The sequence below is a fragment of the Ascaphus truei genome, chromosome 14 (genome assembly GCF_040206685.1).
Source record: "Ascaphus truei isolate aAscTru1 chromosome 14, aAscTru1.hap1, whole genome shotgun sequence".
NCBI lineage: Eukaryota > Metazoa > Chordata > Amphibia > Anura > Ascaphidae > Ascaphus > Ascaphus truei.
Window position 1 is genome coordinate 58,645,651 of NC_134496.1, and position 72,089 is coordinate 58,717,739.

Sequence of the window (72,089 nt, forward strand, 5' to 3'; positions counted from 1 at the left end):
GTTGATCCGGCTGGAAGCAGGGAACTAGAAGAGCACCGCAGCAAAAAGCTGGGACCAACAAATAAAGTGCCGTAAAAACAAGGTTTTAATCCATTAATAAGATACACAGAAACATACAAGTGAGGGCAAAGTGATCCTCTAACGCGTTTCTTGCTTTTGCAGCGCTTTGTCAAAGAGTCAGAAAAAATCAGAAAACACAGCAACTATCTCAATATCAAATCCTCCAAATGCCCAGCTCTGTCTGTCTCTCTCTCTCTCTCTCTCTCTCTCTCTCTCTCTCTCTCTCTCTCTCTCTCTCTCTCTCTCTCTCTCTCTCTCTCTCCCAACAATACAGAGAATGAATTGAAATAAATGCAGACTTTAAATGGGCCGCTCAATCAAGAAAATGATTGTCTCGGGCGATTCAGAAACAACTCCCATTGGCGAGCATGTCACGCCATCTCAAAGCTCGCCGTGACAGCTGTGTCTCATCGCCGGCTAATTGCCATTGTGGGAAAAAGTGTTTTCGCATGGATTCGGGAAGGAATCGGCACTTCTTGCGAGGGCAACACGCCAAAAACATGCTGAGTTCAATCCCCTGCCGAGAGTGCTTTTCGGCGCTTACTGCATGGAGCCTTAAGGCTGGAAAACTTTGTATATGGAATTAAGAAACATCAAAGTTCATTGATTTTGTTTTTTAAGAGAAAGTAAAATAATTATGTCAATTAAGAAGTATGTAGATACACACACTGTCTAATGAAAGAGTCTAAAATTGCCTATAAAAATATACTATATATATATAAAAATACAAATATTATTAAATATATGTTTACATGTACATATCCACACACGATAACAAATAACAGATACTCTTTTCAGTAATTTAAACATGTGTAAATGTCTTTTTTTGTATTTTTCTAACATGTTTTTTATGTATGTTTTTATAAATATATTGACATTTAATTAAAAGTTATCTCATTAAAACTTTACCAGTACATTTAAATATGTAAATAAATGTAATTGTGTTATTTCAATGAAAGTGAAAGCACCTACATGTATTTTTCTATTACATTCACATAGATTTACTGTGATTAATTTGTCAATTGTAGGCCCCTTACATGAACTCTATGTAAAGTTCTTTTTTTAGCATGTTCTTAAAAACACCACAAATTCTCCCAAAATGTTTTCACTTGTTTTGCCATTGCTAATAGAATGAATCTTACATCCCTGTTAATATATGTATCCCCCAAATATTTAATTTTCATAATTTTATGCGTATCATTCAATGTAAAAACAATTCCATAACATTTTTAAGATTGTTTAACATTGTTATAAAGAACATCACATACAAAGATGTTCAATTTTCAATAAAACATTTTATTTCTTTTTGGCTTTTTGGGATCTGGTTACTGGCCTACATGTACTGTATTTGTCTCTCTGGAAAGTACTCCTCGGCCACGTACATTTCTCCGTGATCTGCCTGACAATGTTTGAGCTTGTTGGCTTAGAATATGTTAGGGCTGTGGCTGCAGTTGATGAGCTTCAACATTTTGGATGGTTGCCTGTGGCTGCTGTTGATGAGCTTCAACAATTTGGGGGGTTGCCTGTGGCTGCTGTTGATGAGCTTCAACATTTTGGGGGGGTTGCCTGTGGCTGCTGTTGATGAGCTTCAACAATTTGGGGGGTTTCCTGTGGCTGCTATTGATGAGCTTCAACAAATTGGTGAGGTGGCTGCTGTCGATAAACTTCAACAAATTGGTGGGGGTGGCTGCTGTCGATAAGCTTCAACAAATTGGTGGGGTGGCTGATGTTGATAAGCATCAACAAATTGGTGGGGTGGCTGCTGTTGATAAGCATCAACAAATTGGTGGGGTGGCTGCTGTTGATAAGCATCAACAAATTGGTGGAGTGGCTGCTGTCAATAAGCTTCAACAAATTGGTGGGGTGGTTGCTATCGATAAGCTTCAACAAATTGGGAAGTGGGTGCTGTTGGTAAGCTTCAACAAATTGGGTGTGTGAGTGCTGTTGATAAGCTTTAACAAATTGTGGGTGTAACTGTGGCTGCTGTTGATAAGCTTCAACATTTTGGGGGTGTTGATGCTTTAGAAAGGCTTCAAGTATTTGTACATGTGGCTTCGGTTCTGTGTATTCAGCATTTTGTGGTTGCTGCAGCAAGGGTGGTGTGGGTATAATAGACTGTGGTACACAAGCTTTCTTAGTTTGACTAGCTGTAACAGCAGAATTTGGATTTAATTTTTGCTTTGGACTACTTTTTGCAGGTGTGTCTGTAGAGCCTTCAATAATGGCAGACAATGGTGCAGTGATCTTTGGAGATGACACATGACACGAGTGGTTCTGAGAGATGGGCCAACAGATGTCTCTGGTGAAAATACAGGACAATCAAAGGGTTCAACTTCTTGGTAAGTACGCATTCCTGCATCACCAGGTCTTGCAGAGACACGAAACTGATTATGCTGTATGAAACTTTCAGCTATTGATTGAATTGATTTGTTCAGAATTGTAAACTCAACAGTATTATGCAATAATATATCTTTGATCCTGCTTATTTCTGATACCATTCTTTCCTGAACCCCCATCAGTTCTTGGTGCCGTGTAACTTGGCTTTGCAGTAACCAATATTCAGCTAGCTCGATTGCGGACAAATTATCTTTTTGGCTAAGATCAGGAGGTGCGGTTGCAGGTTGATTTGGTTGTAATTCCGAACTGGTAACATCAGTATCAAAAGACAGACACGGTGAAGCATCAAGTCCGGAGATGTGTCCAGGATTTGGAATATCTATTTAGACAAAATGAGTAGAGCATTAATAGATTGTCACATATAAAATATCATGCTGATTTGTTATTAAAGCAATACATGTTGATTTCATTGACAGTAACAAATTCAATTGTATCATCAGTCATAATGAATGACATTTTTTACATTAAATAGTGCATCAGTAAATAAAAAAAATGTGCACAATAACTATTGATTGTGAATCTTAACAATATGGATTATTTTAGAATTATCATAATAAATGCGTTATATTACCGAAATAAATAACTACATTTATGGTAATGAAACATTAAATATCTTATGTTTTATTATCTAACCCATTTTGGCTTCCCGCCCTCACCCGTGACGCGAAAGCGGAAGTGACGCGACGGCAGAGACTGATGCGGAAATACACTGGGAGGCGCAAGTGAAGCACCGGGTAGCAGCTCTATACTTCACCACCCTTCTATCGGCGGTTCTCTCCACCACCCATCTTATTTATGGAAAATTTGAGTTTCCTTTACCATTTGTGACTAATACACATTTTACAGTTCATATAGTATGCACTATTGTGGTTTCCTTTATTTGCATATCAATCACTCCACTGAGAGGTATCCTGACTCCAGCTACACAAAGGGCTCCAGTCAGAGAGAGATGGATCTCTGACATGCAGTAACACACTACGATTTTTGTGAGTTCTATTCCTATTATTGATTATCATTCTAGCAGTGATCTACCATCTGCACTATATATATATTTCTATTTTTTACATATCACGACCATTTCCTGCGCTCCTCCTCAACGCCAAGAAAAGAAAATTCCACATCCTTGGACTTGGAACTGTCCCATCAGAGGAAGTTGAGCTGCTCTTGTACACTATATATTTATTATTCACTTTTTGGTGTAAGGTTTATTTTGTGTATTAACAGGTGTGTCACTAATTACACCAATTTATTACTATTTGGGAAGCGCCCAGTCCACCCACTCTCCCCACCCCCCAACCTATTGTCACATCTGCTAGTGTCCTATGCTCATATTAATGTGTAGTTGTGGCATGTAAATTGACACATGAGATTTATAATTTGAGGGCTGCACCTTCAATTCCTGGTGTTGCAACTCTTGAACCTGCTGCTGTCAGCCACTCTGTTCCAGTAGATGCAGTTTGCACTATGTAGATTGGAGATAAGGTAGGTGTTAATATTGTTATGTATATTTACATTTAATTATGCGTCGTGTCAAATTAACACTAATATTGTTGTTAAACTTTGTATGTGATAGTTTAGACAAAAACACTGTTCTAAGAAGTTTAAGTTTCTTAGACCAGTAGTTTTGTCTACCCAATCGCCCCAGGCACCTCTCACAACCAATACAGACTGTAGCAAGAGACTTTAGCTTTCCCTCCTCCCCTCCTTTCCCTGTTTGTGTGATTGTTTAACTGATCAGCAGCAGCTGTATATGCTAATTAGTAGAAAGGTTAGCATGAAATAAATATTTTTTTTATCTAATACTATGTTAAGTAGTTTATTCTGGAAGTATACATAAGCAGTATTTATGTATTTTATGTTCACATACACTATAAAATAATGTTATTATGACACATAAAAAATGTGAAACACTAATGATATATTGTGATTTTTTTTAACACACAATTAAGATACTAAACCATTTCTTGACGTAAAAGTACCAACCTGGGGGAAACCGGTGATCATGCACTCTGATATCCCTGTCACCCTTCAACCCTTCAACCATGATTGGTAAGAGTTTCTCTTTCAGCTGCTCCTCCAATGGAGTCAGCCTTGGATTGGGTGCTGGAGGTCCTCTTCCAGTGCCTGCGGCATGCCTATGTACACTTTGCAACTTTTGTTTTAATTTGCGTTTTATATCATCAAGCCGCTTCCTGCAGTTCTGATACGTTCGGGCCTGATTTCCACAGGCAGACACAGACACTATAATTTTAGCCCACAAGTACTTTCTCACACTTAAACTGGTCCTGCCTTTAAAAACAAAAAAGTACATATGTTCATGTAAATGTCTAAGATTCAAATTTGATTATAAAACAAATGGGATAATACTACTAACATTTGTTTAACATGCTGAGTGGAAAATAATATCTATGACACATGAACCTTAAAAAAGCAACAATATAGAGTAAGCAAATGATGAATAAGAATATACAATCTTTAAATACTATTCTACAATTGCTTGAATATTATCCATGTAGAAAAAAAATGAATGATAATGTTTACATATAAACAATCCAGGTATATGAAGTAAATGCTGCACACCTTAAAAAATGGTTAGAATGATACAATTACCGGTGCTCCCGTGCTTGAACGAAAGTCTGTTTCCAGTCCTAGATCAGTAGTAGAAGGAACACAGGGCACAACGGATTTCTGCAAATCTAAACTCATTTAGTGTTGGCTCAATAAATGAGTTTAGATTTGCAGAAATCCGTTGTGCCCTGTGTTCTTTCTACTATTACATATAAACAATGATATTTAAATGCAAATGTCTCTTCAATGTGAATTCCTAAATGTAATGGCACAGGTGGCTATAAGATTAGTACAAATCATTGTAAATAATTTTCTTACCTGCTCCATAAAGCTGATCATAATGCTCCAAAATACCTGTCAATAGCACATTATTCTCCTCTGCATTGAAATGGAGATTTCTGGTTTTGGCCACTTTCTTACGACAAGCTGTCATTACATGCTGACTGCCCACCCCTTCTTCCAATGGAAGAGACTGCAGTAGCATAGCACCATTGCCACCATCAGAGCTACCACCACCAGACACCCCACCATCACCAGACACCCCACCACCACCAGACACCCTACCACCAACAGACACCCCACCACCACCAGTCCCCTGACTCACATGTGCACTCACACACCAACTCCATCCACCAACTCCACTCACACCATCAGCTCCACTCACATCATCAACTCCACCAACTTCACTCACACCACCAACTCCATTCACACCACCAACTCCACCAACTCCACTCACACCACCAACTCCATCAACTCCACTCACACCACCAACTCCACCAACTCCACTCACACCACCAACTATACCAACGCCACTAACACCACCAGTCCCCTGACTCACTCTAGCAGTCACACGCCTACTCAGCCTTACACCACCAACACCACTTACACCACCAGTCACCACACCATCAGTCCCCTCACTTCCACGACTCCCGTCCATACCTCAAGCACTCACAAATAAAGAAATGAAACGACAAACTTACAAAACACTTTCAAACTGACAATAACACAAATATATAAACAAAACAACAGAAGACAAATGTCTCAAAATACACACCAACCGTATCAATCACCAAACCTTCAAACGCCATAGATCTATCTGTCTCTCACTACTCACTCCCAACATCACAGAGAAAGATTACAACAAACGCTGCCTTTAAATAGGCCACTCGAGAAATGTTTGAGTCTCATGAGATTATCGCCAAATTCAATAAGCACATGAACACGCCACGCCAATCCTGATTTTTCAGATGGCTGTGAATATCTCCACCGGAAACTTGCTAAGTTTAAAATTGTGGCTCTCACAGATATTCGGGCCTTTCTGCATACCGCGAGGGCAAACCGGCAAAACCATGGCGAGTTCAAACCCCTGCTGATAGTGCCGTATCACCACTTACTGCATAGGCCCCATTATCTTTTGTTCTACTGTAGTCGCTCGCCAATGAACTGAAATTATCGAGGTTTAGTGAATAGGCCACATAAAATCTCATTATATTATCATGACACAAATGTGGTATTATTAATACACTGATCTTTGCACATAATCAATTGATGGTGTTATGGAGTCTTTATAGAAATGTCTTTTAAGCTTATGTTTCTAACATGAACAGAGGAGCTAAAGTGCACATTTTCAAGTGCCCAATATTTGAGGGTCTGCAATGTATCATATATTGCCTGCTTGGTTTTTTGAGATATCAGGTAGCACTGTTGTCCCATAATTATTAATTGTGTTTTATATAAAAAATATATGATTTACTTAGGGCTCACAAATCCTTACATTTTGCTACAATTTGAAGCAGAGTTATCATGACAGGAAAACAAACAAATAATATAATAAAAAAACCTCCCCACATAGCTAAATTACAGGAGATAGATAAAATCTCTCTATCAGGTGTTGATATTTAAAGAATAGGGATCATTTCTCCAGTTTTATACCATGTAACTGAAAGCATCATATTTGGCAATGAGAATTTACACATTAAAGTAATGGTTTGTTTTGCCCTGTAAACTTGGAAAACTGATCCCCATTGAAACTTCATGGAACAAACTACAAGAAATTCAACGGGTTTCTCCACATTGCAAATATTGTCACTTGGGAAACCTGCCAGTTATCTTAATAACACCAGATCTATCAAATCACTAAAATAAGTGGATATATACATCTACCAGACTGTACTAAAGTACAGAGATGTGTGAATCAGCCCAATTCCATCTCCCAGATTTTCAATGATTTCCATCAAAAATCCGTTCCGTTGTATAAAATCCGTAGACAGATTGTTTCAATTTCAATCTGTGCGGATTAATCGAAAACTGCCATTGGATACAATCTGTGAGGATTCTGACAAATCCAATCCGTGGATTTCGCAAACCGCTGGAGGATTCTAAGGGCCTCATTCAGTAAAGGTTGATAAAAATTATCTACAGGGCATTTAAATCGCCGTTTTTTTGAGCGTTGCTATCACGGTATTTAGCAAGCCTTCATTATCGTTCATAGCAAAATTCCCAAAATGAGCGATTTGCTGCCAGCGATAGGATCGAGCCTCTGAAAAGGCCTGACCCGGCGATACATTTCTGATGCAGAGAGAGCTGCTCTGAGAGAGCCGCCACTGCCAGCAAAAATCTCGCCCGAAAATTATGTTTTTTAATATACATTTCATTCATAGTGTAGATGTGCAGGGGGTCTCCGGATCTGAATCGCATTGGTTTGAGGTCCGGGGACCCCCTACTTCCCGAGGTGTACAACAACCAATCAGACTGGGGGATTTAGTTCCCAAGATCTGATTGGCTGAAATAACATAGGACTCCGGCCATCTTGGATTTAGTGACATCATCTTAAAGGCAAATGAAGCACAGCCATTCTGATTGGCTGGCATCATTCCCTTTAAGTGATGTCACTAAAAACAAAAAATATTAAAGTCGGCACATGGTTTTAACAGCCAATCAGATGGCTGTCAAACTAGTTGGAGGCTAAATGTGATGTCACATGCCCTATTTAAGGCCGTGATGCCTCATTTGAGTCCAAGAAGACGACGAGACAACATCGGTTGGGATCTACCATGGGGTTTTATGGATTGACAGATGAAGACAGAAGATAAAGAAAATCAAGAAATGGTGACAGATGTAGATAGAAGAAGGTGATTAAAGAAAGAAGAAAGAAGATTTGGGTACTTGATCTTCATGGCGGATGGCATCGGATGCTGTTTGAGGCCTTCAAGATACGTGAGCTTCCTGTTTCCCCGGGAATCGGAGGGTCAGCGCTTCAAATGGTAAGTAATATATTGCATGCTTGAAATAGTCGTTTTTTTTTACAGGTTTTTGCATTGAATGTGTTTTTTTTTATTTTGTATTTTTGAACATTGACTGATAATATATTAATCTGTACTACTTTAGAGTACAGATCAATATATTATTAGGACAATATTTGGGGGGCATTTGTGGCTTTGTATTGCTGCTGTTTTTTGCAATGTTCGTTTATTATGTGGATAATTGTTTGGTATTTTTCAGCATGATTGAAATAAAATATTTGCGATTGTTTTTCTTTTTTAAATTAGTGATGTATTGTGTTGGCTAATACGTTTAATGGTTGTTTCTGATCTGTTTTTATTTTATTTCTTTGTAGTTTAATGTTTCAATTAATTCCTTAATGTTGTATTAATTAATTGTTTTGATTGGTTACTGTTTGAATTATTTTGGCGTTGGTTTAGTAATTAATTGGTTTAATTGGTTACTGTTTGAAAGAATTCTAAGTTTGATTAATTAATTGCTTTGGTTAATGGTTTAATTAATTAATTGTTGATCTTGTTATTGCTTGTATTCATTGTATTAGCTGGCTACTATTTTAATTTATTGAAGTGTGTTTTTTTGGAGTTTTAATGTTTTATTATTGTGTGTCTGGTGCATTGATGTATTGTGATTAGGGTGCCCATTGAGTGCTATAGAGGATTATCATGCCCATATTATTATATGGGTATGATGTACCACTATACTACTCAATGGGTACAGGGTGGATATAGTCAGTCCAGGGGGGGTGGTTAGGCCTCCCGGTGGGTAGCAGGGCAGGGTGGGTTAACCCCTTAATTACTATAGTGGTTATTAACCGCTAAAGGGATTAAGGGGTTAGGGGCCATTAGAATGTCTTCTATCCTTAACGCTGCTGCCAGAATCGCTCTGGTCTTTCCTAAATCTGTCTCCGCGTCTCCCCTCCTGAAATCCCTCTCCTGGTTTCCGATCAAATCCCGCATCTCACACTCAATTCTCCTCCTCACTTTTTTTTTTAATAACTTTCGTTTTTATTTGGTTTTACAATGCATACATTACATCACCACCCATTAGCATGTACTAATGAATAACCATATGAATCAAAAAGAACAACATTTAGACTAGACAAAAGACTAACTAGACATACCACACATATAGACGAGACGAGACTAACATGACTCACAGGACGTGAGTGGGACACATAAGGGGTACCTGGGCAAGCAGGTGGGGGGGCGGGAAGCACCGAAGGTCACTTCTGCAGAGAGCGGAGCTTCACCACGTTCTGTACACCATCTTTTCGTGTCTTGGCTAACCAACCCAATCTCCTCGGCCAAGTGGATTGCCCTACTCTACCTGTTTCTATGTCATTGTCTGGCCTGCTTCGTCAGAGGAGAATGCATCTGATTCTATTAGTGCAAAATTGTATCGGCGTCTATCCCCGGGATGTCTGTTTAGGCTAACCATGGGGCCCACACTTTAAAAAAATTTGAGCCAGAGTCGTTGACCCAACTCGTCAATTGTTCCATCTGGCAAACATGCCAAATTCTGTTCCTGATTTTGGGTATAGCTGGCAAATCTGGTTGTTTCCACAATGCTGCGATCTCACACCGTGTGGCGATTGCAAAATGTGCAACCAATTTGCTTGTTGCGTTTGACACGCCCTGGATCCGCCTGCCCACTAGGAACAACCACGGGTCCAGGGGGATCTCCAAATTGAGTATCCGCTGTAGCCAATCTGTAATAGTTTCCCAAATCGGGACCACGTTAGGGCAGGACCACAGCATGTGTTTTAAGTCAGCAATTTCTCCGCACTGTTTAGGGCAGAGTGGAGAATATCCCCTGACAAATTTAGAGAGTTTTAAAGGGGTATGATACCACCGCATTAGGACTTTATATGCGTTCTCTTTCAACGTGTCGCATATTGAGCTTTTAGCTGATGTTTGCAGGATTTCGTCCAGTCCTCGTCCTCTAACGTCTCCCCTAAATCTGTCTCCCATTGTCTCATGTATTTAAGTCGAGGGGCGTCAGCTGTCTCTGGACAGATCACCTCCCTCTCCATCGTAGATGTTAGTCCCCTTGTGTCCGTTTCTCTAGAACACAGCTGTTCGAAATTGGTACGTGCTGGTCGAATTGGAAATTTATTATAAAATGCCCTGACCTGGAGGAATCTAAAGAATTCTGTGTTTGGTAATTTTTTCTCTGCTTTAATCATTTCGAACGTCTTTATAAATTTCCTTCCTTCCAGGTGTTTCAGTCTTTTATATCCCGCTTGCGTCCAACTCAGAAATCTAGTGCCTAGCAGACCCGGAGCAAAATCCAGATTCCCCACCAGGGGGGTCATCAACGACTGTTTAGTGGTCAGATTAGATTTAAACTTAGAAGACTCCCAGACCGCCAGCGAGTTCGCAATTGCGCAGATCGGCGTCACTATTGATTTCTTACATTTTTTTGGAAGCCAGATTAGGTCGTGTAACTCCACTGGAGCACAACAATCTTTTTCAGGGCTACCCACCTTCTTTTAGCTGGGTTCGCGTGCCATTGAACAATTTGGCATAATTGGACCGCTTTATAGTATGCTAACAAGCACGGTACCGATAACCCCCCTTTCGTCACTGGCCTTGTCAATATGCCTTTCGCAATTCGTGGGCTTTTTTTGATCCAAATAAATTGAATGATTTGTGACTGCAGTGCGAGGATCTCGGCCTGAATGAGAGGTATTGGGAGGGCTTGAAACAGGTATAGCATTCTAGGAAGTAAGTTCATTTTTACGCTATTGATCCTTCCAAACCAAGAGATGCCATAACCCGCCCATACCCTGAGATCCTCCCTCAGTTTCTTTATTAATTTGGGGAAATTAGCTTTGTATTATGTTTTATACTCCCTTGTGATATATACCCCTAAATATTTGATTGCGGAGGGCTGCCATTTAAAATTGAAATTGAGCTCAACTAATTTTTCGACCGGTTTAGCTAGATTAATGTTTAGGGCTTCCGACTTGGCCTGATTGATTTTGAATCCCGAGACCAGGTTGAATGTTCTCAAGATCTCGAAGACATTAGGCAGGGAGGTGAGAGGTTTTGATAACGTCAAAATCACGTCATCCGCATAAAGTGCCACCTTATGCGACTGCTCTCCTACATCTATCCCTGAAATATCGGGGCTTAATCTGATATGGGCTGCAAGAGGTTCGATACAGAGGGCGAATAACAAAGGCGATAATGGGCACCCCTGTCTCGTCCCACTACGGATGTTAAATAATTCAGAGGGAAAACCCTGGTGTCTCACCCTTGCTGTGGGACTGTTATAAAGGGCTAATATCGCCTCTAGCAGGTGCCCCTCGAAGCCAAACACCCCTAGCGTCTCTCTGAGGTAGGGCCAGTCGATCCTGTCGAAGGCCTTTTCAGCGTCCAGACTTAATACCATTGACGGGATATTTTTTCTCTTGGCCAGATCGATCAAATCTATAATCCATCTGGTATTGTCCGCTGCTTGCCTGCCCCCTATAAAACCTACTTGATCCGGGTGTATCAACCCGGGAAGGACAATGCCCACTCTGTTAGCTATAAGTTTAGAGAATATTTTAATATCAGAATTGATCAGAGATATAGGCCGGTAGCTCTTGTAGTCTGCCGGGTCCTTTCCGGGTTTGTGGATCAATGAGATGGACGCCTGGAGCATCTGCGCCGGGAAAGACGCCCCTGCCAGTATCCCATTAAATAGTTTCAGCACGTGAGGAGCCAGGATTTTACTATATTTCTTGTAATATAAATTTGAGAAGCCGTCTGGCCCAGGGGCTTTAGCCGGCTTGAGGGACTTCATTACCTCTGTTAGTTCCTCCAGGGTAAAATTCCCTTGTAGCGTCTCTCTTTCCCCTCTGCTCAATGTGGGTAAATGCGCCTCTTTTAGGAATTTCTCTAAGGTCTCTGCGGTCTTTTGGGTGTGACTGACCGTGTCTCTGTCATAGAGTGTCGCGTAATAATTTTTAAACACTTCTACAATTTGTCTAGGATCAGAGGTAAGGTCCCCCCTCTGAGATGTGATGGATGCTATATGAAAATTTGGAAGCTTGTTTCAGAGCTTATTGGCAAGTAAGGTATCTGGCTTGTTGGCTTGTTCATAAAACCTGCGCTTAGACCATGCCAACTCCTTTTCGGCCTGTGAGGATAGCACTAAATTAAGCTTAGTTTTAGTGTCAGATAGCTCCTTCCAGGTGTCCAGGTTTTTATTGGTTTTGTGCTGTGCAGTGAGGTGTGCCAGTTTCTCCTGCAGCTCTAGTATCTTTTTCTCTTTCTCTCTTTTTCGTCTAGCGGCTATATTCATCAATATCCCTCGAAGGGTAGCTTTATGGGCCTCCCAAAGCGTGGACTGTGAAGTCACGCTCCCTTTGTTCTCTTTAAAATATTCCTTAATCCTTTCACTGATTTCTTCTTCGGTTACGGGGGATTTTAATAGGAGCTCATTGAGCTTCCAGTTTGCTCCAGGTCTGTCTAATGCATCTAGTGTGCACCTCAGCTCTACTGGTGCGTGATCTGACCACGAGATATTATGAATCTCCAAATGACCGACCACCGGGACCACTCTATTTGACACTAGGAGGTAATCTATCCTACTGTATTGGTTATGGGGGTGGGAAAAGAAGGTATATTTGCGTGAGCCTGGATGTTGTTCCCTCCAGATATTAGCTGGCAGTCTTGTAGGCCCTTGTATATTGTTAGTACGTCTTGTTTGTGGGTAGGTTTAGATCCGGTACATCTGTCCAAGTCTGGGTCTAGTGCGCAGTTGAGATCCCCTGCCACCTTATGCAATTTGTTGAAGAAGCGAGTAAAGAATGCTGAGCTCTGTTCGCATGGGGCGTAGATCGAAGCTAGTGTTAGGGTTTGACCCTGAATTGCGCCTATTAGTATAATAAATCTACCTTCCTTGTCTGTGTATGTCTTTTCTATCGTTAGCGCTAGTCTATTGTGTACCACAATGGCTACTCCTCTTTTTTTAACGATAGCTGAGGCCAGATAGAAAGATCTATAATTTTTATCGAGATACTTTGGGTGGTTGGTGTTTGAAAAGTGTGTTTCCTGTAGGAATATGATATCTGCTTTCTTACGATTATAATCCCTAAATGCTATTCTGCGCTTAATTGGGCTATTAAAACCTTTAACGTTATGAGAAGCCATGATTAGTTCTCTACTCATCTTTGCTGATATTGATGGCTGCTCCGGTATCAGGCAGGAGTATTTGCTGTGTGCAGCTCGCCGCTGTGACCGCTCCTTTTACTGCTAGATTTCTGCATCTCTTCCGGTTCCGGTAAATGGGGGTGCTGGAGAAGGGGTAGGAAGACACAAGAGGGGGGGGGGATAGAGACATCTAGACAACCACAAACCAAACATAAACTATGTTCTCAGGACCCTGGTGAGGGCACCCTGGTCCTGAGTCCAGCGCCCTTGGATGAATAATGGAAGAGGCTGAACGTTTATTCCACCCTCTCCTTGCCCCCCCTCCCACCCCTATCCCCACCCAAGGGACTTCGCCGGTATCCTGGACAGAGTTCGTCTCATGTCCCGGCGGTTGGCCCATGCGGATTCTGGAGCAGGCTACACCCCCTCCTTTCCGGCCCCGCTCCTTTAAACTCTACAAACAAAAACTCTCCGATGCTGTATGCATCCTATCCTGAGTGCCTTTGAATTTACTAGAGACCCTAGTACCCCTTCCCTGATATGAGGTTCTTCTCCTAGCTTACTTCTGTGTATAGAGCCTATTTCCTCTGTGTGGCGTATGGCTAAGCGTCCTACAGAGTCCCTTGGTGAGTGTGTCTGTTGTGGTCTTTATAGCCGTAATTCATGGAATGCTGCTTCTGGTTCTCTTTCCGCGCCCGAATAGTATATGTCCTAACTATGTGTGTCCACTTCACTTCCCTCCTGGCACCACCCTGTCCTTTCTAGGTCCTTACTTTGATACTGACCTCTTCTGCGTGCACCTTCTCCTGCCTATTCTCTCCTTTTTCTCTAAACTCTCTTCACCATGCTGGCTGTTCCCTGCTATTGACTAACTATCCTTCTAATCTACCTGCTTTTCCTTCTATACCTCAGATCACCTTTCTTTGCTTCTCTATTCCGCCTTACAACCCTCCTACCTACGTCCTCTCTCCTTCATCCTGTCTAACCTCCTCCTCCATCTTGTCTCTACTGTTCCATAATCATTCGCTAAATTCCACTTCCCCCTCCCTACTAATCATCATGCTTAACGTCCCTCAGCTCTTCCTCCTTACATCTTATCTGTGCTACATACTCTTCCCTTTACTATGTCCCTTAACTTTCCTGCTCTTTCTGGACCTCCCCCTGCTTTCTGCCAATATGCACATTCTACGCTCTTTCTTTAATTTTGCCGGCACAGTCTGATCAAACTATCAGTGGCTCTCCAGCGCAGACGACCTCTGCTGCTTGAGCCCCAAAGTTTTCGCCGGGTGTCGCTTCTCTAGCACTCGATCCTTGCTGTCGCTGCTACATCCGGTGCCTCATGATGGTGTGGTTGCAGGTGCTTCCGGAGTCTTCCGCCACCTTCAAGATGGCCACCAGGTATCCGGCCCCTTCCGGTGACGCGTGTCCTGTATCCGCCATTTTGGAAGGGGCGGCTCACCTAGGCGGATGCATCGTCGGCAGCTCTTCCCGCTCGACCTGGTCTTCCCGCTCAATCCATCCTTCCTGATTCTGCGTGCCACTCTGGTTACGCTGGCTCTGCCATCTTGGACGCCATGCCGCCGCCACAAGGTAGGTAATGTAAGTCTATTACAGGTCTCCACGATCCGTGAAACGGCGCCGGGAGGGCACTTCCTCCCTCCACTGAAGACTGGGGGGTGATTTAGGTCTTCAGCTGGTACATCTCTGGATAGGCTTCAGCATAAGTGTAACTTGGAAACTGCTTTAACCAAAAACTTTAAAACTTTATTTTTAACGACACCATGAAAGTTCACTCTTGTTAGTGTAGGTTACATCACCCCTGGTTGGCTCCTTCATTAGCCGGGTTCCCCACGGTGGTCCACGAGGGTCCCGGGGCTGCTTCCTCTTCTTCTGTGCCTGGGGGATTTTCCATCAGCCCTAGTTTTTTGAGGAATACTGCTCCCTCCTCTGGGGTCTTCATTGATATTGGCCGCCCGTTTCGGACCACCAGCAGACCGAACGGGAATGTCCAACGATATTTAATAGCTTTGTCTCTTAGTAGTTTAGTGATGGGCCAGAGACTTCGGCGTCGGGCCAGGGTGGACGGTGATAGGTCTTGGAAAACCGAAACCTTAGTGTCTTCGAACTCCATCTTAGTGGCATTCCTGGCCTTTTGCAGTACCTCCTCCCTCGCAGTGTAATAATGAAGCCGCACAATGATATCCCACGGTTGTTCATTTTGTTGAGGTTTGGAACGCAGTGCTCTATGGCACCTGTCCATTATGAGCTTGTCTTTTGGGGTGTCCGGGCATAAGTGCTCCATCCAAAGTGCCACAAATTCTTCACAGTCCCCTTGCCGCTCTCGGAGCTCGTTTATCTGGAGCTGTAGGTCTGCTGATTTCTTAGCATTTTTCTGCCCAGTTTTAGTGTTGGAGTCCACTTTCCCCTCCAGCTCGTCAGTTCTTGCTCCGAGGCTCCCCACTTCCTTACGCAGTTCCTTGATCTCTGCCTGCAGGAAGGTTTTTTAATCTGTGTATAGCCGCTCGAAATCACAGCATCTCACCGGCAGTAATCCCTGGTCCCCCCGCGGTTCTCCCTCTCCGTCTTCCTCCGATTCTGATCCCGTGCGGGAGGTGGGCGCCAGTGCCAGGGCCATCCTGTTGGATCTTCCCCCACCAAAATACTCTGGTAAAACCTTTTTTGGGGGGGTTTTGGTGAGCTTTTTAGACATCCTTGCAGCTTTATCTTGTGTTTGCTGGGTTTTCAGGTGTATAATGTTTAATTAACAGTTTTTGTGTGTAATTATATGCGGAGAGAGGCATGCGCCTCCTATCCTCCTCACTTTTAAAGCTTTACACTCTTCTGCCCCTCCTTACATCTCAGCCCTAATTTCTCGCTATGCACCATCCCGACTCTTGCGTTCTGCTCAAGGATGTCTTCTTTCTACCCCTTTGTATCTAAAGCCCTCTCCCGCCTTAAATATTTTTCGCTGACTGCCCTGCACCTCTGTAATGCTCTTCCCCTCAGTACCCGACTAGCACCCTCTCTATCCACCTTTAAGTCCCACCTTAAGACACATTTGCGTAAAGAAGCATATGAATAACACTGTGGATAATACTAGACATGTGATACATAAAGCTTGCCCCCTGCAGATGCACTTACCAGAACTCCCTCCTACTGTCTCTGTACGTTCTCCCTACCTACCAATTAGACTGTAAGCTCCTCGGTGCAGGGACTCCTCTTCCTTAATGTTACTTTTATGTCTGAAGCACTTATTCCCAAGACCTGTTATTTATATTATCTGTTATTTATTTGTCTACCCCGTGTATTCCTACTGTGAAGCGCTATGTACGTTAATGGCGCTATATAAATAAAGACATACAATACAATACACTTATGTATGTATGCTTTCTGGCAATGGAGGCCAGAGGGAAAGCTGGTTTGGTAAGTAGAACTGTATTTATTCACTTTATTTATGCTGGTTAATGTTGTGTTTAATAATGGGGAGCAAAAAAGGGGATTGCACCCGCTCAACCTAGTGTGACCACTAAGATCACTAAATCAGACTGGTGCAATAGGGCAGGGAGACTAATCAGAACACAGAGAACACTGTATGATGTAAAGACACAATATATACAGATAAGGCCCTATTGATGCACTCAAAATCTGATGGGTAGGTCACCCTAGTAAAAAAGCAACAACACAGGAATAATCTGAACCAAACCTAGAAATAGTATTGAATATGCTTTATTAATGTTGGTTAAAAATGGTATCAGAGTATATGGTGAATGGAATGAACTGAATACAGTGAGTGCTATTGGAGCAAGTTGCCAGAGTGTTAATCCAAAAACATTGGAAACTATGAATAACAGATAGCACACAATCAATGCCTATGGTTTAAGGCAGTGAAGGCTAACTGTAGTGGATGACGTCACTGGAGCGTTATATAAAATATATACATCCACTAGAGGCAATTAAATGTGTGTGAAATCTAGCTCACTGTAAACCATGCATCAATGGTGGGTTAGAAGGCAAAACAGTAGCAAGGTTAATCATTGGTAACACACATAGATATTAGTACAGCTGACATACATAGACCGATAGAACAATGGTGGTGTGAGCCCCACACAAACTGTCCCTGCTAGTTAGTAACTACACACAGGGGCAGAAATGAGGGAAAGGGTTACCCTACACACCAATATATGTTAACCCTGTGGGAAGAGAACAATACTGCAGGATCGTGTAACCCAATAGCTCTGACCCTCAATAACATACCCCTACAGCACACGGGGGGAGAGGTGGGGTTAGAGGACAGAAAAGAGGGAAAGATGACCGTGATAACTTATCTGTGCTGGCCCTGGGTACACGATCCTATCGATCAGCCTGGATAGGTGCCTCGTGGAGTGCGCAGCTGAAGAGAACTCTGGCGTGGATACGGTGAGGTCTGCTAGGAGCTGCAGGCATCCACGCTTTCAAGCATGGGTGTTTAGACCGTGCGGGTAGGTAGCAGTGGGGTTAACCCCTTCACCCACCCCCGCTACCCACAATAAGCCTGGCACGGGTGGTTAACCCCTTCATTGCCTTAGCGGTTTGCCGCTAAGGTACTGAAGTTGCTGTAAATGCCTTTTGCCAGCATCGGATGCATGCCGGGGGACTCCGGTGCTGGTATTAATGGATATCAGCTCCGGAGACCCCGGCATTAATCCGAGGCAGGAAAAAGACCCACATTTTTTAAAGTCCAGACTTATCGCCGCTCATCGACGCATCTCTCCACCAATCTGGCAAAATTTTGTGGCAAATTGATTTGGGGATAAGATTGCCATTTTAGGGCGGCGATAGGCGAATCGTGGCTACTAGAATCGCGCGTGTTTATGACCATTCTGAAAATTGTCGATAAGTGTCTTATCGCTGCTCATTCGGCGATTTGATTTTGGTCACAAGATTTTTCGACGATACAGGCCGTTATTGCCCATTTATTGAGGATTACTGAATATAAGTAGCCATTTTGGCCTATAAGTGGTCGATAAGTGCCTTATCGATGCTTATTGCATGAGGCCCTAAGAGTATAATCCATGGATTTCTGCAATCCAATGGAGGATTTTAGAGCAATATCTGTGGATTCCGCAATACATTGGAGGAAACTCCTCTAACGGATTGTATTCTTAGAATTCTCCAACGGTTTGCAGAATCCGCAGATTGGATTGTCAGTGATAAAAAAAAATCCAGAGAGATGAATTATCTTTTTGAGACTGATTCACTGAAATCCATGGACCAAAGGAACCATCGATCCATGGTGGATCCAAATCAACAAAAGAAATGTGCCCATCTCTACTAAAGTACAAAGCTATATCTGTAATTTACTGTCTTGTCCTTTAGTGTCTGTATCAATTTTAAGAACCTGTTATTACATTTCAGTTGGGGTTTTACTTTGATAAACCTGTTGTAATTATGTTATGCAGGTTTGTGTTCCAGTTTTGCAGCGAGGAAAATGTCATATATAACCCCACAAATATTCCTGATTTCCTAAAAAAAAATCTCAGTTTAATAAAAAATCAACAACATCCAAGAAGGGCCTCCATAGTATTATTAACATTGAATTTCACTGTAGTTCTTCTCCCGCAACCTACAACGAAGCAAAACTAAGTGCAGATTAAGCAACCAATATTTTATCCACTTGGTTCTAACACCAGGCCAAATAGGGCAAAGATATCAGTGGCAACATAGGTTGAAATAATTGATCTTGCTCTTAAGGTTTCTTCCTGACTTTGCATTACACTGTTAGACATAATTCTAATCATTGACTTTGTATTTGCTCATGTTTAGGAAGGGTTAAAGGTGATACAGTGTTTTTCAAATGGCATCAATGTATATAAGGAAGCACATGGACCCTCAAACACAACTTCTTTCTTAATGTTCTCTGTTCATTGAGTTGACTGTGATTGCTGGACTGACAGTGTCACTTCTTCCCTTCTTCTCAAAAGGATGAAGCTCTTTGTGTTTTTCCTAGGGTGCACTCAAGTGCTATGCTCCAAGGCCATCTCATCCCCCTCGCTGGAAGGTTCCTTAGTCTCCATCCCGTGCAATGACCCCGGAGCAGAGACTGCGGCAGATCTGTCACTGCGTCAACTGAATGCACACCGCAGAGAAGGCTTTGTGTTAAGGCTTAATCGGATTTCCAATGTGCAGGAGCAGTTTGGGGTAAATATGTCAGGACTAACTCACAGATGTTATGGTCCAAATAGATTTATGATATCCAATAAAAAAAATATAGATTTTTTTTTAAAAAATACGCCTGATTTCACTTAGTGACTCAGTGACTGTGTTTATAGGTTCATCATAGCGGGGGAACATGTGATCAAGACATGATTGCAAAATTATTAACAGACATATTTATGCCCAAAGTATGGGTAATAGGCAGCACTCCTGCTGTGTACAAAAGGGGAATATGAATAGAGATGTGGTGCACGGGAACTATGAGGGACCTCAACCCTCCGAACAAAGTATCATGTGGATAGGGGGGTTCCCAGCACTCAAATGCAAAAACAACAAGAGTAGGTTTGATGCCAATAGAAAAATAATTTTATAAATGTGATGATGCTACAATCAATGAAAGCAGTTGATCTAAAGAGAGCCTTACCAATTAGACCCATGAAAACAATATTGACTGAGGGGAAGGGAATGGGGAATTAAGGGAGACAAAAAAGACAGGACAAGGGGAAAAGGTGAAAACGAAACAAGTGTAATAAAATATTGGAAAAGTGAATAAAAGGGGGGCAATGTTTCGAGGCCAGAAAGCCCCTTCTTTATGCCCGTTCCCACAGACCCTAAAGGCCTGTAGTACTTCCCTTCACTTCTCCCAGACCCTTTATCTCTCCTACTGAAAAAAACTGATATGCGTATGACCAGAAACAGTACTAGTAATACCTGAGTATGACACAAGTGTAGCTAATAGATACTGAATAAAGATACAAGGATCTAGAAATATAGAGTCTTGTAGTTTCTTACACACCAGAGGAGCATTGAACATCAGAGAAAATAAAATGCTTATATCACTAAACATCTATGCCTATGGAAGAAATGTCCAATCAGGAAGAACACAATTAAATCATTCTTGGGGGTATATGCCCAGATTAACAAAACATGGTGAAGCTCTGAAAAGCACAACACACTATTGTGTGTTGGGCTGTATTCACTATTGTGAATAAAGTATATAGACTTAGTGTCATACGAAACCACAGTGGGTCTCCAAGTTGCAACAGTCCTCTGGTACAGCCTTTTATTTTCTCTGATGTTCTCTACTCCTCTGGTGTGTAAGATACTACAGGTACAAGACACCATATTTCTAGATCCGTGAATCTTATTCAGTATCTATTGGCTAAACTTGTGTCAAACTCGGTATTACTAGTACTGTTTCTGGTCATATGCATATCAGGTTTTTCAGAGATTTTTTTCAGAGATTAAGGGTCAGAGAGGGCCTGGGCCCCCCTTTATTAACTTCTCCAATATTTTATTACCCTTGTTTCGTATTCCCCTTGTCCTGTCTTTTTTTGTCTCCCTTCCTTCCCCATACCCTTCCCCTCAGTCGAAATTGTTTTAGTTTGTCTAATTGGTTAGGCTCTCTTAGATCAAATGCTTGGCATTGCTTGTAGCATCATCACATGTCTATTTAATACAAATTATTTTTCTATTGGCATCAAACCTTCTCTTGTTGTTTTTGCATTTGAGTGCTGGGAACCCCCCTGTACACAAGATATGTATGCCTATTCCCTTACTTGTGGTCATTGTGTCATCTTTCCATTGGTTACAAGATTAAAGATAATTTACATTAGAAAAACTGAGATTTAAAAAGGAGGAGAGTAATGAATTATTTGCTTTTCTTCAAAACAAATAGTACATTATTTGAAATAAATTAATTGTAAAAAATTGGCAGACAATTTGAAAGACTGTCGCTGTGTTATATTGAGTTCAGAAACAGAGCTTGTCACTTTTAACTGGTCTAATGCAGCTAATATATGCTCCATTTCATTCAATTACATCTCAACGAATTCCCCAAATCATTAAATACCAAAAATATACCAACAGAGATCATAAAGAAATATATAAAAGATCATACAGCCTATTGCTAAAACTGAATTTAATAAAGTAGATTCATTTATTAGGTTTAATTGAAAAAAAGATATTAAGTTGAGAGTGATTTGGCATCACTGGTTATGTAAGCTTCCCGTTTATCACTTAAAAATGTAATAACACTGAAATAATATTGTTTTGCTTATATAGCGCTGACAGTGTACACAGTGCTCCATGTAAAATTTTGCAGGCACAAGTGCCTGCCTTCTAGAGCTTACAACCAAATATTATTGCAGGTTAACAAATATTCACCTAGCACTCCCGTGACAGTGTAAACCCAGATGCTAATGTATTTATTGCCATGGAGAGTTAAGTAAAATCAGATAACAGTAAATGCAAATATATATATGTTAAAAAAATAAAACAACCAATGAAATGCTGCTCAACCTTCACTGTACCTTCCTTCGTGGTCCTCAATAGTGGTTTTAGGGCCAAGTTTCAGGGAGGGCAGATAACTGGTAAGTACATAAAATGAGATAAAAGAAAAGAACACACAATGGTGCAATGCTGTCTGTTCCTTTCACCTTGTATAGTGAACTACATATCAGTATACAGTCACATATTGCAAAGAAATACGCCAGGCCGTGACCACAGGAGAAATCTCCTACACTAGTTCTCACTGGGGACTAGGCTTCAAAGGGTTAAATGCAAATCTTGTTCCACGTATGCTTAGACCGTATGAGACAAAACAGAAGGATACAATAGTGTAGAAAGTCACTAGTGTATTGAAATTTAGGCACAATAACAAACGGCTACTAACATAGTAGCCCTCTGTGAGGGCATTCGTACGGTACACAGCTAAGGGTTAATCCACCGATGGAGGTAGAGGTACTCTGGGTGTGCAGGCTGCTGCACCAGAGCTGATGCGCTGTCAGCTCCTTGCGTTGAATCTTGTTATCTATATATATAAAACTGAAACTGTTGTTTGTGAGTGTCTGTAGACCATTTGATTTGTCCATCGGTCCGCCCGCCCACAGCTCTCATTGGCCGGTGTATCTCACCCCCCAATGTGTCCCGCTCCCCACGGCTCTCATTGGCCATTGTGTCTCACCTGAGCGAGAGACACACGCAGTGCAGCCACAGATTCTCCTCCTCACTGAGCACCGCTGCAACCCCCCAGCCGCACCTTACACCCGGTCCGCCACCTCCATCCGCACCCCCGCCGGATCAGTCACTCTCACCGCCGCCTCCCAACTTACACCCAGCCCGCCGCATCACCGGCTGCACTCACGATGTCCCCGCCTTTCACCCCCAAAGCCCCTGTCCTCCACCCCACCACCCCTGCCTTCCACCCCTACCCCTGCTTTCCTGCCCCACCCAGTCACAAACCCCCCCAGTCACAACCCCCCCGTCACAACCCCCCACCCAGTCACATCTCCCCCACCCAGTCACAAACCCCCCCACCCATTCACAACCCCCTCCACCCAGCCAGTCACAACCCCCCTCCCACCAGCCAGTCACAACCCCCTCACCACCCAGCCAGTCACAACCCCCCCACCACCCAGCCAGTCACAACCCCCCACAACCCCTGAGTCCCACACTCAGTTACTCTGTCACCCACTCTGTCACCCACTCTGTCACCCACTCTCAGTGACTAACAGAGTGGGTGACAGAGTGACTGACAGAGTGGGTGACTGTCACCCACTCAGTCAGTCACCCACTCAGTCAGTCAGTCACCCACTCCCTCCTGCCTTTTGCCTCTAAACTCCTTGAACAACTTGTATTCTCTCGCTTGCTCCATTTTCTCAACACCTATTCTCTCCTAGACCCTCTACAATCTGGCTTCCGCACTGCTCACTCCACGGAAACAGCCCTCACTAAAATAACTGACGACCTCCATGCTGCCAAAGACAGAGGTCATTACACTCTGCTCATATTACTCGACCTCTCTGCAGCATTTGACACCGTGGACCACCCTCTTCTCCTTCACATTCTCCATACTCTTGGTATTCGGAACAAAGCTATATCCTGGATCTCATCCTACCTCTCCCATCGTAGTTTCAGTGTCTCTTCTGCTAACACCTCCTCCTCTATCGATCGCTCTGTGGGGGTACCCCAGGGCTCTGTCCTGGGACCTCTTCTCTTTTCTCTGTACACACTCTCTCTAGGTGACCTAATAACATCTTTTGGGTTTAATTATCACCTCTATGCTGACGACACACAAATATACTTTTCAACACCTGACCTTACACCTGCTGTACAAACCAAAGTTTCTGAATGTCTCTCTGCTATATCATCCTGGGTGTCCCTCCGTCGCCTTAAACTCAACATGGCTAAAACAGAGCTCCTCATACTTCCTCCCAAACCTGGCCCTACTACCTCCTTCCACATTACTGTTGGAACTACCATCATTCACCCAGTAGCCCAAGCACGCTGCCTAGGGGTCACACTCAACTCCTCTCTCACATTCGCCCCTCACATTCAAAACATTTCTAAAACCTGTCGCTTTTTCCTCCGCAATATAACAAAGATACGCCCTTTCCTCTGTTGCTCGACTGCTAAAACTCTGACTCGGGCCCTCATTCTCTCCCGTCTTGATTACTGTAACCTCCTGCTGTCCGGCCTTCCTGCCTCTCACCTGTCTCCCCTACAATCTATCCTAAACGCTGCTGCCAGAATCACTCTACTCTTTCCTAGATCTGTCTCAGCATCTCCCCTCATGAAATCCCTCTCCTGGCTTCCGATCAAATCCCGCGTCTCACACTCCATTCTTCTCCTCACTTTTAAAGCTTTACAGTCTTCTGTCCCTCCTTACATCTCTGCCCTAATTTCTCGTTATGCACCATCCAGACTCTTGCGTTCTTCTCAAGAATGTCTTCTTTCTACCCCCTTTGTATCTAAAGCCCTCTCCCGCCTTAAACCTTTTTCACTGACCGCCCCACACCTCTGGAATGCCCTTCCCCTCAGTACCCGACTTGCACCCTCTCTATCCACCTTTAAGACCCATCTTAAGACACACTTGCTTAAAGAAGCATATGAATAGCACTGTGGATATTCTGAACACATGATACATAAGCTTGGCCCCCTGCAGACGCACTTACCAGAACTCCCTCCTACTGTCTCTATATGTTCTCCCTACCTACCAATTAGACTGTAAGCTCCTCGGGGCAGGGACTCCTCTTCCTTAATGTTACTTTTATGTCTAAAGCACTTATTCCCATGATCTGTTATTTATATTATCTGTTATTTATTTGATTACCCCATGTATTACTACTGTGAAGCGCTATGTACATTAATGGCGCTATATAAATAAAGACATACAATACAATACTCAGTCAGTCACCCCCTCAGTCTGTCACCCACTCTGTCACCCACTCTGTCACTCTTTCACCCACTCTGCCAGCCACCCACTCTGCCAGCCACCCACTCGGCCTGCCACCCACTCTGCCAGCCACCCACTCTGCCAGTCACCCACTCTGCCAGCCACCCACTCTGCCAGCCACCCACTCTGCCAGCCACTCACCCTCCCAGCCACTCATCCATCCAGCCACTCAGTCACTCAGTCAGCCACTGTCAAGTCACTGTCACCCACTCAGTCACCTGTCTTTTGTGGAAAATATAAAAAGAAACAGGTTGCATTGTAATCTTTTTATCTCTATGACAATAAAAAAACAGTTAAGTAAAAGTTGAGAGCAGTGAAGGGGGGGAGCGGAGCGCGAGAGGGAGCAGGAAAATTAAATCCTGGACAACACCGGGTATATCAGCTAGTTTTGTCTAAATTTCAATACACTAGTGACTTTCTACACTATTGTGTCCTTCTGTTTTTGTCTCATACGGTCTAAGCATATGTAGGACAATATTTGGATTGAAGCCTTTGAAGCCTAGTCCCCAGTGAGACCCAGTGTAGGAGATTTCCCCTGGGGTCACAGGCCTGCCATATTTCTTTGAAATATGTGAGTTCAGTATATACTGATATCTAGTTCACTATACAAGCTGAAAGGAACAGACAGCATTGCACCACTGTATCTAATTTTATGTACTTACTGGTTAGCTGCGCTCCCTGAAACTTCGCCCTAAAACCAAATGTTATTGCCTGAAGCACAGGGGGATAATGTGACTTGCCCAAAGTAACAAGGAGCTGATTCGAGCCCGTTTCCTCTACTTCAAAGGCAGTCTCATTGTTTTTAGAGAAAGAGGGGTCTATTCTAGTAGCTTCAATAAAATCACTGCCAAATCGAACATTTTAGCATGACCTACCTCACGGTCTAACGCTTGTGTCATCATGGTATTCAGAAAGAGTTATCGCAAGTCAGATAACATTTGGTAGGAAAATACCATACTGCTCGGGCTAGTAGTGTATTTAGCTCAGTCTTTTTCTAAGTTCTGTTTCTGTGATCTGCAGTATGTAAGAGTTGCATCTCCCCACACAGCTTGTACAGGCATTATTTTATTTTAATAACACAGTATTGAAGCAGGTGGTCTCCTGAGATGAACCACTTTAATTTCAGCCTAGGGGACCCCCTGCTTCACGAGTTACAGGCCCTGGTATGGGGTGTCGGTATCTCCACAATGTTTAAATGTCCCAGTCACGTGATGCAGAAGATATAAACAATGTAAGGAGATACTGGTACCATATACTGGGGCCTGTAACTCAGGAAGCAGGGGGTCCCTGGGGCTGCAATGAATACTGTTCAGCTTTGGAGACCTCCTGCTTAAATACTGTGTTATTAAAATAAAACCAATTTTATTACCTTAGCAACTAGCCACTAAGGTAATGAAGAGGTTAAACCAGAGTACCTGGTTTGTTGGGGGTAGAGGAACTGGGTGAAGGGGGTAGTTGCCCCAGGATGGGTGGTTAGGCCTACCAGAAAGGTTGTTGGCTGGGGTTAAAACCTTCATTAGCTTAGTGGTTATTAATGCTAAGGTAATGAAGGGGTTAACTGCTCCCACTACCCCCCAAGAGGCCTAACCACCCACCCTGGGGCAACTACCCCTTCACCCACCCCCTCTACCCCCAATAAACATTAAAATACAATACAACAACCAATACTATCCAATACACCCATTGATTTCCAGTGTGGTTAAATATTCCCTCAATGGGAGCAAATATAACCTCAATGGCAATGAATGGGCACCCTACTACCCACCTCCTCTACCTTCAACAATCCCCCTCCTCCAACATATACAGTACAGAAATGGGCACAATCCCTATTATCCAGATCTGAATAATAGCACATTTGCCCAATTAGGTGGGGGGCCCTGTACCCCGTAATGCTGCTGTTATTTTTGTAGATTCCATTAAATACACCTTTTAATGGGCACATGCTCCCTTGGATATCCTTTATTCATTTTTTTCCTGTGTTATTGGTGCCTGCTTTTTCCTGCTGTTTCTCCCAATTAATCTAAAACATTACCCAGCTAGCATTTAGTACATTAAAGTTGTACTTACCCCTGGAGGGATGAAGGCCACCCTCATCCTCATCTTCATCCTTCTTGTCCTTCATGGGCAGAAACATTAAAATGAAAAAACTCACTACTGGCCACTAATCCCTTTATTACCTTAGCCTAACCCTAACCCTAAACCTAAACCTAACCTCTATAGTAATTAAGGGGTTAACCCCAATTGTTTCTCACCTGGGAGACCTAAACACCCTCTCCCCTTCTACCCCCATCCCCACACATACAAATGGGCAAAAGCCCTAGTAGCCAAAAATGAATAAGAGCACGTTTCCCCATTTGTGTTCAAAACAAAATAAATACACTATAACATAACATTTACATAACAGTAAAATACATTACACAATAGCCAATAAAAAAAATGATTGTCACTGTGGTAAACCATGCTCACAATATGGGCATAGATAACCACAATGGCAATGAATGGGCAACATAAATATGTAAAACAACCAGAAAATAAAATACATTACAATTCAATAAAAACAAACATTTGCAATAATCCCATTGATTGTCATTGTGGTAACCCATGCCCACAATGTGGGCATACATTGCCAAAATGCCAATAAAATGACAACATAAAAAAATACAATCACAAAATAAAATACAGGATATTTTTATTTAAAAAAATGCCAAAAAAGGCATTGATTGACAATGTGTTTATCTATTCCTTGAAAGGGGAATTAATAAACACATTGCCAGTCATTGGGCATCCTAAAAAAAAAACCACAATGAAATAAAATACAATCAATGTGTTTCTTAGCTTTTCCCAGATGAACATACATCCTACTTATCCAACTGCAGCAAAAACACCCTGCCCCATGATGCAATAATCCTCAGTAGCATGATGTGAAGAATTCCATGCTCCTCAGTTGATTGAAGAGGAAGCCCCGGTGAGAAGTTCTTCTTTCTTTTCTTCTTTATTATTTATTCTCTGACAGGATCATGAGATGTTGATCCGATGGATTTGTGGGGTCAAATATGACGTGACAGACCTTACATAAGGCTGTGACATCACATTTGACTGACAAATGGTAAATCCACCAATCCGATTGGTGGATGTACTATGTGATGGCTTCCATTTTTTGTAATGATGTGATGTCATTTTAAAGGAGGGAATTCAGCCAATCAGGCAGCATATGCTTCCCTCCTTTTAAGAGGATGTCACTTCAGCAAAGAAGAAAAAGGGAATTGGAATGTAGATGTACCATGTGAAGCCTTTCCTCTTTTGGAGTGATATGGCATCATCAAAAAGGGAGAGAAGCCAGCCAATCAGGTAGCATAAAACAAAACAGAAAACAGCGCACAACACACAATGATGGCTGTTACCACTCATGGACACTGGAACACACAGGGACAGCAGAGTTGGATCGCTTGGTCCACGTCAGTGTTCTGCGGTCAGATGTCCTGCAGTGCTCCCGTCCGTCACAGTGTGCATACAAAGAGTCCTGTAGGCTCGCCCGCAGAGTCCAGGGGAGTAGGTCCAAAGCTCCATTTGATCAGGAGTAGCAGTTGTTAAACTGGCAGCCTCGTGGGACAGTGTCTGACATCTAACTCGCGGCACCACGCTGAGTGCCGTCGGGCAATGATGACGTCACCGTGCAGGCGTCGGTCGGGAGTTAGATGGCAGACACAGTCCCACGAGGCTGCCAGTTTAACAACTGCTACTCCTGATCAAGGCTGCCCGTTTAACAACTACTACTCCTGATCCAACGGAGCTTTGGACCTACTCCCCTGGACTCTTCGGGGAACCTACAGGACTCTTTGTATGCACACCGTGACGAACGGGAGCATTGCAGGCCATCTGACCGCAGAACACTTAAGTGGACTAAGCTATCCATATTTGCTGTCTCTGTGTGTTCCAGTGTCCATGAGTGGTAACAGCCATCATTGTTACATTCTGTGCCCGGTTTCCATTTATCTGATGTACGCAGAACCTTGAATCATTTTTAATATATAAATTGTATTTACTTATTTCACGATGAGCGTTGTGCGCTGTTTTCTGTTTTGTTTTGTCTAGATATTCAGGGTCTTGGGCTACCCTAACTACAGCAGCAGATGCTCCTTACATTTAATTGGTAACACAGTTATTTATAATCACTTGGGTATTTAGTGGTATTTTATTCACCATTATTTCACAATTGTTAGTTCATTTTAGTTGCGCACTTGTATTGTTTTTTTTGTTAATCAGGTAGCATGCCTCCCCTCCTTTTTGATGATGTCACATCACTCCAAAAAAATGAAAGGCATCACATGGTGCATCGACCAATCCGATGTACCAGGATAGATTCCATTTTTTTTCTTGTGATGTCATCTTAAAGCTGTGTATCATGCTATCTGATTGACTGTCTTTCCTCCCTTTAAGATGATGTCACATCATTAATAAAAAATGGAAGCCATCACATAGTAGATCCACAATCAGATTTGTGGATGTACCATTTATCAAATGTGACATCACAGGCCTTCTATAAAGTCTGTCATGTCTCATTTGACCCCAAGAAGCCATCGCTTCAAAATCTCCTGGATCTGTTAGAGAAGAAAGAAGAAAATAAAGAAGAAAGAACTACTCCGGGGCCTCCTCTTCAAGAAACGGAGGATCATGGATTTCTTCACAACATGCTGCTGAGGATCATTGTGTCTTGGGGCGGAAAAATGTTGTTCTGCTTTTGGATAAGGAGGATGAATGTTCATCCTGGCAAAGGTGAGAAATACAATGATTGTATTTTATTTAATTGTGTATTTTTTTTAGGATGCCCATTGACTGGCAATGTGTTTGTCTATTAACCTTTCAAGGTATAGATAAGCACATTGACAATCAATGCATTTTTTGTCAAATGTTAGGTTTTATTTAAAATTTTATTTGGCGTGTTTTTTTTTTTAGGTTTTTAGGATGAGGGTGGCCTTAATCCTGGCAGGGATAAGTACAACTTTAATTTACTATATACTGGCTGGGTACTGTTTTATTTTTAAAGGGCACATGCGCTATTATCCAGACTTGGATCATAGGGATTTTGGCCATTACTGTAATGTATGTGTTGGGGGGGAGTTGTTAGGGGTAGGGGGGGTTAGTAGGGTACCCATTCATTGCCATTGGGGTTATATTTTCTACCATTAAGGGCATAGGTAACCACACTGGCAATCATTGAGTGTTTTGGATAGTATTGGTTGTTGTATTGTATTTTAATATTTATTAGGGGTAGAGGGGGTGGGTGAATGGGATATTTGGCCCATGGTGGATTTTTTAGCCTACCCGGTGGGTAGTGGGGGGGAGGGTTAGCCCTTCCTTACCTTAGCAGTAGAACCACTAAGGTAATGAAGGGGTTAACTCCTCCTATGATCTTCCCGGTAGGTTTAAACATCCACCCTGGGCAATTACAACCCTCACCCACCCCTCTACCCACAATGATATTTAAACCCTTCATAACCTTAGCGGTTTGCCGCTAAGGTAATGAAGCTGCCTGTAAATGTATTTTTATTACATAGGATTGAAGCAGAGTATCTCTGGAGCTGGTATTAATGTAGGGCAGCTCCGCAGACACCCGTCTTAAAGCCGATGTAGTAAGAATACATTTTTTCCCTCAGAGTCACATCTCAGATCCCATCTCATCACCCTTCAGGTGGTAAGATCAGAATGTGCGAGTTGCAGCCACAATGTGAATCTCAGAGCTACCTTAATCACTTGATTTCTCAAATATTGCTAGTTTGAGCATTTCTTGAGCTCCTGCATGGTTTGTCTGAGCGGGAGCACTATCGATCAGGAAGAAGCAGTATTCTAGGGAGTTTGGTACGTTGGTATCAGGGCTTTCTGAATAGCTACACATGGCAACTTGCTCAACATGTGCTCACAACTGTCAATACATCACTTATCGAAGCTATTAGAATAGGCCCCAGAGTATTTAATGAATGAGACACTTCTTCATACTGTTTTGCCAACTACTGTATGTAAAATTACTTCCTCAGCAACGATTCCGTAGTCCTAAATAAAGGTAGATCAAGCATCTAATCTAAATTCTATTGGGGTAATCAGCAAACAAAGCAACATTGTCAGTTTTATGTGCCCAGATAGTATCTAATACTGTATAATGTTGCAGTACTATTGTAACTATTGTATTGTAGGAGGAGACGGGCATTGTATACTATTTGACCCTGGATGTGTCAGAAACGGAATGCCATGTCCTCAGCAAGCGAGTATGGGAAGACTGTGAACCCAAACCATTAAATGAGGCTGTAAGTATAGAAGAAGCTTTTTGTGAGGCCAGCAAAGCATTGATAATTCTGCTCGTCTATATGTGTAAGGGTTCAGCTGACTTTTCCTGTGCTGTGTTCTTAATGCTTCGTGAAAGTTAAGATGTATCGTTTTTTTGGAACACAGTATGAAAAAAATGACAATGACATGTTTCATACATTAAATGGAGCTGGTTGACAACTTTATTTAAAAAAATGGTCAATTATTTGTAAAAGCTTCATATTTCCTTGGTAAACAGGCTTTGTGTGGGATTTTACAACCTTTAACTAATGTATTTTGTTGCTTAGCTCTGTTTCTTTGTTTGCAAAGTAATTATGAAGCCATTATTAGTCAAACAGATCAACTAAGTAGCTGATATTCTTGAAACCATCGTTAATGACAATAAGCAAAACATTTATTTTTCATACGATAGAAAAAACTAAAACCTTTAATTCAAGGGTGATTGAATATTTCTAAGGAAGCCAGTTACTCAATAAATTGTTTCTATAAAAATCTTTTTTTTAATGTTAAACTCCCAGCTCAGTGTCAATAGTAAGCTCTCAAATATATTCCCATCTCTAAACATTTATACTTGTTTCTTTTACCATGTGTAGTTCCACATTGCGAGTACTGGCAACTTTAGTCTAGTCACAAGCTGTCACATAAGTACAGATGTACTTGTACTGTAAGTCTGGTGCCAATGAACATGAAACAGCACAAATCCTAATACATTTGCTTCCAATATATGGGGTAGAACGTCAAAGTACATGATCCAGGATTGCAGTCATTTTGCAATAAGTGAAAGTGCATGCAGTTCAATCATAAAAAAAATTCCACTTGATTAGCTGGCTCAAAAAACAGAGCCTTGCTAATTTCAGCTGAATTCTCTTATACAACTCTAATACAACTCGTTACCACAGGGAGGAAAACAAAACATAACTAGCTGCATAACTACACTGGCGACACACTTTATTCGAGCTCGGCTAGTCCCACGAATTCGGGTATACCCGGGTGTATTGAGGTTTGTGACTGTTTTCTGCCCGAGTGCATTGGGTTATTTTCCAGACAGGGATTGAAGCATTTTATTCCCGCTGGCTGCAATACTGCACAGTATATATATATATACTGCATTACAATTCATGAATTTATGCCATCTGGTAGACACGCGAAGCATTGCAGCCTATTAAATCCTAATCATTATCATTTAACAGATCAGCCGCCCGTCAGCCAGGCATGAACCCAGGCTGGGAAGGCAAACGCAACGGGGCTTGTCAGAGGTGAGGAGCGGCGCATTCCAGGTATCTGCCAGGTACATACTGGGGATTTGCTCGAATAAAGTGTGTCGGTGCAGTACCACCATGAGCAATAACGCAGCTACCAGACTAGGACTAAGCATTTTTCCAACCCAACTAACTGAATTCATCCATCAATGCCCTATGTGACTAAGATTGAAATTCTAACAAAGTGACAGGTTTTTTTTTTAAAAAGCTCACTAATTTGAATTTTTTTTTGCACTAGTAATGCTTGTTTGTTTTAAGAACTGTTGAAAAAGGGGCCATATTGTAAAATCAGTGACACAGCAGCATAAAGGCTAGCGCAATTAATTTCCACAGATCAATAAACTTATTCTACAGTATGCAAATAAAAATGTTACAGAATATTGTCACATTGTATATGTGAAGCTGGTGAAATAAATTATTCTGTGAAAAGTTCAGAAGATGAGGTTGAAAAAAGACATCAAGTATATACTAAATTTAGACGACAGATACTTATCCTATATTTGTAATTTGTAAGATGTCTATTGTATCTGCCATTACAGTCTCTATGGCTAATGAATTCCACATTGTAACTGCCCTTATTGTAATGGACCCTTTCCTTGGTTGCTGGTGAAATCTCCCCTCCTTAAACCTTAAGGGATGAGCCTGTGTCATTTGTACTGTCCTTAGGATGAATAGTTATATTGAAAACTTCTTCTTTTGTTCATGAATATATTTGTATGTAGTTATAATATACCTTCTAAGACACCTCTTTTATAATGAAATCAAATCTAAATAAGCTAACCCCTCCTCATAAGTCACATTTCCCATCCCTTCTATTAATTTGGTTATTCTTCTCTGCATTCTTATAACATCCATAATGTGTTTTTTATAGAGTGGTGCCCACAATTGTACTCCATATTCAAGTTTGGTCTTACTAATGCTTTAAGGGGCATAGTTATGTTTACTTCCCTTCCATCCATTCCCTGTTTAATACAAGATAAGATTTTATTTGCCCTACTGTATGACTTTTGGCACTGTTGTGAGCCTGCTGCCTACAAGCACTCTTAAATCCTTCTCCATCAAGGATTCACATAATTTTTCCCCATTTAATTTGTAAGTTGCGTGATTATTCTAGTTTGCTAAATGCATAACTTAACATTTATCAGTATTAAACCTCAGTCTACTATTTACCTTCCCAGGTTTCCAGCCTATCGATGTCTTACAGAGAGAAATTACTTCCCGCTCTCATTTTACTACCTTATACGATTTAGGGGCCTATGCACAAAACAGTGATAAGTGGTTTATAGTGCTATAAATGACCTTATAGCGCAATACTGCCTGCTTTGCTTTTCACTAAACTGTGATAACAGTGCAGTATCGTGCTCTAATGGCTTTTTAACCACTTTTAACAGCCCAAGGAAAAAAAATCATTCGATAAGCCAAAAAAGGGAAAAATCACACTTTTTGTCAGTAAATTCTACTCACTAAACAGTGATAAATGCAACTACAACACACATCACTGCGAAATGCTCAAATGCTCAAAGAACTAGATTGGTCAACACTCGAGTCTAGGCACAAAGTTCACCTTTCCTGTCTTGCCTTTAAATTCTTCATGGGCAAGCTACCCAGCTACCTGAACAAGCTCCTCACCCCTACCACCTGCAGCACTTATCACCTGAGATCAGACTCCAAAAGACTATTCATGGTCCCAAGGCTCAACAAAGTATCCGGACGTTCCTCCTTCTCCTTCCGTGCACCCCAAAACTGGAACAACCTACCAGAGACTCTCACATCCACCACCAGTTTAAGTTCTTTCAAATCTAAGGCTGTCTCACATTTTAACCTGGTCTGTAACTGTTTCATATGCTCATAATATACATTTTCTTTAACTGTGCACGCAATGTCTTGTGTATAATGTATACCCTGTTCATTTATGTAACTGTACTTGTAACCATGTACTATTTGTTTTACTCTGTGCCCAGGACATACTTGAAAACGAGAGGTAACTCTCAATGTATTACTTCCTGGTAAAATATTTTATAAATAAATAAATAATAAAGCTTTTCAATAAAGCGTATCGAACTTTAAAATCTTGCAATATTTTGTCACCAGCTAAAGGTTGGCTCTAATAATATTGCAAGATGCATAAAAGCATTTCCATTTTGTTTGTTCTGCACAGGATTTATACTGGAGGCCGGCCGGGATTTCCCGGAGACCTGCGAGTAGCTCCGCCGGTGTATGGGGTCCATGCAGGGTTCCGGGGGTGCCCGTGGGCCACCAGGTGGTTCCTGTGGGTGGTCTCCAGGTGGCAAAGCAGGTCTCAAGGGGTGTCCATGGGTGTTTGGGGATCACTGGGTGGTGTCTGGGGGTCTCCTGTAGACCCCACAGGTGTCTAGGGGTCTCTGGGTGATGTCTGGGGGTGTCCAGGGGTCTCCTAGTGGTCCCTGATGATGTCTGTAGGTCTCTGCAGGTCCCCATTGGCCCCCAGCAGGTCCCCACCAGCCTCCGGTATCAATCATGTGCAGAAAAATAAATTGCAGCCAGTTTCATTAACTAACCGCTAAGCTAATAAAAGGGTTAAAAAGCAGCCAACGCATAGTTTTAGTACTGGGGTTAGGTGAAGCTTGTAGTTTCCCCAGGTTGGGTGTTTAGGCCTTGCGGCAGGGTGGCAGTAGAATGTAACACCTTCATTACCTTAGCAGTTACAACCAGTAATGAAAGGGTTAACCCCTCGAGCTACCCTCCTACAAGGCCTAAAAATCCACCTGCAGAAACTACCACTTTCACCAACCCCCTGTACCAACAATAGGAAGAGGTAAAAGTGCTATTAACCATAGACGGCTTATAGCTCTTTAACCCATAAAAAAAAATACAGTGAAATATATTAAAATAAATACAACCTCCCCTCCCCCCCAAAACCAACTCATAAAGTACAGTAATGGGCAAAATTACTGTTATCCAGATATGGATAATTGTGCATTTGCCCAATAAAAATAAAACCAGTCAGCATAAAGTAAATAAAACTTGCACTTACCCCTGCCAGAATGAAGGCCATTCTCGTCCTCATCACTGTCCTTGTCCTCCATTGGCAGCAACTTAACAATAAAAAAATACAATCTAATGGCCACTAACACTTTAATCACCTTAGCGGTTAGTAACCACTATAATAATTAAGGAGTTAACCCCCCTCCAATGCTAACAACCCTGGAGGCCTAACCACTCCTCCACCCACCTCCCTCGCTTCACATTTATTGGCACAGTGGTACATCATGCCCATATAATATGGGCATGCATTGCAACTATAGCAATGAATGAGCAACCTAAAAAATAAACAACAACCAAAAATACCAAATGAAATCAAACCAATCACAAAACGAACACAATAATTAAATTACCAAACACCAAAAATAAACAACAATAAAAAAAGGAAACACCAAAAAAACAGAATTAAAAAAAGCTAACACCAAAAAAATTTCTTTATATATGCCCCTTTAGGGATATAGATAAATACAGTGACAAGCAATTCATTTTTGGGTTAATGCTTATTTTTATTTGTTTTATATGTGTTTTTGTTGATTGCTTTTTATATTTCTTGTGTTTTTTTGTTGATTGTTTTTTTAACTCTTGTATATTTTTGGTGTTTTGTTTTTTAATTCCGGTGTTTTTTTTGGTGTTTGCTTGTTTTAATTCTGGTATTTTTGTGGTGTTACTGTAGCTTTTTTAATTCTGTTTTTTTTGGTGTTTCCTTTTTTTATTGTTATTTATGTTTGGTGTTTGGTTAATTAAATTCTTGTGTTTCTTTTGGTGATTGGTTTGATTTAATTTTGTATTTTTGGTGGTTGTTTATTTTTTAGGTTTCCTATTGACTGTTATAGTGGCAAATCATGCCCATATTATATGGGCATGATGTACCACTGTGCCAATCAATAGGTTTATAGGCATTTGTAATGTATTTTTTTTAATGTGATGTGTTTTATTTTGTGCATTTTTTTAGCATGCCCATTAATTGCTTTAGTGGCAAAGCATGCCCATATTATATGGGCTGTTTCATACTTTGCCAATCAATGGGTAGCGAGGGTGGAGGGTGGGGGTAGTTGCCCCAGAGAGGATGGTTATGCCTCTTGGGTGGGTTATGGGGGAGGTGAGCCTAACCCCTTAATTACTATAGTGGTTACTAACCACTAAGGTGATTAATGGGTTAGTGGCTATTAGTTTGTATTTTTAATTGTTATATTGCTGTTAACGGAGGACAAGGATGGTGATGAGGACGAGGATGACCTTCATCCTGGCAGGGGTAAGTGCAAGTTTTATTTACTTTATGCTGGCTGAGTAATGTTTTATTTTTAATGGGCAAATGCAATATTATCCATATCTGAATAATAGTAAGTTAGCCCATAACTGGCAAAATGTATGTGTTTAGGGGGGGGGGTTGAATATTGGAAGGTAGTATGTTTTCTGATGTTTATTGGGTGTAGAGAGATTGGGTGAAAAGGGTACTTGGACTAGGGTGGGGGGTTATGCCTACAGGGTGGGAAGCGGGTGTCAGAGAGTTAACCCCTTCATTACCCGACCACACACCCTAGACCAAGTATCCATTCACTCACCCCTCTACCCCAATAAACCAGGTGGTGTGCCTTAACCCCTTCATTGCCGTAGCAGCAAGCCGCTAAGGTAGTGAAGCTGCTTTCATTTTATTTTTCTAATAGTGCACATGAGCAGGGGTCTCCTGAACTGATCCGCATTGATTGATGGGATTGATGGGATCCCCTGTTTCCCGAGATACAGGGGGGGTGCCTGTATTCCGCCAATGTTTAAATTCTCCTGTGTCACGTGATGCGGGAGATTTAAACGCACAGGGGTTACTGGCACCCTGTGCCAGGGCTGATATCTCGGGAAGCAGGGGCTCCCCGAGGCTAAAATCTATGGGATACAGCTCAGGATACCCCCTGCTCTCGTACACTATCATAAAAATTAATTTTGAAACTTTACAATTGCCTGTAGAGCCATGAACAGAGACGCAGCATCTTCATGCAGCTCCTCCAGGCTAGAGTTTCAATCAGTTGCTGATCACTAGGATTTATAGCGGGATAACACTAAAAAAAACAAGTCGTTCGATGGTGAATTTTTAAATCGAACTTTAAAATACTTGTATCTTTTCTTAGTGAATACCATTTTTACCAACATGTTTTATTGCGCGATAAAACAATGCAAAGTCAATCGGCCATGCACTGATTTTATGACTGTTTAGTGAGTAGGCCACATAGTGTCATCATAGATTGAGATTTTGCTCTCTATGCCAACCACAAGGTCATTAATAAACAAGTTTAAAAGCATGGGTACCAGTATCAATCCTTGAGGAACTCCGCTAAAAACTGTAGCCCAAGCTGAAAAAGTTAAATTTATGACAACTCTCTGTTGTCTGTCCTTCAACCAGTTTTCAATCCAGGTGCAAATAATTTTACCAAGTCCAATTTCCTTTATTTTGGACACTAACCTCTTGTGTCGCACTGGATCAAAAGCAATTGGAAATTTTTTTGTAGACCACACCAACCGCATTACCGTGGCTTAATATCCAACTTACCTCCTCAAATAAACTAAACTAATAAGGTTAGTTTGGTACTACCTATCCTTCATAAATTCATGCTGACTATTACTAATAATTTTGTTATCCATTAGATAATCATGAATATTATCCTGTATTAAATCTTTAAGTAGCTCCAACGCTATTGATGTCAGGTTTACAGTTTTCAAATTCTCTGGTTGTGATCTAGCTCCCATTTTAAATATAGGCACCACATCTGCTTTACAACAATCTTATGTAAATTGAGTCCTTGAATATTAAATGTAATGGTTTGGCTATTACTGAATATAGCTCATTAAGATCCCTTGGGTGTGTGCCATTGGGGCCAGGTGCCTTATTTACTTTAACCTTTTCAAGCCACCTTTGCACTTTTTCCTCAATTAACCAATTGTTTGTGGCTTCCTCCTATGGCACTATTATTGCAATTGATTCCTCTCTGGTAAATACAGAGGCAAAGGGGCCAATTCACTAAATTTCCATAAGTCGAGTGCATTGCCGAGCGATTTTGCATGTTCTTATCGCACTATAAAAAAAGCGTGTCAAAACGGTATTCACTAAGAAAAATCATACATTTTTTAAAGTTTCGTAACAAAATGCAATATTGTACTGTACTACAGTACTTGTTTTTTTTCCCAAGCCTTATCGCACTGTTTGCTTAAACTGCAGCCTGGAAGAACTGCATGGAAAGAGCTGCATCTCTGTGCCCAGCTCTTACAGGGGATTGTGCAGTGTTAATGTAAATTGTAATAACATAATACTGTAGCAGGGGGTCTCCGGAGCTGAACCACATTAATTTCAGGCCCGGGGAACCTCTGTTTCCCGAGTTACAGGCCCGGAATGGGGTGCTGGTATCTCCTGTGTGTTTAAACCGCCCGGTCACATGACGCTGGAGATTTAAGCAATGTAGGGAGATACTGGCACCCCCTACCGGGTCCTATAACTCTGGAAGTATTGGGTCCCTGAAGCTGAAATTAATGCTGTTCAGCTCATGATACCCTTCACAACAATACTGTGTTATTAAAATGTACATTAAAACAGCTTCATTAACTTAACGGCTACCTGCTAAGTCAATAAAGGGGTTAAGCCACAGTACCTGAGATAGAGGGATAGAGGGGGTGGGTGAAGGAGTACTTGGCCTATGATGGGTGGTTAGGCCTACTGGGAAGGCTGCGAGAGGAGTTAACCCCTTCATTATCATAGTGGTGGTAACAGCTATGGTAATGAAGGGGTTAAACCCTCCCGCTAACCACCCGGTCGTCCTAACCCCCCAATGTGGGCCATGTACCGCCTTCACAGTCCTCCTCTACCCCCAATAAACATTAAAATACAACAACCTTACTACCCATACCCTCTACCCCCAACCACCCCACCCCCAACATATACAGTACAATAATGGGCAAACTAACGTATATAGATATGTATAATAGCGCATTTGCCCATTAAAAATAAAACATTACCCAGCCAGCATAAAGTAAATTAAAGTTCTACTTACCCCTGCCCGTTTTAAGGCTGTCCCACACAACCCCACCCCCATATGCATTGATTGGCACAGTGGTAATCCATGCCCATAATATGGGCATGGTTTGCCTTTATTTTAGTGCGATATTGCCCTGTTATCAGAGCTTTGTGAATAGCTACACATGCAAGATCACACTAAAAGGGCACTTATAGTGCTATATTTCACTTATCAAAGTTTAGTGAATAGGCCCCTAAGAATCTAAATGTTTGTCTCTTCTTTTCCATTTGTCCCCTACAGTACTGTACCTGTTTTATTTAGCTAAATTGGTGTAGACTTGTTTCTTTTACTGTATATTTGTTAACCCAGGGTATACACTGATGTGTGCTTTTCTTAAAATGTTTTAACGACTTCAAATTTATCTTCCACATTTTTTACTACAAAAATGTAATCACAATTTATTTATTGTAGATTATTCCTCAGTTTATTAAAATGTCAGTTTCTAAAATTGCAGATCTTTGTCGAAGCCATATTATGTGGTTTTTGATCATTTATGTCAAATGCGCCCATTTTATCATTACTTTTTCCCAAATGTTCCCTGACTTTTATTATTTTTTTTCTTTGATGTTTTATATGTCCTAATACAGTAATGGCCTTCTCCTGGTTTGTTCCTTGCTAATTTGGGTCATGTAATTGTCTTTTAGCACCCCAAAAAAACTGTTTCCTTAACTTGTAATACTAATCACCATTGTTCCAGTCTCTGTCTGGATAATTAAAATCCCTCATTCTGCAAACATGACATAGTTTAGATGCTTCTCCATTTGCAAACGTATTTTGGCTTACTCAATCTCATATGTTTGGGGGTTTATTGCATATCCCTACAAACATTTTCTTTGTACTTTTACCTTCACTTCTAATTTCTGTATACAAGGTGTCTACATTTTCATCATTCCCTTCATAAACATCTTCCCTTTATTAAGGTTTTCGGACAGTGCAAAGTAATATTTCACATCAACAAACCAAGAAGAACTGCTCACCTCTACAACTATGACTGCACCTTGAGACCAGGTACAGAATATTATGAGACTGAATATTATTAACAGATTGCATCAGGGGCAAAGATTGCAGTCTATTGAGTTGCAATAACTACTAGATGATAAAAATCAGGATTTCTACATGCACCTGCTTTCCCTCACTCATGCAGGTCAGATAAGTTATTTGCAAGCAATTATTACATTTTGGCATTTATTAGTTACATTCACTAAAGTGAAAAAGTTATTAATGATCCTAATGACCATTGACATTGATAACTGATAATGATAAATCATATTTATCTCACTCTACTGAATCTACCCTTAGGTCTGTACTGATTTACATTTTACACATATACTAGTACAGGAGGGCCCCCGGGTATACGGCGGGTTCCGTTCCAGGGGCCCATTGTATAGTGAAAATCGGCAGAAAGCGGATCCGGTGATTTTCAGTTCTGCACATGCGCAAAACGGCATTTTTGCCGTTCTGCGCATGCGTGACCTATGGTCTGCGCGCGCAAACCACGGTCTGCTAATGCGCGCCGGGCACCCCCGCCCATTCTGCGCATGCACGACTTACAAGCCTACATGGTGGCCCCCTTCTTGGTGCTGCCGTATCGGCAGATCGACAAAAAGCGGAGTGCCGAGAAGCGGGGCCCTGCTGTAGTAGTAAATTAGTATTATCTATCCAAGTATCAAATCTCCCACAAAGTGTTTTATGTATCTATTTTATTTATCAAACTTTCCTGAATCCCTACCGCCGTACTACAACGTGGGAGAAGGAGATATTCACCACTAATGCCATGGCACTTTAATGATCTTGAAGAAGGGAAGAGAATCAGGGCACTACGGAGTTTAAGTAAAGTAAATTTATTTAGCCAATAAATTGACGTTTTGGACAGTATGTCTGCCTTTCTTAAGAGATAATGGCATAATAAAGTGAAGCCACAGTGTGCCAAAAAAGTAGTCCCAAAATTAGGTGTCCCACGTTGCTACTCATCAGTTGGTATGTGCACATCATCCAGTGCCATCTGTCGATCAGCAGCCTCCACGTCCTCCCGGTCAGGCGTCTGTGGTATCACTTTATTATGCCATTACGTCAATTCATTAGCTAAATAAATTTACTATATTTAAACTCTGTAGTGCCCTGATTCTCTTCCCTTCTTCCATATCTACTTGGATTATGTTACAGGTTTTCCCTGGACCAGGAGCACCGGTAATTGTACCCTTTACGATATTTGTATGGTGTGCAGAATCCACTTACCTTGATTACTTTTGTGGTCGTAACATGACCACTGACAGAAAACTGCTGGTGAGAAAGAAATAGTAACCCGTGACTGTGAGGACATTGTTACTCTTTGGTTCAGTTTTGCGCAGTCAACTTAGAAAAGAGCAAAAGTCCTTTTGTGAAACCATATGCAGTGTTACAGGCCCCTTTGGTATGGGAAGGATTGGACAATACAATTATTTCTGTAAAACTTGGTGCACTCAAGTTTATCTCACATAAAGAGGTTCTAATTCAAACTGCTTAATACGTGGAAGCTAATTTCAGTGAATTTGCGATGAAAATGTGGGAGGAGGGAATATTCTCAGGGTAAAATAAAAGAGTTCTACATTTTTCTGCTATAACGCAGGAAGTCTCCCTCATTCTGCAGAGGGGGAGAATTAGTCAGCCTGGTCTTATGTGCTTTATCCTTTCAATGCCAAAGGGTTAACAAAACGGGTTAGTTTGCAATGGCACCTATTTAATTTTTAATTCTTCTCTAATTCAGCTGCTCGAGGTGACATTCAGATGCCATGCCTTGGCTGTCCCATTTCCAGGCCCTTTAATGACACCAGGTACCAGGATGTTGTAAAGCAGAGCCTTGAAAAATTTAACAGAGAGAGCAACTACAGCAAGCATTTTTCTCTTGGAAATATCACAAGAGCTTCAGAGCAGGTACTGCTGGGAAAGTGCTGTATTGCCAAAATAAATATCACTGTGTCCTAATATGCACTTTTAAAAAAATAACTCTTTATTGAACATCTTATAATTGTATGATAGGCAGTGCCAAATAGAAGAAGGGAAATGGCAAACTAAAATATATACAACAATATTCCATGCTAAAAACACAATGATATATTTTATATTGATGGACAAAGTTTAGAAAATACACAGAGACATCTGGGTAGAACAAAAAGAGGAGGAAAGAAAAGGAGGAAGGGTTGGTTTTTGAGGAGAATAAACATCCATTTTATTGCAATTAAATAATGTTTGAAATAAATCTAGTAACAGTTTTAGTTAAAGCACAATTATTCTGGAATCTCCTTCTCAGTTACAGACTATAAGGGATACTAAATAATGTAAAGGAATATATGACATATTTAGGAAATCTATTAAAGGGAAGAGAAATCAATTAAGTTTTTGTTTAATAACATTTCTGTATTTCTGACTGTTTTTATACACTCTTCATTACACCAACAGGATTTAATTATGATTTTGTTTTTTTGGGTGGGGGGACCTTATAGTTGATCAAGGGCTCCTCCTACTTTGTGGAATTTACAGTTCAGGAAAGTTCCTGCAACAAATCGACTCTAATTGAAGAACTCTCACAGTGTCAACCCCTTGACTGTGAATTTGCAGTAAGTGCTTTTATGATCAATGATCTTTGTTTACTTTGGTGGGAGGGAAGACCCTATGGTTACTAAGTGGTGCTATTCCATTAAACACTTTCCAGCGCCAGAAGATGCCATATGTTCAGTCCCTTGAATGGTCATAAGATGTCTTTCAGTGGCGGAAGGTGTATAATAGTATAGCACTGCTTAGTAAATATGGGCCTGGTATGTATATATGTATGTGACCTATAGTAACTAACATTCATATACTGTAAATCCGTGATTACAAAGTTACGGTACAAGTGTACCATGTAGAATAAAAATAAACGTTTATCCTGTGTGTGAAAATACAGATTCTTTGTTCCAATAATTATGGTTCGACACACACTTCTTGCAGTTCCAAATATCATTTATTCTTGAGGCAGTTTACAATAAACCAAAGGGAAAGGGGAATCCTTGACTTCCTTTGGGGCCCAAGCTTTTAGCAATGCAGCTCCCGATCTTTTAAACAATCTGTCTCGTACAGTTTGAGGGGCCCCCTCTCTGGAAATTTATAAAAACAGACTAAAGACCTACCTGGTTACCCAGGCATTTAATAAATGAACCACAACCTGTCAAGCATTTAATAGCTACAGTACCATCCCACCCTGTGTTGCATCTTTCCTTGTGCTTTGTTATTACATCTATTGGGACCTTGTATCTGCTACAACCTTCTAGGCTCAGTTCACCATCCAATGATCTAGGTTAATTCTACAGGATTATTATTTCTATGTCATTTTATTATAACTGAGTTTTCTTCCCTTAGCATTATGGCTACTGCAAGGGTTCTGTAAGACCACATGTGAATTCCCTGGACAAAAAGAATGTGACAGTCTCCTGTGAAATATTTGAACCAGAGGTATGGAGTGAGTTTCATAGTCTAAATGTATTTGTTGCATACAAGAAAAGGTGCAATAGCATATACTTACCAACATGACAATAGGTTGTTAACTATCCAAAGTGGATTTTACGGACTTCAGTTGCTGGTACAGTACCTCAACACATATAGAGACCCCCATTGCATCTTTTATAGAGACCCCCATTGCACCTGGAAAATGATCCTTAGAATTCGCTCTTATGTATGAGTTGCTTTAAATGAACATTATCCAACCTCTAATAATGTACACAGTGCTGTACATTGAATATTTCAGATATAATCCCTTACCTGACAAAATTTACGATATCATTTCGGGTGCCTGGAGCTAAGTGAGATAAAGTCATTTGCTTAATGTCGCAAGGAGCTTACACTGACACTGGGCTTAATTACCACTGCCATACTCCTTCTTCCAAGATAAGGAGATCCCATATTTATTAAAATACCATATATATTTGTTCAGGATAGAGTATTTCACCAACAGGCATGGAGAAGAAATCTACATACAATATCGACACAAGACACTAGCCTTTAAAGTAGGATTGGCTATTTCAAAATTACTGCCACTTATACGTGAACTCAGTAAAGTGCTTTTGCCTCAGCTACAAAAGCAATGAATTTGGGTCTTTAATTAATGCCCATGTATATTAATGTTGCACAGCACCAATTATTATGGCTGGTTATGGAAAAGGTATCTTGAAAGAATACAGGGCCATAATAACTTAGATGTGCAGCTGAGGATTTCAAAATCTGCCACCCATAGGCACTTACATATGCCGGCCGCCTCCTTTCTGCCGCACTCCTCGGCCTTTGCATTCATAGTGTCAAATGGCGCCATGGACGTCACCGACGTGATGTCACATGGCATCTCGTTGCAAGGGTAATACGACATCATGACGTCATTTGACGCTGCTACAGCATATTGCCATGCCAAAGAAATGCTGTGTTATGCCACATTGGTGATATTCGCGGCGTCATTTGATGTTGCAAATTCAAAGGAGGAGGAGGGCGGCAGCAAGGAGACAGCAAGGAGGCTGTAAGTGACTTCTCATCAGGTCCGATAGGCCCTAGAGTGTGGCAAATGTATATGGGGGCAGACATTTCTCCCTCCCCCATATTTTACCGTCCTAAGTACAGGCCTAATGGGAAATCTGCCACTGAAGATGTGTTACTCCACAAAACACCTTACAGTGCTGGGAGACACCTTACAGCCCAGTCACTTGAATGTGTAATAAAGGTCCATATTTACTCAACTGCAATGGAAGGTGTTTTATAGAGAAGCACTGCTTAGTAAATATTGCTTATAATCTACAGTATCAACATGCCAATATTGTGAAACCTATGGCATTGGTCAAGAAAGTTTTGTATTAATGACTTGGAGTGATTTGTATTTTTAGGCTGCTGTTGTTGAAGAGCAAAAGCATCTGGATGGCCGAGCTCATGATAAACATGACCAGAGTGACAGAAAGAATCACAGCAGAAAGAAAGGGGACAAGCGAGGGAATAAGCATGGGCAGTCTCACCACAAGCATGGGCATAAGCATGACCAAAAACATGACCATAGCCATGACCATGACCATAGCGGAAGTCATGAACATGAGCATGAGCACCTGCACCTCCATGAGCATCATCACTACCCATCCCTAGGCACCCATGGCCCATCAAATTCTGACAGAACTGTTGGGATCATTAGACTTCTACCCCATGGAGAAGAGCCCACAACTGCTCCCAAAAAGAAAAAAGGCAAAAAGCCTTCTGATGGTACAAAACCCATGCCTCTGCCAAGCTTTCCAGACAGACCAGTTGCCCAGAATCCTAATGGAGAAAGCCCAGTGCCTCTCCCCTTCTTCCCTATTGGATCAGAAGCTAGACCAGGACAAGGCCATCCTGCTTTTCATGGTAGATCTTCTGGACCAGTTATTCTCCCTTTCCCTGAAAAAGTTTCCACATCTGATCAATGTCCAGGACAACCCAAACGTAAGGTTCCCTCGGCTGATGTCCTCCCACAGCCAACACTACAACCTAAGTAAAAAGTTGTGCTAACACTTGAAGCTGCTGTGTGTGGAACTGGTTGATCATCATAACTTTCATGTTATGTTTTTTTGTTCTTTACCATGAGTATCTTCTTTGTTTATAAGCAGTACTAACTACAAAGCAAAATAAATAAATAATGACATGAAAAACAGTGTGGTATCCTGTTCCTGCATGACTAGATTTATAGAGGCAGCCCTGCTTAGGACAAAAGTGAGCTAAGGACAGTTACATGTTTAATCCTTTGCGGTCCAATTAATTTTCACTAAGTGCGCCAGCAGGTCTAATTACATTTTCGGGAAAAAAAAAACATACAGCTCAACCCTGTTATAGCACGATCCGCTTATAACGCAGATCCGCTTATAACGTGGTTTGAACGTTATTATTATAATATTGACTGGATATGAAAATAAAATTTGCACACACTCACAGCACACTGTGCACAATCACAGCACACTGCGCCCACTCACAGCACTTGCACCCACTCATTTGAGCTGGCCAATGGGAATCGTGTCTACGGGCTCTGTCCCAGCAATGGCTCCCCCTGGCCAGCCCTATAACTCCCGCTGGGTAGGCGCCTCAGAGTCTGTGGGGAACAAAGGTTCTCGCCACTGAGTGCCCATCCCCAGACCTGATTGTCCACCCTACCATTCACCATTTGTCCTGACACCTAACCGCACCAAGCCTTTATCTTGATCCAGTATTTCTATGCAAGTAGCTCGAGCTAAGTGAATTACCGAGACTGCCTGCATAGAAATTCCTAAACACACAAATCACAGTACTTGACTGGCTAGCTGGGGGAATACAATTTACAGGAATAAAGTGCTTTTAAGTATTTACAATTCATTTTCCCTGTTCCCCCACAATAAGCACATATTTTCCCCTCTGAGATCAGACAGTGATTATGTCCTTCTCTGGAAGGGTTACACCACACACACTGTACCTGCCACATGACCTCACAGAGGTGGACAAATACACAAGTTTTTAGGAGTTGCCAGCTGGGCTTCACCTTTTTATGTAAGGCCGGCTACCCCTACTGTCACAGTAGGTATCTTGCTGGCAGCACAGTCCTTCTGTGTTCAATAGATCTCCTGCAGTTTACGCAGGAGGCTTTTCTACATGAATGAGGAGTCAGGTGGAGACTGGTTAATTGTCTCTAGCTGCAATTAAGCAGCTGTGATGGTGAGGGGGTAATCATGCTCCCTAATAAAGGTGAAGCCTGTTTGGGTACCTCTGCTCCATGTATTGGGGCTCAGGAGTGCTAGCTCTGGAGCCTAGGTGTTGTAGAAGCATATTGTAAAATGATGCGACATTCCAGCATTTATGTGTTTTTACCTTTCCAAGTGTGCCAGCAAGCAGAGATTGCTGGGCTATGAGTTTCAAGGGGAGGGGGGGGGGGTTGCGGAGAAAGTGTTGTCAGAATGTGCCTAGGTAGTCGGGGGGCAGAGTTTCTGGATACCCCGAAAATAAACCCAAGAATCATCCTTGATTCCCGGATACATATAGACACATTGTCCCCGCAAAATCTCCCCTTAAAAATGCATGCGCGACTCACCGCTAGGATTCCCTACTTAAGCATAGACCAGAAAAGTAAATGGGGCATAAGGATGTGCTGTGTCCATGAAACGGATAAGGGGACCCTAGGTTACGGGGGATACCCAGTTAATGCCCAGGTCAATCAAACCCCGGTATAGGGGTTCTGAGGTACTCCAACCATACATAAGTTTGTGAGGAGTTTTAAAAGTCTAAGGGCCTCATGCAGTAAGCACCGAATAGCCGTTTTTCGTCATTTTCTCACCAATATTGCCTCTCCGATTCAGTAAGCACCGATAAGCTCCAAAAAAAAACCCTACTCTGATTGGCTCTAGTAGATCATGTGGCAGAGGCTTTGGGGAGAACATATGTGACGTCATTCAAAGCCTGTCACATGGTACTAGAGCCAATCAGAGTTGAGATGGAGTTCCCACTCTCTGATTGGCTACAATACCATGTGAGGGTGGCCATCTTTCTTTTGATGATGTCGTCTTAAAGGCAATTGAAGCACAGCCATTCTGATTGGCTGGCGTCATTGCCTTTAAATAACGTCATATTTTTTTTTTAATTTTTGGCCAAATCATATGGTTTTCACGGCCCAATCAGGGCCATGGGAACCATTTGACCAAAATGTGACGTCATAGGCCTATAAAAGCCTATAAAAGCTCTCATTTTGAAGGCAGACGCAGAGGAGGAAGGACCTCCTACAGAAGAAAAAAGGCCAGGGCGTGGCCGAAGAAGAGAAGAAAACCCCGGAAGAGAGTGGAAGAAGAATACAGATGAAGACCCCACAGGCGAAATGGATTACAAATAGAAGACACAGACCCCTGGATTGCTATGGTTTATTATTTTATGATTTTTTATTTTATGGGGTCCTGTGCGTGGATTGGTTCGAGAGTAAGCCGATCGACGGGAGTCGGGGAGTGGGCCAACTAATGGTAAGTAACTTACTCCTTGAGAAAGGGCAGTGCATGCCTGAAACGCGTGGGAGGAGGTTGTTCTATTTTTGTTTGTCCTGAGTGATCCCCCTTTTTAATGTAACTCGAATAAATTTCAGTTTTATTTTTATCTGGTGAGTCCCTGTGTTTTTGGAGAGGCTGCCATATCGATCATTCATTTTTTCTCTAATGGTAAGTAAACCCCAAAAATTTTATTGTTGTAACTTTTACAGGTTTTTAAAAAAAAATTTAATGTGATTTTTTTGGCCAATATCATTTCTTGCCACTGTATGTATGTATGTATGTATGTATGTCTCGATCGATATATATACATACAGGGTAAGAAATTATTATTTTTGGAAATGCTTGTTTTACACTAGTTAAAATGTATTTTGCTATGCTTAAATGTGTGTGTCATGTGTGTGTCATGTAATGTTTAATTAGATAGATGTAAATTTTGGTGTTGTTTGCAGTACTTTAGGTCAGGGTGAGGCTTGCTTTTTTATAGTGGATTATTTTTGGTACTTATATTTTGTCTGATGGTAACTTTTTTTTGTGAATGGTTTTGATGAACGATTAAAATAGTTAATTGTGTAAATTGATTTGCATGGTATTTTAATTGTTTTGGGATTTGATTAATTTATGGTCATTTATTGCTGTTGACTTGATTGGTTTAAATAGTATACTTGTTTGTATTTAATTGTATTTTGTTTTGAATATTTTATTGTTAACATTGATTGGCAGAGTGTACATGGTGCACAGATTTTATGCATCATGTATACAATGTAAATTCAATGTTTTCATTGTCATTTGATGATATTGATTGGAAGATAAGAATTATTTTATTATGAAATAGGATTTTGTTTTACTGTGGCTATATAATATTGTACTTTTCATATGCAAGGTGATGTATTGATTTGTAGAACTGGTATTTTTATTGGTGCATGTTTTTGTTAACCCTTAAACATTTCTTTGTATATTGGTTAATCATGTGTGTATATATATATATGTAGTTGCATGATGAAGCCACTGTACAAATGAATGGGTGAAGGGTGGGTATCGGGCCAGGGTGGCTTAACCCCATAATTAATTTTGCGGTTATTATCCGATAAGGTGATTAAGGGGTTAATTGATATCAGAATGTAATTGCAATGTATTGGCTATGTATTTTGTTGACACGGAATTTGCTGTCGAGGGGGCTTCATATTGATGAGGTTAATAGAACTTTATTTATTTTATTATGCTAGTTAATGTGTTTAATAATGGGCAAATAATCTATTATCCATATCTGGATAATAGTTATTTTGCACATTATTGTACTGTATGTGTTGGGGGGGGGGGTAGATTTAATGTATTTAATGTATAGGTCAGGTTTGTTCCTTTTGGTCTGCGGGGATCTCTGGAGACCACCTGAGGTCTCCTCGGACTTCTCATGGGTAAACTGCTGCCGGGTCCACAGGGGACAACTGCGGGGAAGAACTGGTGGCCCCACATGTGTTGTGTGGGCACCGTGAACCCGTAGGGGCCACCCGAGGGCCCCCAGACCCCGTGGGAACCACCCGAGGCCCCTCAGACACCTGTGGGTCTTACCCGGGGTGCCCAAGACAGCCGCGGGCCTACCCGTGGAGAACCCATTGTGGCCCACAGTGACCCGCGGAGACCACCTGGTGGACCACAGCACCTGGCGGGGACCACCCGTAGGCCTCCAGACACTGTTTGATACCTGGTGCTGGGCTACTGTGAGGTCTACGGACACCCGTCCGGCCCACCGGGGATTCCAGTGGGCCTGGTGTATTAACCCTATATGTAAAATAATAAATCATGTATTTATGGGGTGGCACAGGGGGTGGGTTATGTATTTACTAAATATAATGATTTTTATTGTGGGACTGTGTATTGTTTTTATTGTGGGTACTGGGGGTGGGGATAGGGGTATTGGCGCCAAGGGTATGTGGGTAGGCCTCCCGCCTTGGTAGTGGGTGATGGTGGTTAGGCCTCATGGGGTGGGTAGTGGGGGAGGGTATTTAGGCCTCCTGAGTGGTGGGTGAGGGTGGGTTAACCCCATCATGACTGTAGCGGTTAATAACCACTATGGTGATTAAGGAGTTAGGGGACATTACATTGGCTGTTTTTATTCTTGTTTATGTTTTGCAGCATCGGAGGAGGGCATGGATGGTGATGAAGATGAGGATGACCTTCATCGTGCCAGCCGGACATGGGTGAATGCTATATGTATTTATTGTTCTTTATATATTTTAAATGGGCAAATTCACTATTATCCATATTTGGATAATAGTAATTTTGCACATTACTATACTGTATGTATTAGGGGGGGTGTACTGCTGCGACACACTTTATTCGAGTAAATACCCAGTATGTACCTGGCAGATACCTGGAATGCGCCGCTCCTCACCTCTGACAAGCCCCGTTGCGTTTGCCTTCCCAGCCATGGTTCATGCCTGGCTGATGGGCGGCTGATCTGTTAAATGATAATGATTAGGATTTAATAGGCTGCAATGCTTCGCGTGTCTACCAGATGGCATAAATTCATGAATTGTAATGCAGTATATATATATATACTGTGCAGTATTGCAGCCAGCGGGAATAAAATGCTTCAATCCCTGCCTGGAAAATAACGCAATGCACTCGGGCAGAAAACAGTCACAAACCTCAATACACCCGAGTATACCCGAATTCGTGGGACTAGCCGAGCTCGAATAAAGTGTGTCGCCAGTGTATTTATTGAAAAGTATTTATGTGTTGTTTAATTTTGGGGGGGGGGCACAGAATTGGTACTGCAGTCTTGCGGGGAACCCACCGCCGTCCTATAGTATCATTGCTGTACATCCCAAAAATTTTATATATGTAATGGGGATATAGGGGTTGTTGGTGGCACAGGGGGTGTATTTTGTTTATTGCAATGTTTATTAGGGGCAATTGTCCCCAATAAACATGCTATTATGCCTTAAACCCTTCATTGCCTTAGCGGCTATCCGCTATGGTAATGAAGCAGCATTAATGTAGTTTAATAATATTGTGCGGGAGCAGGGGTTCCCCTGAGCTGAACCGCATTGATTTCTGGCTCAGGGACCCCCTGCTTCCCGAGTTACAGGCCCAGGTATGGGGCATTGGTGCCAGTGTCGCCGCCATCTTTATAGCGGGCACGGTATAGAGATGGCGGCGACACTGGCACCCGATGACCCATATTGGGGCCTGTAACTTGGGAAGCAGGAGGTCCATGAGCCACAAATCAATGCGGTTCAGCTCAGGGGACCCCCTGCTCCCGTACACTATTATTAAAAATACATTCATGCTGCTCCGTTACCATAGCAGATAGCCGCAAAGGTAAGGAATTAATCTTTATTGATATGTGTGTTTTACTCATAGTGTAGATTTGCAGAGGGTCTCCGAAGCTGAACCGCTTTGGTTTTAGGTCCAGGGACCCCCTGCTTCCCGAGATACAGGCCCCTTTATGGGGTGCCGGTATCCCTCTGCTTTGTTTACATTCCGCAGTCACGTGATCGGGACATTTAAATGCAGAGGGATACCGGCATCTCATAAAGGGGCCTGTATCTCAGGAAGTAGGGGGTCCCCGGACCTGAAACCAATGCGGTTCAGCTCCGGAGACCCCCTGCACATGTACATTATGAATAAAAATTAATTTCAAATATTTTTTATTTTGCTGATGTTTGCGCAGAGAGAGCGGCGGATCTCTCTCTGCTGCAGACACATATCGGCAGGGGACGGCGTCTCGCCAGGTTATCGGCAGACAGACTGTCTCGCCTTGTAGAACTGTAATCTCATGTGCTAGATCCCTGTTTTTTGAGTGCGTCTTGCAAGTCTCTTCTTAGGGAATTTATCTGCACACTTTTCTTCTCTGAGCTTGCTTCCACATTTTCATTGTATTGTGAAGCACTGTGAATTTCTTTGCTCGGGTCACAGTTACTTGTCTCAGTTTCTGGACCATCTTGTGCTCCCTCTTGTGCCGAGTCACCTGGGCTCTAAGCTTGGCCTCTAGCGATGCTCTGGTGAAACTCAGGATAGCCTGCAGTTTCTCATGCTGCTTTGCGGGGACATACTGGGTAATCAGACGTTCCTGCAGCACTTGTACTTCTTTAGCAGCCTGCAGATTGTCTTCCTGCAGAGTTTGCTGCTTCTCCTCTGCCTTCTGGAGGTGTGTACGCAGACCTTGCAGTTGGTTCTGCAGTCGGTGCTCTGCTTCAAACTTCTCATCTTCCAAAAGTTTATTTATTTCTTTAAGCTCGTGCAGCTTTTCATTCTTTTCCTTGACGAGGTCTGTCAAATGAGAATTGTCTTCTTCAGTTCTAAGTTTTCTCTTTTTGCAGTCTCTGTAATTTTCAGGGCCTCCATGTATCTCTCCTTCCATTTACGCACATCTGCTTTGAGAATGATAGTCTCCTGGCAGGAGACTTCCATATCTAGGTTTGGGGGTCTGAAGCTCCTCCAGAGAGACTTTGAGATTCACATTAAGACTGAGGTTAGTATTTTGAGAGATATCCAGCTCCTCAGTGAGACTGTGAAGTTCATTTTTAGAGACTTCCAGTTTTGTGCGGCAGGTGCCAATCTCGTGGTGTGAGGCATCCAGTGCTGTGCAGAGTGTATGAACCTCCTTCTGGGATACGTCCACCTCTGTCCTGACACTGTTGACCTCCTGTTGTGAGGCATTTATTTGTACGCGAAGAGTGTGAACCTCTTGCTTAAAGACTGTAATCTCCTTCAGTGCCTCCTCATACTTCTGCTTCAGCTTAGCCATCATTTTATCAGATTGGCTCTGCTTTTCCACAATTGTGGCATTAGTAGTGTTTGCAGCATCTAGCTCAGTCTTGAGATCGTCTAATTCTGTCCTGGCCAAAGAATACATTGTGAGCACATATTTCTGTAGCTTCACGTTATTTTTCTGTAGCTCTGTGTAATCATCTTTCTTTTGTTTCAATTGTTCACGGAGCATATCACAGTCATGCCTGGCATTTTCAGGGCATCTTCAGGGCTGGTCAAGGGATCGACACTCACTTGTTCCAGCTCCGCTTCCCTGGGATGGTTGGTTGAGGGTTCCTCACTGTTGGCACCGGACAGACACTTCTTTGGGGTACACGACATCTGCCTTGGGCTCTCTGGATATTCGGTTATCCACGGGACGAATTCTCCATTTTCTCTAGGCTGCAGGGCATCTCGGTCCCCCCTTTCCTCCACAGGATCTGCAGACGTGTCTGTTCCTTCCACGGTATTGAAGAACCGCTTTTTTTTCTGCCTTTTTGTTTTGGATGACTCCGTCCCATCAGGAATACTGGGGTCTCCTTTATTTGATACTTCAGCAGCTTCAATGTATATGCCAGGCTTTTCTTGCAGTTGTGTTAGCTGACAAAAATATTTGGTGATCTGCTGCTCCTGCTCTTTCTCCTGCCGATCATATTCGTCATCATAGAGAGCGGTCTTTTCGGTTCGTACCGAGTTCAGGCACCCCCACCATTCTTGGGGTGTTTTGTGGGTGTGACTCGGTTTGGGTTCCCTGTAAGATATGTCTTCCTCCTCATTGGACTGGAAGGGCCACTCTTCCATGGGGTAGGGTTCATTACAGGAATGCTGCATCTTGTCCTCTATTTTGGGGCTATCAGATGTATTTTTTTCCTGACCTCAGGAGGCGCTATTGCAGCTGTTGCCACTGTATTTGCAAGAACCCCAAATGGTGGTAGTCCTACAGGTGGGCATATTTTGCTTGTAGAGGTCATAGCTCTCACAGGCCTCTCTGTAGACTTTTTTTCCCATGGGTACGTTTAACAATATTAGCTTTGCTGTGCATGCATTCACTCTCATCGTCTGAATAAGGCCTGAACGGACACTGCTCCGTGTGGAGGGGTTCTTTACACCAGGAACAAATTTTCTTCCCTATTTTTGCAGAGTCTGTATTTGACTTCAGCCGGGTGGCCATTTTAAATTCCCAGGGTTCTATTTCTTTAAACACAATGCTTGCTAGCTGCCCATTTTCTGGCTTCAGCAAAGGCATTTGGTTTTCTGCTTGAGTTCAGTAATTTTCAGTCTTATCTTTGGGTAATATGGCATTCACACTTCCTACTTTGGGTGCATGTTGTTCTCCGAAGATACATACAGACTTTACTTGCAGAAAAAAATATTCTTTTTTTTTTTTTTTTTCACTTTCTTTCATTCCGGGCAGGGCGACTTAACACTCAGCAATTGGCTTTGGGTTACCCATTACATAGTTCAGCAATCCCTTTTTATCTGGCAGGGCAATTTTACACACAGCATTTGTTTGCTGAAAATTCCCATGCTTCAGCACAGTCTTGCATCAATTTTCACACTTTTCTGCATATACTCCATTCACAGCTGGTAGTCCTATGCGGTGTGGCAACCTTTACTTGCAGAATCAGTACCGCTTGTGGGTCACCATCTGTATTCACTGCTTCAGCGAAACATTTGAAAACAACAAAAGCCTATCCCTTTTAAGGGCTAACTTACTTCGTGAACCCTGACTACAGCCATATTACACTTTATTGTGATAGGCAAGTAAGGTTTACCTGTTTCAGCACAGTCTCTCTCTCTGTCCTCTTGGAATCGGGGGAAAGAGTCCATCTGTGGTTTTGTGGCTTTCTTCAGTGCAGTGTAGATTTCCTGCCTGGATGTGTATCCCTTTAATTCTGGTCTCTGCTGCATGTGATTCTTTGTTTATGTTGCTCAGGCTGTTTGTAGGCAAAAAGCACCCAAATTTTTTTTCACAGGCAATCTCCAGAGCCCCTTTTAACTTCAAGAGCCACCTCAGTCCCAAATTCTGACACCATATGTAAGAGGACGTGTGCAGAGGTATGCAATGGAGACTTTTTTAAGGTGAAATTAAATAAGGCTTTTATTGAGCCTGTTTCTTTAACACAAGAAAATCATCCAAACGTATGCAAATAAGGGGTCAAAACAAAGCTTCTGTTCTACTTGGGAATATTTCTAGTTAAACGTATGCAGTCAACAACTCCCTTTAGATTAGCATGTCTCCCAGCCCCAAACATATATCTTGATATGTGCAGATATACAAAAAGTCTTAGAAAGGAAAGTCTTATCTGTTTCTTGTAGGGGAAGGCTTCTTTGTTCTTCTGGTGTCCACACCTTTGGGCAATAAGGCAATGTCAGGATCCAGGTTTAGAAGTACTTTCCCCTGTGTCTTGCTGGCAGCGTGCAGGCTCAAGACGTCTGTCTCCTTGTTCAGCTCACAGGTGTGCTAAGGAGTCTCTCTTTCTGTCTCAGAGGCAGGCTTTTTCTAACACCTCTAATCAGCCAGGTGCTGGTCAATTAACCAGCACACTGCTGGATTAGAGGCAAGTTTTCTGAACAAGGTAAGTCCCCTGTTACAGTTAACTACCAACTTCACCGACCCCCTGTACCAACAACAGGAATGGGTAAAAGTGCTATTAACCAAAGATGGCTAATAGTGCTTTTCCACATTCAAATTTTTTTTTTTCAGAGCATTACATAAATACATTTCCTTTTCCCCGAACCCCAACACATACAGTATAGTAATGGGCAAAATGACTATTATCCAGATATTGATAAATAGTGCATTTGCCTATTAAAAATAAAACATTAGACAACCAGCATAAAGTAAATAAAAGTTCTATTTACCCCTGTCCAGATAAAGGCTGTCCATGTCTTCCTCCCCATCCTCTCCGTCCTCCATGGACAGGAACATTACAATAAAAAAACAAACTAATGGCCACTAACCCCTTAATCACCTTAGCACTTAGTAACCGTTACAGTAATTAAGCAGTTAACCCCCTTCCTCTGCTACCCACCCAGGAGGCCAACCACCCTCTCCGGGGAAACTTCCCCCACCCTCCACCCCTGCTACCTATTGTTTGGCACAGTGTTAATATGGCCATGGCTTGCCACTATGGCAATAAATGGGCAAGCTAAAAAAACAGTAACTAAAATAGCACATTACATTAACATTTTTTTAGCATAATTAATATGTGAATGCTTTGCCACTGTGTCAGTTAATGGGCAACCTAAAAAAACAATCAACAAAAATCCCCCAAAATTTTATAAAACCAGCCACAAATCCAATTAAATAAAAATAGCCACAAATCCCAAAACATTAAATGAAAACAGCCACAAATCCAAAACAATGAAATGAAAACAAGAACCACAAATACAATAAATAACAATTACATAAAAACAAGCATTAGCAAAAAAGAATACATTGCTTGTCAGTGTGCATATCTATACCCTAAAAAGGGAATTGATAAACACATTGACAAACAATGGGCAACCTAAAAAAATACAATAAAAATACCAAAAATTCAAAAATAACATACAATCAACGTTTTTCTTACCTTTGATGTCTTCATCCTCCAATTCCGACTGCAGTAGCAACCCCTTGATTCTCTACATAATGCTCCTCAAATTCTGGAAAGTTTATTATCTTCTTTCTTCAGTCATCGTGTTGTCCCATCGGCTTCTTAAGCTCAAAGGAGACAGGACAAGCCTTATATAAGGCCTGTGATGTCACATTTGAGTGTCAGATGGTACACCCTCAATCTTATTTTCTGGTGTACCATGTGACAGGTTCTTTTATTTAAAGACTGTGACATCATTAAAAGGGAGAGATGCCAACCAATCAGGAAGGCTATGCTTCCCTCTTTAAGATGATGTCACCAAAACAAAATGTCTACCATCACAAGTTACTCCAAGCGAGCAGATTGGGAGATGATACACCCCCAATCTGATTGGTTGTAGTAAACCATGTGACAGCTTCCATTTTCTGTAAAGGATGTGATGTCCCTCCCCTTAAGATGACGCCACATCCTTTGAAAAAAATGGAAGCTGTCACATGGTACTACAACCAATCAGATTGGGGGTGTACCATGTGATGCCTCACATGGTAAATCTCCCAATTCGATTGGTTGGAGTAACATGTAATGGCTGCCATTTTGTTTCTGATTACATCATCTTAAAGGGAGGAAAGCATAGCCTTCCTTATTGACTTGCTTCCCTCCCTTTTGTTGATGTCACATCCTTTAAAAAAGAGAAAATAATCTGTCACATAGTACACCATACAATAGGATTGGGATGTACCATCTTCAACTCAAATATGACATCACAAGCCTTAAATAGGCCTGTCACGTCTCATTTGAGCTTCAGAAGCCTATGGGAGAACATCCGCCCCATTGGATTGGATTACAAATAAAGAAGACAGGAGAAATAAGAAAATAATTTAGCAGAAGGTGAGGAGCATTGCATTGAGGATCAAGAGGTTCCTGCTGCAGTCAGAATCGGAGTGTGAAGACAACAAAGATTGTAAAAACTAACCCTAATTGTATTTGTTTTGAAATTTTTAAATTATATTTAAAATTATTGTATTTTTTTAATTTATTTTTTAGGTTACCCATTGACTGCCAATGTTTTTATCTATGCCCCTTTAAGGCTATAGATATGCACAGTGACAAGCAATATATATTTTTGAAAATGCTTGTTTTGATTTAATTGTTATGTATTGTATTTTTGTTTATTGTATTTAATTGTTTAGGATTTGTAATTATTGTTTTTATTTAATTTTTCTGGATTTGTTATTGTTGTTTTTATTTAATTGTTTTGGATTTGTGTTTCTTGTTTTTATTCAATTGTTTTGGATTTGTGGTTGGTTTAATTAAATTTTTTGGATTTGTGGTTATTATTTTTATTGAATTATTTTGGATTTGGTGTTGTTTTTAATTATTTGTTACAGATTATTGTTGATTGTTTACTTTTTAGGTTGCCCATTGACTGCCATAGTGGCAAAGCATGATAATATTACATATGCAGCGGCCATGATTCGAACAAATCACGGAGCCGTTTTCATGTGCCCTGCTGTATTCCACGCGCCATTAACGCAACCAATTGCCCCAGGCACACATGTTTATCCCGGTTGCTTTGTTTGAATTTCATGGATTCTGTTTCTTTGAGTGCAATGAAAAGCAATGAAATTAATGAATTGTACTGTGCTACAATGTGAGAAAAGAAAGAATTGCCGGCGCCAAATCAGTCCTTTAAATAATAATAACCAAACCGTCTCTTGAAAAGTCCCAAAAGTGTCCTTGAACAAACAGGCAGTGAAGGGGTCAACGAACGGCTCACACCAAATAATAGTGCAATATGAAAAAAAGAGAAGAAAACAAACAGATAATGGTGCAGTACGCCAAAAAAAGTTGACATTAAAACATTAAAAACTCACACATGACAAACATAACACACAATGACAGACAGACACTAGCAAGGCTATAATCCTAACAAAAAGCTATTTATTAACATTGAAATACTGGGTCCGGAGGATACAGCACTTATGTCCAGAGGGGTAAAATTGAAACCCTACTTACAGGACAGTAGATGGTAAAAGCAGTGAAGCTGAAGATCGCTCAGGTGCACCTCTCTGATGATAACTGGAGCTCCTTTAGGGATTGCCTCGTGTGGGGGATGGATATTGGTTCGCACGAAAAACGGAACTTCCGGGTGGATGTGATGTCACACGCCGCGGTGTTACCGAAATCACTGGTCCTCTTCCTCTCCTTTCCCCCCACAGCCTGCACAACTGCTGCCAATATCCTCCACAACCAAACAGACAGCTCTAAAAACAGAATAATCTCCCAACAACGTTTCATGCACATGCGTGCACTTCCTCAGGGGGTGTGACTTGCCCTGACAACCAGCAGTTTATATGCACTGCATGGGTGGTTCTAATTGGCTAATTAGATGACACAGTGTTAGTTTAACCCATTAATTGCCATGGTCAGAGCTAGACAACATCAAAGCTTGCTAAACATACATTACACAACATTAAACAGCACATAAAAACATAAAAACATTAAAACATTTAAAATTGAATCTTAAAAAAATAAATAGTGGGGCTGACAGAAAATGAACATAATATATCATATTATAAAAAGGCTTTTAATTCGAAGTCTATATTCAGCCCTCTAGGGGATAGTGTTTTTACTTCATAAATCCAGTATGCTTCACGCATACTGTTGCGGCAGCTCTTATTCTTACAAATCACCGGCTTTTACCTGGCTTGTTCCTGGAATGCCACACTGTTCACCTGGAGCATGCCATGTTCCTTTTGTCGTCCCAGCCAGGGTCATGCCCGGCTGACGCGCGGTTGATGGGTTTATTGATAATGGTTCGGATTTAAATAGGCTGCAATGCTTCGCGTGTCCGCCAGATGGCAGAAATTCATGAATTGTAATGCGCCGAATCAGTAATGTGTCGGGTTGCAGGTGTTTCGTTTAAAAAAGATACTGTACCACAGTGTGCCATTGTAACTTGGCCTTGGCCTTGAGACTGAAGGAAGAGTTGCCAAAATGTATCAATTTAGGCTTTTCATATTAAAGAAAGACAAAGACCAGTTTCAGTTTGTGTTACACTATTCTCCAGAGACCCACCCGCCATGAGTGTTCAAGTGCAGCCTGCTTTCCAAAAACCTGACAGAAGTTACGCGTATTTGATATGGGCCGCGATTAATGCAACAGAGGATAAGATGGCAACAGTTGCTCAAATTTATCAGTATTTTATCGAAAACTATGACTTTTACAAATTTTCGCCAACTCCTCATACATGGAAGCGTGCAGTAAGGAAAAGGTTATGTAGTGACCCCTGTTTTCACCGTATTGAGCCCCAATTTGTTGGAGGGTATTGGTGTGTATCACCGGGTTTTTCCCGTATCTATGATCATGGAGGCGGCAAAAGGCAAAGGGTCGTGTTAAAACCAACTAAGAAGCGACAGTCGCTGCCAAGCAATGCACCAGCACCAGCACCGGCTTCCAATGACGGTCCCACTGTCAGTGACAACCCTGAGCCTGAGCCTGAGGCTGAGCTGGATTTGGCATGCAGTTTTGATGAAGCTTGCATGTACCTAAGCGATTTCCAGCCTCACCTGCTAACTACAGGTGGACTAGTCCCGCTGCCAACTATCGACGTGGATGATGAAGAAAGCTGGACTGGCAGTGGACCGGCGCCGGCGCAAGCTGAATGGGAAATTCAATGGTGAGTACTGTCTTGTTGCCGTATTATTTTGGTGGGGCTGGCTGGGTACTTCTTTAGGGGGCTGACCATTACTGTACATTAAAACTTTTCTTTTTTTTTCCTCAGAAAAGAAAACGGCTAATGCAGGGATTTCGATGGATAATATTGTACTGTATGCTGATGTTTTCCGGCCGTACAGTATACTGTGTAATAAACCCGAATAAATAAAGCTATGCATTTATTCTACATATTCAGTATTGTTTCATTATGTGTCTTCCACAGTATACTGTACAGTGGTATACAGTGCCTAACATCTATGGGCAAAAAGAATTGTATTCCTAGGTGTCCTAGAACAGAAGTTCCCACGCCAATTGCCCGTGAACTTGACCGCGGCCCTAAGTAGTTCCCACGCCAATTGCGCGTATATAATATAAAATAACCCGTTCTGTGGGTCTGAGCGGGTTGAAATTTACCTGGTCCTCATGCGGGAGGACCCTTGCCATAGTGGCAAAATATCAGCCTTGCACGACCCCCGGAACCGGAGGTACCAAAAGACAGTTTAAAATCACATTACCAAAGTGGCTTTTTTTCTGCCATGCAAGTCAATGGCAGAAACCTAAACTTTAACATCACCCTGACTCCGTTCTATTGCCACGAGAGGGTCGCAATTTGCGATGCAATCCTGCCGCAACTAGGACTACATGGTCACCGAATCTGAGCCCTCTAGGTCGAACAGAACCGGAGTTGTGGGTTCCGGGTTTCTGCTCATTCTGACTTAGCCGGTTCAAAGCTTTCTCCGCCATTGCGCTCAATGGTAGGACCCTCCTCGCCGGCGTGACCCTTTCTCGCCGCTATTACTGCTCGGACCCTGTTGGGGTCAAGTGAGGGGGTTCCTAACATCTAGGGGCAATTATTTCTAGGTGCCCTAGAACAGAAGTTCCCACGCCAATTGACCTAGTTCCCACACCAATTGCCGTAGTTCCTACGCCAATTGCGTGACCAGGCAGTTAATAAACAGTGCAGCAAGCCTCTACATTTGTTACACTGGCAAAGGAGCAAATGGAAACAATGTGAGGCAATTCAACATGGTCTTTTATTGGTGGGGTCAGTACAAAAACATTTATTTACAAATACTGTACAATGTTGAAGCATTTTAAGTAACATCTGCTTTATTAAAGAAACCCAGTACTGTATACAGTACAGTACACTGGGATGGTGCGCAACACTGTCAGTCAGTCCTGCACCAGTTCAGTCCTAGAGGGCAGCAAACAGGGCAGGTTTTCAGGGCAACATTGAAAACCATGCCTGTTTGCGGCCCTCAGGGACTGGAGTTGTGCATGTCCTGTGAAAAAAAACACACAACGACATCTCCTTTGTTTAAGTACAGCAGGTACTGTAGGGCAAAACATGTACAGTACAATACAGTTCAGCACAACAGTATGGTCTCACTGACAGTCCTCCACATTGTCCATCCATGGCCGATTCCTTGCATGGCGCAAAACGCCATTAATGCAGTCTCTTACGCCTTCCATTACAGGATCTGTAACTGTATAAAAGCGCCGCAATTCTTCCACAATGTTTTTCCTTAAATTGGCAGGAAGGGCCTCTTTTACACGATTCCCATCGTAGTTCACTTTGAACACCCACTCGCAGTACAACGTGTAGGGAACATGGTGCTTAAAAATTATCAAGGTATACTTGTGGGGTACACCAGCACTCATCACCCTATACTTCTCCCTAAGCGCCGCTGTCAGATCGCGCAGGGTGATGTCGGGCACTGTTTCGATGCGAGCGGGTGTAGGTCTTTTGGGAGTGGGTGTGCTTGTGGCGACGGGCGATGGTAGGATGTCTGGGAGGAAGCTTTCCTCCGGTCGTGGTCACCGTGTTGTCTCCTGGCGTGGTCTTGACGGGGTTGTCATGTCCTCCTCAACGGCATACATGTACACTACATCTTGTGGTGGAGGGGGTACACTTGGTGATGGAAGGGGGTCGAAGGTCCCATTCATCACATCCATGTCACCCTCCTGCTCCGGCGTCGGGGAAACAGGGGCATTAGCACCGAGCAAATATTGTATGCCCGCAATGTCAGCCTCTATCTTCTCCATCCGTTGATCCATCCGTTGCTCCATTTGTAGCATCCATTGCTCCACATTTAACATTGTCTCCAGAAGCAGATCTATCTTTGCCAGCACAATAGAATTCCCGGGGAGATCCACACTTATACCATTCAGCATCCGGTCCAACGAGCTGCTTCTTGTGCATGGCGTCTGGACATCTGGGGGGATGGGTGCAACGGAGGATGAGATGGGGGTTCCATGGAGAGAAGCGGCATCGATGGAGAGTGGAGGAGGTGACCTGTTGATACCCGGTAGAGGAGAAGCGGCAGCGTCGAAGAGGGATGGAGAAGGTGACCTTTGGATTTCCGGGCGAGAAGCAGAGTCGTCTAAGAGCAAAGGAGAAAGTGACCCGTGGATTTCAGAGGCGGCAGCATCGTCAGATGGAACCGGAGAAGATGGGGGTGGAGAAGACGGGATGAAGATTTCCGGGACAGCATGAAGCAGAGTCGTCGAAGCATATGGGAGGAAGTGGTCTGCGGGTCCGAAGGGTTGGCTGCCATTCGTTCTGTGTCGAGAGTACATCACCGTATATCTTCTTCACATAATGAGGCTTACGTCTAAGAAAACCCTTAACCTTTGGGGTCAGCAGAAGGTTTTCTTTATTTGCCTTAGCCTGTCGCTTTTGCCTTGGCATGGAAACGGCAACCGCCTTTCGCTTTTTCAGCATGACAGGCACGGCAGAGGTGGGTGGGTTCTTGCGTCCATAGAACTGGGGATGCTCCATGGAAGCAGGTGGCACAATGCAGTACAGTATCTGGACAAGGGCAAGTTCAGAAAAAGATCCTGGAGTGGTGGCCTATGCAAAGTGTGTGACCTTTTATGCATGGCGGCCAGGTACAGGTGTTGAAAGTGGGCATGTGAGTCATTACTGTATAAATACACCGTCCATTTTGTGTATTGACTGCACATAGAATACACATCGACATAACATCGAATATACATTCTTGTGTTTGTATTTCTTTCTACTCGCAGAAATGCCTGTTAAAAAGATTTCAAAGGATCTCAGCATGCTAATTAAGGAGATGTACAGGAGCGGACACCAAATTGCTGCTATCCAATGCTGGTTAGCTACTTCTGGCCTCGTTGTGCCATTAACCACCGTGAGCTATCATGCACAAGGAAAAAACAGAGACCGGAAAAAGGCACCAAGGGTAACAAACGCGTAAGTATATTTATAAAACTTAACAAAAAAAAAATATAGAAAACTGTACTGTACATCTACAGTACAGTTCTGTATCTACTGTAATACTGTTGTTATTTCTGTTGATTTATATTACAACATACTGTACAGTAGTTTGTCTATTTATATTTATAGTCCAGCAGTATACATTTTTTGTAATTTTCAATTAATCTTACAACGGTATATACTGAATAGGATGTACTGTATATTTATATTTATATTACAACAGTATATTTATTTTGTCTATTTATATTTATAGTACAACAGTATATATATTTTGTCTATTTATATTTATAGTACAGCAGTATACATTTTTTGTATATTTCAATTAATCTTACAACGGTATATACTGAATAGGATGTACTGTATATTTATATTTATATTACAACAGTATATTTATTTTGTATATTTATATTTATTGTACAACAGTATATATATTTTGTCTATTTATATTTAATGTATATTACAACATTACATTTATATACATTTTATATTGCTGCATATTAATAAAACAATATAATTTCTTTATATTGTAGGGAGACAACTGTTCTGGTGGACAAAATAAGTGAGGAGAATGATGAGAGGAGTGCATTAAGGGTTAAAAACACTCTGCAGGAAAAGCACAATCTGACTGTATCCGAGAGCAGCATAAAGAAGATGAGACGCAGCATTGGATGGAAATATGGACGTGTGAGGTTAGTACTGGACAGTACAGGAGGTAAAAGTGTTGTTTAGCAAACTGTACTGCACTGTGCCACTAAAAATTTTTTTTATTCCTTGTCATTACAGAGTGTACCCCATGATACGGGACACAAACAAAATCAAAAGAGTGCTCCAGGCCCAGGCATGGATCGACAGCGGGGAGACTTTCCAGGATTGCATCTTCACTGATGAGTCTACTGTGTCGCTGGAGAGATTTGCACGATTTGCGTTCCACAAAAAAGGCCGCTTATCTTTGAAGCCGCGACCAAAACACCCTGTGAAGTTGCATGTGTGGGGTGCCATCTCTAGGCGTGGACCGGGATGCATTGTCATCTTTGAAGGTAAAATTTATCAAATATAATGTCGCCTAATGCACTGTACTTGACTAGTGTTGCCTTACCGTATGCACTGTACTGTACTATTGTGCAGTTTTTTGAGCACTTTTCTTTTCTTGCTATACTGCACCGACACACTTTATTCGAGCAAATACCCAGTATGTACCTGGCAGATACCTGGAATGCGCCGCTCCTCACCTCTGACAAGCCCCGTTGCGTTTGCCTTCCCAGCCTGGGTTCATGCCTGGCTGACGGGCGGCTGATCTGTTAAATGATAATGATTAGGATTTAATAGGCTGCAATGCTTCGCGTGTCTACCAGATGGCATAAATTCATGAATTGTAATGCAGTATATATATATATATATACTGTGCAGTATTGCAGCCAGCGGGAATAAAATGCTTCAATCCCTGCCTGGAAAATACCTCAATGCACTCGGGCAGAAAACAGTCACCAACCTCAATACACCCGGGCATACCCGAATTCGTGGGACTAGCCGAGCTCGAATAAAGTGTGTCGCCAGTGTAGGAATCATGAATAAAGCTTTCTTCCAAGACAACATTGTGCCTGAGTGCAATACATCACACGCGACTTCCCCAATGGTCACCGCTTCTACCAGGACTACGATCCCAAGCACACTGCGTCAACGGCGCATATCCTTGAGCGCGGCATCAACTGGGTGAAGACGCCAGCGGAGTAAGTGCAGTAGACCATGTCCCATTTTTGTTCCCCACTGTTTTTAGCTCTTAAACCAATTGTCCTTTCTTTCCAATGACAGGTCGCCAGACTTCAATCCGATCGAAATGGTCTGGCATCAGCTGAAGGACCATATCCGGAAAGTGGTGAAACCCTCCAAAAAGGACCAGTTGTTGAAAGGCATACTGAGTTTTTGGAACGATGTACTCACCGTGGAACGCTGCAATAAATATATAGACCATATTGCCACTGTGTTGCCCATTGTCATCTCGCGTAATGGGCAAGCATCAGGAAAGTAGTACTGTGCTGTAGTATTGTAAGTATAGTATGTTACACGTAAGTATGGCACAGATTTTTTCTTTCCATATAGTAAGAGTATACAGTAGTTAGTTTTTTCTTTACAGAGAGAGCAGCACCAGCCATCAGGTTACAGTAATTAGAATTTAACAGTAGTCAGAGTATACAGTAGTTCCAGTACAGTATACAGTACACTAGTTTGACAGTACTACAGTAACTGCCTACTAACTGCCCCATTTTTTTTCTTTCCAGAGAAAGCTGCACCAGCCACCTACAGTAGTTCTGCCATAATACAGTACAGTAACTGCACTAATTTTTGGTTTTCTTGTCGTTCCAGGAAAAACGGTGGCCTAGGGGGATGGGGGCATTGTGTCCAGTCAAATCTGCTTGTACAGTCAAATGTACTGTACAGTATATAAACAGCAGCAATGATGTACACAAAACCTCTCCTCTCTCAATGAACTACTGTACTGCAGACAGAATGAGGAAAAGTTAAAGACTAAAGAAAAAATAATTTTACTATACAGTATATACAGTATATTATACAGTACATTACAGTACTGTACTGTATATTGTATACTGTAGTATTAAATAATATTCTTATAAATGTGCATTACTCATGTTTCCCCATGTTTTACAAAGGATTTCCAAATGGTTATCCAATTTCAAGCTGCCAAAATAACTTAATAAAGACTGCATTACTGTATGTATTATTCCTGATTATTTTTATATTTGTATTTTTTGGTTCCTGATAAAATAAATATTTATTCACTTTCCTGCGAATCATAATCATTGACAGCCAACCCTACAGTGCACCAATGAATTATTTAATTTATTTATTTATAAAATATTTTACCAGGATTTATACCAGGATTTATATATTTTTATTTTAAAGATATTAAAGAATGTACTGTATTGTATTAAAAATATGCGACTGTAAACCATAGTGACTGACAAATATTTTCACACCCTGATGAAATACTGTATCAGTGTACTCTCAATTCTCACAGTGCTGTGCACATCAGATTTACATTTCAAATTCGAGAGGGGATTTTCGAAAGCATTACCATTCAAACAACAGGCCTCTAAGGGTTGGAGAGGGGGATGGTGTGATTAGACGCAGGCGTGCTGAGTGTTTGTAGCTCGGCTATGGGCGGATTAAGAACACAATGGCAATATGAAGAAGATCAACGACCCAGTGGAGAGAGGGGGATGGTAGGCTAGGGTGACTCAGCCGATTGACGCTTGGCTAGGGAGGGATTAAAAACTCTGGAGGTGTGTGGCTGAAATATTTAACAGCAGTGTCATTTCAAAAGGCAGTTCATCATAATAATTTGATGAATAAACCCCCAAAGACAACCCCCAAATACAGTACATAAAAAGCAAGTCACTGTAACTCCCTGTGCCCCATGCACCAAAAATGTTTTGTGGCAGAAGAATTTAATAAAGGCTGCAGAATGTATTATTGTGTGTTGATGGTTAGAATTGCTGTGCACTTTAAATGTTTCAACATTGTAAATAAATGTTTTTGTACTGACTCCACCAATAAAAGAACATGTTGAATTGCCTCACATTGTTTCCATTTGCTCCTTTGCCAGTGTAACAAATGTAGAGGCTTGCTGCACTGTTTTTTAACTGCCTGGTCACGCAATTGGCGTAGAAACTACGGCAATTGGCGTGGGAACTAGGTCAATTGGCGTGGGAACTTCTGTTCTAGGGCACCTGGAAATAAAAATTTTGCCCCTAGATGTTAGGAACCCCCTCACTTGACCCCAACAGGGTCCGTGCAGTAATGGCGGCGAGAAAGGGTCACCTAGAGGGCTCAGATTCGGTGACCATGTAGTCCTAGTTGCGGCAGGATTGCATGGCAAATTGCGACCCTCTCGTGGCAACAGAACAGAGTCAGGGTGATGTTAAAGTTTAGGTTTCTGCCATTGACTTGCATGGCAGAAAAAAAGCCACTTTGGTAATGTGCTTTTAAACTGTCTTTTGGTACCTCCGGTTCCGGGGGTCGTGCAAGGCTGATATTTTGCCACTATGGCAAGGGTCCTCCCGCATGAGGACCAGGTAAATTTCAACCCGCTCAGACCCACAGAATGGGTTATTTTATATTATATACGCGCAATTGGCGTGGGAACTACTTAGGGCCGCAGTCAAGTTCACGGGCAATTGGCGTGGGAACTTCTGTTCTAGAGCACCTAGGAATAAAATTCTTTTTGCCCATAGATGTTAGGCACTGTATACCACTGTACAGTATACTGTGGAAGACACATAATGAAACGATACTGAATATGTAGAATAAATGCATAGTTTTATTTATTCGGGTTTATTACACAGTATACTGTACGGCCGGAAAACATCAGCATACAGTACAATATTATCCATCGAAATCCCCCCATTAGCCGTTTTCTTTTCTGAGGAAAAAAAAAGAAAAGTTTTAATGTACAGTAATGGTCAGCCCCCTAAAGAAGTACCCAGCCAGCCCCACCAAAATAATACGGCAACAAGACAGTACTCACCATAGAATTAAAATTCATTTTCCCCCAGATGTTAGGAACCCCCTCACTTCACCCCAACAGGGTCCGAGCATGTACAGTACTGTACTTTAAAATAAATTAAATATGCAATTTTACTATTACTGCGTGCGCACGCACAGACTGTGTACTGCAGGTTGAACCGCAAAGGTATTAGACTTCAGAGACAACAGCTCGCAAACGCCCCCATGCATTTTTACACGGAATTGCAGTATTGCAGCCAGCGGGAATAAAATGCTTAAATCACAGCCGCGAAAATAACGCTATACACCCAGGGAGAAAACGACACAAAACCGCACATCACCGGGATCTTCTGAAATTCACGGAGCTAGCCAAGTAAGAATAAAGTTGGTTGCCACTGTACTTGCCTGTCTTAATCTACTCCCACCTCTTAGACTGGGCTGAACCACTTCAATGGCCTGGCAGCGCAAACCTTTAGGATTTTTATTATGGCACAAAAGAAAATGATGGGAGACACTATGTGTGACCAATCCTTTCTTGATGTTATAAACATGCTCATAGATGCATCTCTGGAAGGTTCTCCCAATTCTGCCAATATACTGCAAGCCACAAGGGCATTGAAGCAAGTATATTACAAAGGTGGAATGGCAATTAATAAATGTCTTAATGGGATAGCTTCCAGAGGTTACATTAGATGTAAAATGTTTAGCATTCATACTGTAGGAGCAAGCCACACATTTCGCACAAGTGAAAAATCCTTTTGGACCCCCTATCTGTTTCTGTTGCTTAACTGGACAACTTGGGGCTAATTTAGATTTTAAATTATTATCCTTAGAGAATATAATTTGGGGTTTTTCTGGGAGAATGTCCACCAATATATCATCTTTTAACAAGATGGGCCAATATTTGTTTATAATCTGTTTTATTTTAGGGGCCATCTCGTTATACTGGGTAATAAAAGCAACTTTATTATTACTTTTTTCTGTTGTGTCTTTTTTCTTATTATTATATTTGAGTAAAGTATCTCTTTCTATTTTAGTAACTTGTTCAAATGCCTCATCTAAGAGACTCTCTGGATACTTTCTCTCAAGAAATTTACTTTTTAGGTCTTTTGCCTGCATTTTAAAAGTCTCATCCTCAGAGCAGTTGCGCTTAAGGCGCACTAACTGGCCCTTAGGGATATTACGCAGCCATTGTGGGTTGTGCTGATTATCTGCACGTACATAATTATTAGCTTGTACTGGCTTGAAAAAAGTCCTGGTGTGAAGTGTATTCTGATTAATATATATGTGTAAATCTAAAAAATCAATGTGCTCAGTGTTGTGATTGCAAGTAAATATAAGGTTGTGATGATTAAAATTTAAATAAGTGCAAAAGGCATCCAGTGAGGCTTGACTGCCTGACCAAACAAAAAACACATCATCAATGTAGCGCCGCCAGAGCACCAGGCCCGCCCCTAGAGGACAGTTGTTCCAAATAAATTCCTCCTCCCAACTGTCCATAAACAGATTGGCATAACTAGGAGAAAACCTCGTGCCCATAGCAGTGCCACATTTCTGAATGTAATAACATGAATTAATGGTGAAATAATTGTGAGTCAAAATAAACCAAATACTGTCCACCAAAAAACTCCTTTTAATTGAAGAATAATTATTTCTATTTTCCAATATACGAGACACGGCTTGGCTGCCTAGTTTGTGATCAATCACAGTATTTAAAGATGTAACGTCAGCCGTAGCCAATATATAACCAGGCTGCCATTCCAGATCTTTCAAAATTTGTAATATATGTGTCGTGTCTCGCAAATAGGATTTAACACCAGTGACTATAGGTTGTAAGTGATGATCAATACATTGGGAAAGATTAGAAGTGAGTGAAGAAATACCAGAAATAATAGGTCTACCAGGGGGTGAAGTAAGACTTTTGTGAATTTTAGGTATAAAATAAAACAAAGGAGTGCGAGGAAACTGAATAGACAAAAAGTCAAACTCATCCTGACATATAGCCCCACTATTCAAGCCAGTAGTCAGCAGATCCCCTAATTCTGCCTGAAAATGCACCAAAGGGTCACCTGTAAGGGGGAGGTATGTGGTCCTGTCTCCCAATAGTCTCATGGACTCTTGTATATAATAGTCCTTGTCCATGACCACAATGCCTCCACCCTTATCTGCAGACTTGATGACAATAGAAGCATTACTTTCCAAACTCTGAACAGCCTCTTTCTCTTGAACATTAAAATTATCATGCCTAATTTTATATGTTCGACACGAATTCTCCAGATTCATATTAACCATCTCCACAAAGGAACTTGCCAGATATCCCTGTGAAAATTTAGGGTAAAAGGTTGATGGTTTCCTGAAGTTCCTATGTGGAGGATTTTCTATACTATGAACCTCTCTAGGTGGATCTGTTTGGTTTGATATGGCATTACTTGCAAAATATTTCTTTAGAGCTAATTTACGGGCAAATTTATGGACATCTATGAATAGATTAAAACTGTTAGGCCCGCAGACCGGAGCAAATGTTAGACCCTTACTCAATACCTTTTTTCAATATTTGTCAGTGAATACTGGCTAATATTGAATATATTCGGAAATTCTTTCTTTTTCTTTATTCGATTTCTACTAACACCACCTCTTCTCCCTCTGACCCTGTCTTTCTTTTCTTATAGTTGGGAGGAGGTCGGGGTTCTAATGGTAGTTTTACTATTTCAACTTCTGGGAATATGTGTTCTCTCTCCTTCCTCCATTCTAAAAAAGAAAAATTGGGTTTAATAGCCAGTGTGGGGAGTGGAGTGTAGGAAATGCTCTCTGCATCGCTCTCGGACCCTATGGGGCCTATGCAGAGAGCAGCGCTATTTCGAAATTCGCCATTTTTTGGAGAAAATCACGCAGAAAGCAGCAGAAAATGGCGAGTTCCGAAAAACGCGCCAATTTTTCTTTTCTATTTGTAAAACTCGCCTCGCGGCTGGCGAGAACCTCAATCTCGCCAGTTTTAAAAATATCCTAATGCAGAGAGGCGCGAACGGCATCTAGCGGCTGTTCGCGCCAATAAAATGGCGCGATTGTCTCCTTTTTGCCTCGCCAGAAAAAATTGGCAAGAAGCTGCCGCTCGCGGCCATAGGAAAGGGGAAAAAAAGGCGCAAATTTGTTTTTACACGTTTCTGAAGCGCGCATCTCGCCAATTTAAACTCGCCACACGCATCCATGTTAAACATAGCAGAATTCGCACTTTTCTGCATATGGAGAATAAAACTCTCCAAAAAAGCTACTTTTTAATAAATTCGCCAATTTTAAAATTCGCTGCTCTCTGCATAGGCCCCAATGTCGGACAGCAACGTGTATCTGTTGCTGACCGCAATGGGCACCGACTGAGGTAATACCAATGCATCATAGCGTTCCTTTGCTCTCTTTTGTTGCAAATAGAGATTCTTGTCATGCAAAGGTAATTTAGCAGGTGCTAATGGTGTAGGAGCCAATATATTGCTATTGGGTTTCTTTGGGCCAGTCCTCATTTCTTTATGTATAAATTTGCTCCTAACAGCTCTAGAGTCCTTAATTCCTGCTGGTGGAATGGAATTCTTTTGTTCTACTGTTTTTGTATTACTTTCTTTAGATTTTTTAGCCCAATCTCTTTGACAGCCCGTATCATAGTCCTGTTTATCTCTAAAAAACTTTTGTTGTTTAGTTTGAACTATTTCAAGTTCTGCCTGATCCAACCTTTTTTTAATAGTTGGTTCGAA

At 41.8% G+C, this 72,089-nt stretch overlaps 1 protein-coding gene across 1 annotated transcript; it reads left to right on the top strand.

Moving 5' to 3' along the window:
- The first annotated feature begins 19,345 nt into the window (after positions 1 to 19,345).
- Positions 19,346 to 46,180, top strand: LOC142465522 (fetuin-B-like). Its single transcript, XM_075569468.1, has 7 exons — positions 19,346 to 19,628; positions 31,068 to 31,178; positions 40,453 to 40,540; positions 42,276 to 42,442; positions 43,012 to 43,125; positions 43,904 to 43,996; positions 45,409 to 46,180. The coding sequence occupies exons 1-7, from the start codon at positions 19,413 to 19,415 to the stop codon at positions 46,039 to 46,041; spliced, it is 1,422 nt and encodes a 473-aa protein (XP_075425583.1). The 5' UTR covers positions 19,346 to 19,412; the 3' UTR covers positions 46,042 to 46,180.
- Positions 46,181 to 72,089: the final 25,909 nt, after the last annotated feature.

Excerpts from the sequence above, each read along its gene's own strand:
- LOC142465522 (XM_075569468.1), top strand. The coding sequence starts at position 19,413 with ATGAAGCTCTTTGTGTTTTTCCTAGGGTGCACTCAAGTGCTATGCTCC. Across the intron at positions 43,126-43,903 it reads CCCTTGACTGTGAATTTGCA|CATTATGGCTACTGCAAGGG; the intron begins GTAAGTGCTTTT and ends TTCTTCCCTTAG. Across the intron at positions 43,997-45,408 it reads GTGAAATATTTGAACCAGAG|GCTGCTGTTGTTGAAGAGCA; the intron begins GTATGGAGTGAG and ends TTGTATTTTTAG.